This window comes from Lactuca sativa, chromosome 8, assembly GCF_002870075.4.
Source record: "Lactuca sativa cultivar Salinas chromosome 8, Lsat_Salinas_v11, whole genome shotgun sequence".
Lineage (NCBI taxonomy): Eukaryota > Viridiplantae > Streptophyta > Magnoliopsida > Asterales > Asteraceae > Lactuca > Lactuca sativa.
The window spans coordinates 29,064,160-29,136,248 of NC_056630.2; the positions used below are offsets into that span (position 1 = coordinate 29,064,160).

General features: G+C 36.4%; 3 protein-coding genes across 5 annotated transcripts; all 3 read left to right on the forward strand.

Moving 5' to 3' along the window:
- The first annotated feature begins 18,883 nt into the window (after positions 1–18,883).
- On the forward strand, positions 18,884–19,499 carry LOC111911136 (histone H2B.3). The gene has a single exon (XM_023906925.3). It carries the CDS (start codon positions 18,947–18,949, stop codon positions 19,376–19,378), a length of 432 nt encoding a protein of 143 aa, XP_023762693.1. The 5' UTR covers positions 18,884–18,946; the 3' UTR covers positions 19,379–19,499.
- An 11,468-nt stretch (positions 19,500–30,967) lies between these two features.
- LOC111911134 (histone H2B.3) lies at positions 30,968–31,609 on the forward strand. The gene has a single exon (XM_023906924.3). The coding sequence runs from the start codon at positions 31,037–31,039 to the stop codon at positions 31,466–31,468; it is 432 nt and encodes a 143-aa protein (XP_023762692.1). The 5' UTR covers positions 30,968–31,036; the 3' UTR covers positions 31,469–31,609.
- An 18,210-nt stretch (positions 31,610–49,819) lies between these two features.
- LOC111911133 (protein BTR1) lies at positions 49,820–53,210 on the forward strand. Of its 3 annotated transcripts, none has more exons than XM_023906922.2 (8): positions 49,820–49,943; positions 50,068–50,185; positions 50,810–51,045; positions 51,124–51,230; positions 51,317–51,510; positions 52,441–52,520; positions 52,647–52,804; positions 52,886–53,210. In XM_023906922.2, exons 2-8 carry the CDS (start codon positions 50,092–50,094, stop codon positions 53,028–53,030), a joined length of 1,014 nt encoding a protein of 337 aa, XP_023762690.1. In that variant the 5' UTR covers positions 49,820–49,943; positions 50,068–50,091; the 3' UTR covers positions 53,031–53,210. The 3 variants fall into 3 exon arrangements, with proteins under 3 accessions (XP_023762690.1, XP_042753378.1, XP_042753377.1); XM_042897444.1 differs by having other exon boundaries at positions 50,819–51,045; XM_042897443.2 differs by lacking the exon at positions 49,820–49,943 and having other exon boundaries at positions 49,963–50,185; positions 50,819–51,045.
- Positions 53,211–72,089: the final 18,879 nt, after the last annotated feature.

Below are 72,089 nucleotides of genomic sequence, written 5' to 3' on the forward strand. Positions count from 1 at the left end.
TCGAGAACATGCTTCTACTCTATAGGTGAACGGTCGAAATACATCTAGGTTCAATGTTAGCCCTGACTAGGAACTCTAGTCATTAAGAAGGATTACTAAGAATGTTATTTGTTATGATTTCCTCACTTATACATTCCCCAGTTATGTATAACGAATACCTGGTAGACAATAGAATGTGATAATTCTAACTTAGTTTCTTTTCCTCGTTGGGATGTGAAACTGAAGTAGAATCACACATTTTACTATCAGCCCAGTCTTGGTTATATCATAATGTGTATAAGCTAAGTTTTCATGTATAATAACTCATCTCTTAGTCAGAATCAAAATAATGTAGAGCCGACCTTAGTAACTCACAAACTCCCTGCCTGATTTCAAATTTCGGGATGAAATTCCCTCTAACAGGGGGATGATGTGAAAACGTCGAATTCTGGTCAATTCAAAGTCAAATAAAGTCAACAAGTCAAACCGGTCAACCCAACTAACCCTTGTGTACTATGGCTTACGTTATGTAATTGCTAAACTACTCGCTATTCTAATAAGAGATCATAAATCGAAAAGTATGTACGTCTAGATCTCCTTAACCTAAAACAGTGGTAAGTGACGAGCCAAACCGATAAAACAATGATACATACTCATCGGGAGTGTGTAGGATCTTTAAACAAGGCTTAACAGGGTTTACGGACCTTGCATTGCGAAGCCAAACACTCAAAAAAAGGTCACCAATGAAACCCCTCTCAATCATTTTCACTCTATCTCTTCTTGTTGAGAATCTCTCCCGAATCTCTCTTGGTATGTAAAATCTCTCCAAGAATGTCAAATCTCTCCCATATCTCTCTAAGTATGAGAAATCTCTCCCGAATATCTCCTTGTAGGAGAAATCTCTCCAAGAATGTCAAATCTATCTAAGTATGAGAAATCTCTCCCAAATATCTCCTTGTAGGAGAAATCTCTCCAAGAATGTCAAATCTCTCCCAAATCTCTCTAAGTATGAGAAATCTCTCCCAAATACCTCATTGTATGTAAAATCTCTCCAAGAATGTCAAATCTCTCCCAAATCTCTCTAAGTATGAGAAATCTCTCTCAAATATCTCCTTGTAGGAGAAATCTCTCCAAGAATGTCAAATCTCTCCCAAATCTCTCTAAGTATGAGAAATCTCTCCCAAATATCTCCTTGTAGGAGAAATCTCTCAAAGTATGACAAATCTCTCCCAAATCTCTCTCAAAATCTCTCTCAACTTTCTATAGTCACTCGGGGCATCCCGACCATCGAATTTGGCGAAAACAGCCCAAAAACGGAAGTCTACGCGAAAAACGGACTTAAGGAGCCGAAACCCCTCTTAGGACCTGAAAGTCCTCTTAGGACCCGAAACCTCTCTTAGGGGCCGAAGGTCCTCCTGGAACCGAACCTCGCATATCACCCGAACCCGAACCTTCGGTCCATTTCGGATCCTGATGCTTCGGACCGAGCCCTCGCCTTCGCTTCTCGCTTCTGGTTCGCCCCATCTCGCCTCCGGCTCGGCATCATTAGGGACCGAACCTCGGCCTAGGACCGAGAGGTCTAGCTGGAAGTCATTTTTCTCCCGGTTTTCGACTAATTTTGCGTTTTAGCTTCGTTTTTAATTGTTTTAACACGGGATTTTCGCTCAAACTTTATTTTAACATATAAGACCCCTTTAATTAATGATTTATCACGTTTCTAAGGATAAAACCTTATCCAAAAGAGTGGGTGAAGTACAAAGGTGGAGTGTTGACTTTCCTTTATTTTATGACACAAGCAACCTCCCATACCCACTCCATGTCACTATTCCCCATCAGCCCTTACATAGTCACTTCATTGTACTTTTCCCACCTTTTTCCAACCACACAATTGGTCAAAGGCTAGAAAAGTCTCCGCTCTCTTCACTTCTCTCATTTTCTCTCTTTTCACCAAAAAGATCAAACTCTTTTCTCTCTCACTTCCTCTCTCTAGAATTCAAGATTTAAGGGTTGATCTTGGGTTTTTCCTCCACATTTGGTAAGCAAAATCCACTCTCCTTATGATTATTTCACTTCTTTCTACTCAAATCATGGATATCTTACACAAACTCCATCATAATTGTGTTAGATCTTCGAATCTTCAAGTGATTCTTCAAGTGTTCTTGGGTTGAACACTTCTCTTCTTCAACACTTATCTTCTAAAATCACTCAAGGTAAGTTCATACCCCTACATTTTCATGTTTTCTCAAGTTTTCAGGGGGGAATACAAGTTAAAACACCAAGAACATAACTAAACTTTTCTAACAGCCCTCATCAGAAAAGTTTAACTCCATTCACGGACTGTTTTGGACAACTTAATAATTTTAGTTTTCAAAACTATTTTAGGTGCAAGTAGTTCCACTTCTTAGCTTTAAAATGACTACTTGCACATCTCCACACGATTTGTCTACAATTTATGGTGATTTTTACAAAACAGCCTGTCTTTTCAAACACAAATTCGGACCAGTCTGTGAATATGAGCATTTTAATACAAGTTAAAGGCTTCCAAAAATCATGATAAAAATTATGAGTAAACTAGACACAATTTAGGAACTCTCAGAATTTACGGATCTAGTTTTTGACTCCGTATGATTTTTTTATGAATTTTCTAAAACAGAATAGAAATGGCAATACTAGAAAAATGTTTTCAATTTCATATACACCTTGTAACTTGTTGAGCAAGGTGTGTACCTTCATGTGTTGATGTGTTATTACCATATATGTCATCTTGTCTTATTATATAGACATACATCAGAAAACAAATGGATTCTTACCACCATAAGTATGGTAAATATATATATGATAATATAAGGCTATATCCATTAAAATACAAACATTGGTAAACTATGACAAGTAAGGCTTATGCTCACTACCCACACAAATAATTATGATAAACTATAATAAGTATAGTTAAGCCATTATACCCCCACAAACGAACATGCTAGTTATAATCAGTATAGTTATGGCATATATATATTACAAACAAAGTGATAAACTATAATAGGTATAGTTTATGTTTCATCTACACTACGAACTTAATTACAAGAAAGGATTTCACCATCACCACCACCTTTGATAAGCAATAATATGCATAGTTCATGTTCACTACCACTATCACTATTTGATGAACTATGATATGTATAGGTTATATTCACCATCACCACCACTTTTGATAAGCTATAATATGCATAGTTCATGTTCACTACCACTATCACTATTTGATGAACTATGATATGTATAGGTTATATTCACCATCACAACCACTTTTGGTAAACTATAATATGCATAGTACATGTTCACTAGTCACTATCACTATCCGATGAACTATGATATGTATAGTTTATGTTCACGGTCACTATTACTATTTCGTACACTACACTAGGATTGGTTCCGGTTTTTTGGATTTACGTCCACATTCAATATCGCATTGTTAGTTTTCAACTATAATTTCTAAGTGTATATGCTAGAGTTATATAGAACCTAGTCGTGATTGGCTTAGAATTGGTGGTTCCGCCTCATCTCCTGTTCCTCGTTGGGTTGTGGACCTAGGGCAGACCCATTACATTCGACGTTTTAATTACATATACCTTGGTGTAACTTTTTCAATTATATTTATGATGGTTGTATTTACTTTGAGCACTATTATACACGTTGTTGTGATACTGTACATGAAGTCCTCCACCCCTGGACGTTTCCGCCATCCTTGGTTTGGGGGTGTGACAGTTAAATTGAGTTGGGTTTCTGCGGGATTAAATTGATGAATGCAAAACCGATGGATTGAAGCTTTTAAGGTAAGTTTTTGTTGGTTTTTTGACAGCTCGATTCATTTGAAGGAAAAGTAAAACCGATGTCCCCAGAATATTTGGAGATTGATTTTGAATATGTAGTGGTGGGTGTTTTTGATCCAGTTGTAGGTTAGAGGTGCCAGTCTCCTTTAGGTCTTTTTTGTTTGGGTTTTCGACGAAGAAAAGGGGAGGGAGGAATAGGGGGCTGCAACGAAGCTTACACTCAATATTCAAGTGGATTTGTGTTTTGTTGCAGATTTTAAAGAAGAAGAAGAAGAAGAAGAAGAAGAAAAAGAAAAGGAGGAGAGAGAGAGAGAGAGACGATATGGTTGGGTGTATATTTTTTTTTAATTTCTTTTTATTTTGTAGTTATAAAAACATTATAAATGGTAAAAATAATGTAAAAAGGAAATTAGAAGGGTAAAACCGTCATTTCAAGTCTTCCAAGGACCAAAACCACGGGAATCTTCTAATTTTGGGACCAAATTCACGAAAAAGTTTTGATTTTGGACATTCCATGCAAGTCGAAAACTTTTTGGACTACATCCAAAGTTTTTTACAAACCACAAGGACCAAATTTGCAGTTTTGTCAATATAATGGGGAAATTAACAAAAAAAAAAATCCAAAAACGTCAGTATTATGTTATTGAAATATGGGCCTGTAATTTGTATCTTCAACTTTGAGAGATTTTGTTTTACATGGGTGAATCAAATTAAAAAGGGTCGAATATATATCTTTTTACTTATACCTTTCAATATAAATACATACATGAATGATGATTGTAATTAAAAGAAACTCTTATTTGTCCAATATATATATATATATATATATATATATATATATATATATATATATATATATATATATATATATATATATATATATATATATATTGAAGTGTACGAAAGTATAAACTCAACAACTTCCCAACATCAACATTTCATTTAAACATGAAACAGTTGGTTTACATCAACAATTACAGGAGAAAAACCTCACTACAATCACACTCAACACTCTAATAACCATTTATGAACAGATCGACTCAAGAACAAGTGAAAAATATAGAAACCCTAGTAGAATACCCTAAACGGAGAGAAAAGCATTGCGGGTGGAAAGAACAACAAAATATCTATATGACACAAATGAACTGAACTCCAACATTAAATACTTCAGGGCAACCGGTATCAACTGAACCCGACGTATACGGGTTAAACAACCCGCGCTCATTTACCTGCATTTTAGAACATAACAGAAAACACCCTTCTACAAATAACAAATGTCACAAGACGCCCAAATAACTAAACATCTTCAAATGATAAGTTTGCTATCAATAATACCTTTTAACACCCCCTCTCAAACTTATCATTTAAAAAACTTATTTTCCAGAAAACAAGTTTAACAGTCCAAGTATCTTTGACAAATACTCATGTTGAAACGAAGTTAATGACTTAGTTAAAATGTCTGCATTTTGATTAGAGGAATCAATTTTAACTAACTTTAAAACACCATTTTCAATTTTTTCTCTCACAAAATGAACATCTATTTCAAAATGTTTGGTTTTTTCATGAAATACTCGATTTAAAGCTAATTTAATAGCAGACTCATTATCACAAAACAACTTAACTGGAGTTAAATTTTTAAAACCAATATCACTTAAAACTTTTAAAATCCACAACACTTCACATGTTACAGAACCCAAAGCACGATATTCGGATTCTGTTGAGGATCTGGATACTATGCTTTGTTTCTTACTCTTCCAAGAAATAAGAGAACTACCTAAATATACCAAATATCCAGAAACAAACCTTCTAGTTGATAAGCATTTCGCCCAATCAGCATCCACATAACCAATAATATCAAAATTGTTAGATTTAGAAAACACAACACCTTTTCCAGGACACTCTTTCAAATAACTTAACAATCTGAAAGCAACATTTAGATGTTATTTCCTGGGCTTATGCATAAACTGACTCAACACTTGAACTGCATAACTAATATCAGGTCTAGTAACAGTGAGATAAATTAGTTTCCCTATGTGTTTTTGAAACTCAGTTATATTACTTATAAGATCTGAATTATCGTCACAATCTCTATTAAACACAAAATTAACTTCCAAAGGAGTTTTAACAGGTTTACAACCAAGCATACCAAACTCACTTAATAATTCCAAACAATATTTCCTTTGATTTAGACAAACACCACTATATGTAGATAATACCACAATTCCCAACAAATATTTCAGTAAACCTAAATCTTTTATCCTAAACTGTGACTTAAGAAACACTTTAACATTCTCAATTTCTATACTACTATTACCAATTAGAATTATGTCATCAACATAAACTAGTAAAATGACAATAGTATTATTTTTTGACCAAAAAAACAAGGAATAATCATTTAGACTTTGTACAAATCCAAAAACTGAAAGTGATGAACAAATTTTTTCATTCCACTTTCGTGGAGCTTGTTTTAACCCATACAAAGACTTAACAAGTTTACACACTCTACTATCATTTTTAGAATGATAACCTTTAGGCAAATTCATATAAACATCTTCAACTAAATCACCATATAAAAAGCATTATTAACATCTAATTGATAGAGAGGCCAAGAGTTATTAACAGTAACACATATAATAATTCTAACAGTAACAATCTTAGCAACAGGAGAAAAAGTTTCTTCGTAATCTATTCCTTCTCTTTGATTATATCCTTTAGCAACTAGTCTAGCTTTATATCTTTCAATCTCACAATTTGATTTATACTTAATTTTATAAACCCAACGACAGCCTATAACTTTTCTATCTCTAGGCAACTCAACAATATCCCAAGTATGATTTGTATATAAAGCTTCCATTTCCTCATTCATAGATTTAATCCAGTTTGGATCAGTAGAAGCTTCTGAATAAGTACTAGGTTCGAATGTCTTATTAAGATTAGACACAAAGCATTTACTATCACTAGTTAACAAAGAATAATTCACAGATTTTTCTAAACCATACTTGTGAGAACTTTCCACAACAAAGTCATTAAATCTTGTTGGTAAACGAACATTTCTACCAGATCGAGTAACACCTAACAAGTGATCATCAGAAGGATTATTTTGTTCTAAGATATTATCCTCAGCCAAAGTAGATGAACTAGGAACATCCACAACATTTTGTTGCACATGTGCCCTGTCACTCTGGTTGATGACCTCATTATTAGGGGTCTCAACTAGGTGTTGAACTCCTCTAGTACCTTCAGACTAAAGGGTTGTTCCTAAGTTATCTAAACTACTATTTTCTTGAAGAGAACTAGATAATTGAGGCTCATCATTGGAAAATGGGTCACTTGGATTATCAAAAACATTAGTTTTATCACTAATTAAAGGTTTAAGCTTCTACGGAAATATAAATTCATAAAATTTGACATCCCTGGAAACAAAAACAAAATTTGAATCAAACCTCAATACTTTATAACCTTTTTGTTCCAAAGAATAACCAAGTAAAACACATTTTTCAGCACGTTCATAAAATGTATCAAGATTATTCAATTTTGTTGCAAAACAAAGACATCCAAAGACACAAGTCTATCAAATCTAGGAATAGATTTATAAACAATTTCATAAGGAGAGACTCCATTTAATACCTAAGTGGGAGTTCTATTTATCAAAAAAACTGCTGTTAAAATAGAATCACCCCAAAAAGTCAAAGGCAACCCTAATTGAAACATTAAAGACCTAGCTACATTTAAAATATGCATATGTTTTCGTTCAACCGCCCCATTTTGTTGAGGTGTATGGACACAAGAAGTTTGATGAATTACACCTCTACTTTCAAAAAAACTTTTCATGTTATGATTTAAAAACTTTGTTCCATTATCTGACCTAACCCTTTTAATTTTAACTTCAAACTGATTTAGTAAAATATTAAAAAATGCTACAACACAAGAAAACACTTCACTTTTAGACTTAAGCAGATTAATGTAAGTTGCCCTAGTGAAATCATCCACTATAGTAAGAAAGAACTTAAAACCTTCTGAAGTGACCACTCTATAGGGACCCCATAAATCTAGATGAATAAGTTCACCTAAACAAGAAGTTACATGCTGATTAGTTGGAAAAGAACTCCTAGTTTGTTTAGCTTTATGGAAAACATCACATGGAGGTAAGGAATCATTCCCAAATTTAAGATGAGTTTTTAAAGAGTTCAGAGCTTGATTAGAAGGATGACCAAGTCTATTATGCCATGTTAATTTTGAAACATAACACACAACAAAATTAGAGCTAAAGGAATTACCAGAAGGTACACTATCAACATAATAGAGACCTCCAGATTCACTACCATTCCCCACCATCTCTTTTGAGTGTAAATCCTGAATTTTACAACTATGTTCATTAAAAACAACCTCACACTTATTATCTTTACACACCTTGTGTACTGACATTAAATTTACATTAAACTCAGGAACAACAAATACATCAAAAAGTGTTAAGGTATTTGAAATATTTAAGTTTCCTATTTTTTCTATTTTAGCACAAGTTCCATTAGGATGACTGACTATAAGATTAAGGTTAGATACATCCATTGTATCATGCAAAAGATATTCTGATGCTATCATATGTTAACTAGCACCAGAATCAACAATCCATTATAAGAAGAATTACAAACATTAAACAAACAAGTACCTTCCATATTTGAACTGATAGATGCTTCCTCATTAGACTTTCTTTCACCTATTAGGCTAAGAAACTTGGCATATTGATCCTTAGTAAGTTGATGAAATTCAGGCTCTCCAGGATCAGATGATCCAGAAGTAACAACAGATGAATTTGTATTAAATTTTTTAATTTGACTACTATTTCAACTAACATCACTCCTAGGTTTATAGTCCTTTGGGTACCCAATTAGTTTATAACATTTTTCAATTGTATGTCCTTTTAATCCACAATTCTTACACTGAACAGCTGAACCTTTGTTTCTATTATTAGAATTACCAGAAAATTTATTATTCAACTTACTATTAAAAGCACTAGGTTGATTTTTAAGACTAGATTGAGAGTCATTAGAAAGGGACCCATTCCTTTGAAGAGACTCTTCACGAGATATAATTGAAAAAGCAATTTTAACATTAGGAAGTGGATCCATAAGCAATATGTGACTCTTAACTTGGTTATAAGATTCATCCAAACCACTGAGAAATTGCATGAGTTTCATTAGTTTAAAGTGATCATTTAGTTTAACAGCAGCCTCACATGTACATTCAATAAGACTGGTTAGACCATCAAACTCCTTCCACAAAGCATCTAGTTTATTGAAGTAATAAGAACTAGACAAACCATCAGCTTTATTATTGGTTTCAAATAAATTTTCCCAAATTTCTTAAGCATTATCTGAATAAGCATGACTTGCATATATTGAATCACTAATAGATGATAACAGCCAAGAACACACAACAACATTTGCCCTTTCCCATTTTGACTCTTTATTTGTTTCAACTTTATCTTTTTGAAAAGTACCATCAACAAAACCTAGTTTGTTTCTAGCCTTAAGGGCTCTACACATAGAACTTCTCCAAATACGAAAATTTTCATTTCCAGATAATTTCACAGTAACAATAGTTGTAGTAGCATTATCAGAAGGATGGACATAGAGAGGACCATCAAGATTGATTGAATCATCCTTTCCACTTCCTCCTGGAGGATCATTTGAACTAGCCATATAACAGGAAAGAACAACAATTCACAAATAAAGCTAAAAAGATAACAACTAATAAAATAAGATCAAGAAAACCACAAAATAACAGCTAATCAAACAAGAAAACAAAAAAACAGACTCATGTATTGACTTAAAGTCCAGATGGTCACCACGTTTGTTGGGGCCCAAGACAATCAATACAGAGCCAAAAAACAGACAAGAAACAAACAAGAATAATTGGTGTACTCAAGACAACCAGGACCACCCAATCACAAGATATGAAAAAGAGATAAAAGGGAACAAGAAACCCCTCACAGTGCTATTAGGATGAAGCAGTCGAAGGATCGACTCTATCTGTCCGTTCTCTACTAAGGGTTTATCGGTGATGAACTCCGATCCCTTGAGTGTTATTTCAGACAGACATATTAATCGATAAAAGTTTGGATGATTTCAGTTCAACAGTTGTTCAAGAAACAAGGTATCAATACACCGATCAGATGTCGTGACCCTGCAAGAAATCACAAAGAACACTCACAGTACCAATCATAAAAAAACAAAAAATAAGATCCGATAAAAACCTAAGTCGAAGAACACTAAAACAAATCGATCTTGGTGAGAAATCTAAAGGTTATAAAACCTTATAGATCTCCGTCGACAGATAAGTAGATAACGGAAATAAACAAGGTTAGAAACAACCTTTTCTGATGTCTTCTGAAGATGAAAAAACCTCCGATGACTACCAATGAAGAAGAGGACCTCCGATGTACACCGACGAAGAAAACGACGAAGTCTCAAGCTCTGATACCATGTAGGAAAGTATAAACTCAACAACTTCCCAACATCAACATTTCATTTAAACATGAAATAGTTGGTTTACATCAACAATTACAGGACAAAAACCTCACTACATTCACACTCAACACTCTAATAACCATTTATGAACAGATCGACTCAAGAACAAGTGAAAAATATAGAAACCCTAATAGAAAACCCTAAACGTAGAGAAAAGCACTGCGAGTGGAAAGAACAACAAAATATCTATATGACACAAATGAACTGAACTCCAATATTAAATACTTCGGGGCAACTGGTATCAACCGAACCCGACGGATACGGGTTAAACAACCCGCACTCATTTACCTATATTTTAGAACATAACAGAAAACACCCTTTTTACAAATAACAAATGTCACAAGACGCCCAAATAACTAAACATCTTCAAATGATAAGTTTGCTATCAATAATACCTTTTAACATGAAGCCCATTTTTTTTCAATGTACCTTAATTGTGTATATGGGTACCAAATCCGTTCTTTAATAATAAGTGTTTATAATCTAATAATCATAATCATTCAAAACCTAATTCCCATGCAGGTATTCTACTGAATATATTGATAGAGATTATTAAAATAATAAAAAACATATGAATTATTTAATAAAATGAATAGAAAGAAACCTGTAAACAAACATCACTCTGTTTATATTTACCGAAATAAACATTTAAAGACTTACCAAACATCAATTTGTGTCCTAAAGTTTCAGTAGCACAATACCTATAAAGAAAATAGAAAAATATAATTAATGAAAACAAAGGAAATATATAATTAATACATTAAGTGGTAATAATACCCTGAAAGTAATGAGATTTGATTCACATGGAGCCCAATGTTTAAAAACTACAAGTGCAATACCACCACTAATTATTCATGGCGTAGCAAAAAGAGAACAGGGTCAGGAGCAGCAAGCAAAGACCGGTTAAACTTGTGAGCTACAGCAAGTCCACATAAAAATAAATTAAGGAAAAGAAAAGAAGAGGTTGAATTATAGAGAAAGGGTTTTTAGAAAATGATTTTTGTGTTTCTAATAACAAATGTATTTTTCGCCAAAATCCTTCTGCCTTCTCCAATTAATGAGTACTTTGTAATATAAATCGTGTCCATTGAGGTTTCCAAAAGGAATTAATCATGAAAGATTAGTATGTTTTGGTCTAAAAATAACATTAAAAATTTTAAGGAAGGAGGGTACTTTGGTCTTGTTCAAATGCTTTACTCAGTTAAAAAAAAAAAAAACAAATTTAACATAATTAAATGTAAATAAAAAGCAAAACTTGACATGCGTAGATGATTAATGCAAAAAATGTTATTTCACTCAAAAGATGCATCTTTTGCATCTATTTCATTCACTTCTACATCAAGATTTTGCTTCCACCGAAAAACCCTTCATCGTCTTTCAAGATTCAACCCTTGATTTCTTGTTTGGTGGAATTTGAAACCAAGCATCGTAATCGACGCTAACATTTTCAACATTAGGAAACCGGGAAAAATCCTAAATTCGTACATCACAGAAGCCAAAATCGGTAGATGTTGGCGGTGGAGGGACTGAAGGAGCGATGTTGGTGCGACGCTCACTTTTGCTAACCCTAAAAAAGGCGATGATTCTTAGATAAAGGAGAACATTATGGAGGAAAATGGAGTGGAAGATAGAGAAGATGAAGTGATAAGAAAGCGGTGGAGAACCAGACGGACGTCGTAGCTCATGTGCGGTGGTTTCTTGATAATAGAGAATAACGATCGAAGATGGAGCAGTGAAGGGGTGGTGGTGGAATGAACTGGAAGAATTCCACGGTGAGTGAAGTATGTAACACACGAAATCTAGAAGGCTAATTATGAAAAATAAAACATCATTTTGAAAGGTCTACTTGTCGATTTTAAGGTATACACACTCGACGAGTAGGAATTATGAGTCACACACATTTTCGAAGATCAACTCGACGAGTTGGTCGTTGATATGTGCATATTTAATCATTTATTTTGTATAATGTCTTAATATTTTTTGGATATTTTATCTCGATTCATGAACAAAAGGTACTTAATTATGTTAAATTATATTTACAGCCTTAAAGACATGCTCAAGTGAAAAAGGAAGAAGAACTAGCAATTGGAAGCTTGGGGATTAATGTTTAATGAAATAAAGCTTAAAAGAGGAAGAACTTGACGAGTTGTCCATCAACTCGACAAGAAGGTCAGAATATTCACGAACCAACACTCCTTTATTGGCGATCAGAAGGGTTCTTGATGCTCTGATTTTCGAGAATTCGGCTTAGACATCAATGTAACGTCCGTAGATCAGGACTAGTCAATTTAGAGACGATAAACGTCAAAACTGAATTTTTGAAGGAAGATTATTTAAAAGGAGTAATCTTAACTAAGTTTTAGTATATGTTACAAGGATTTCGTACATATAAAGAATGCCGAAATCCGAGTTATAACGAAGAAGTTATGACCTGTCGAAGTTTCGCGACAGAACCGGTACGACACAACGTGACGTAAATCGTGAATTTACGTTAGAGCAATATTTAGCCTTAGTGATCTAAAAGAAAGTCGTAGAGCTCGTTAAACCGTGATCATGCATAAAAAGAACGCCCAAAATTGACTTCGTATGAGGAAGTTATGATTTTTCTAAGTTTCAGCTTAGTAGTATGCAGCCCGAAACTCGAATTCGAGATCGAGTGATTTCTAGCCGAAGTAATCTAAATGAGAATCGAAGATCTCATCATTAGTAGTGCAACGATAAAAATCAGACGAAAACGGACGTCGGATGAAGAAGTTATGAATTTGTAACGGAGTTTTCCTATCCCGGCCTACTAAAAATAAATGTCAAAATTAGCCGACGGAGTCTAAACGAAAGATGTAGAGTGTAGTCTCACCTACGCGTGGATGTAAATAAACGTCGAAAACGGAGTTCATATGAGGAAGATATGGATTTTTGAAGTTTATTAAATAATTAAAATATATATTTAATCTTTAATTCGGATGTATATCCGAAGGATTCATTGCTCTTATCCGAAGTACGTCTAGCATACCCCGGTGCATGAACCCCTCGGACTTGAGTGCCTCGCATACGTAAGTGATGACGTTATTTGGCACTACGCCCCGCGTAGCTAAGCATTACGCCCAACGTAATGCGAGGGTTTAGCCCTATAAATACCTTGCAAGGGCAGCCGACATTCTTGCTCATTTTCTCTTCTCTCTCCCGTTTTACCTCGTTTTTTGTGCAAGAAATATCCCAAAGCCCCGAAATTAATACCGAGCCTCGAAGCAAGTCCCGAAGCCACGAAGATCCCGAGAAGTGAAATTCCCGAGCCGAAGCTCTGCCCACGAGAAGCCGGTTTTTTGTGAAGATCTTCCAGATCTACCGAAGAATACTACTTCTACAAGTCGTAGTGTTGTACGATCATCTTCTGATCAAGTGAGTGTGTGATCACTTTCTTCTTACACATAAATATTAAGTATTTGCTATAAAATACGTGTTATATGTGTATATATTGTTGTTTATTTAAGATGATTGTGGAATGGACGAATTATATAGGTTTTAATGAGTTAAACTGTATATGTATTTTGTATCTACAAATATGTTGGAGAGAACAAGGGTAAATGAGATTGTTGGTATGGGATAAATGGATAAAGTGGTTAGTTTTAGATCCGAGAGTATGGATCAGATCGAGAGGTTAGTTTTAGATCCGAAAGTATGGATCAAATCAAGAGGTTAGTTTTAGATCCGAGAGTATGGATTGGGTCAAGAGGTTAGTTTTAGATCCGGGAATATGGATTAGGTAATGAGGCAAATTTAAGATCCGGGAGTACGGATTATGTATTTTTGAACTACGTGTTCATTCGATAAGGTATCATGTGTATATTCCCTTTTTAGGAACATGATTTTAATACGAGTATTGATTAAAGTATGAAATATACATATGTATGTGAAGTATATGTTATTGTCCGAAATACGGGTTAGATATATTTGATGATATACAACGTGCGAATCAGATATGGTTCAATATGTGTTAAGATGTGTATATATGATATTATTACTTAAAACCTTGTGTTAAGTATAACTAGTTGGCATTGCCTAAACGGAGATAGTATCAAAAAAATAGATTATAAACATTGTAGGTTTGCCTAGTGATGGGTTAAGACTTAAATGGGATGTTTAGTTCAATTAAGTTTGGACATTGGGTAGTCTCTTATTAAGAGTACGTGCGTTGCGAGATTGATGATCGGTGGAGTACGTCCTACGTACAGAAGTACATATTATGTACGAAGTCCTTTTCAAAGCTCTGTGTCTTGGGCGCTGCTTGTGCCAAGGTACTATTATGTTCTTGGGCACGAGTGTTTCGCATACCAGAGTACTATAATATGCCAGAAGTACTATCATGTACAAAGTCTTTATGACAATTTTGTGTGTCGGTTACGGGAGCGTACAGGAGTACTCTAGTAGTGTTTCCCCATACTTTTATTTTGAGAGAGCTTTGGAGTCATCGTTTCTTTTATGAAGTGATCGACCGAGCTTCATATGTCAGTGTTTTCTTTCACGAAGTAATTAAGGGAACTTCGTAGACTGCCTAATAAAGTGTGTCGGTAATAGAACACTGCTAGGTATGTTTGGTGTTATATTGATGGATAGGGTGCGTATGGGGATGAAATACCTCATGTATTTAGGCCACTGCTAGGCAAAGTTCGATGTTGTATAGGTAGAGTATTGGAGTATAATACCTCATGATAGTCGGACCACGCCTAGGCATTGTTATCTAGATAACTACCCATGACTTAATTGTCTTGTGGTTCTTTCTTTTACGAACGAAGGTCCGTGGCGAAACTTATTCCATTCCCCTCATTTGATGTCTTTATTGATCCTCGTTTGCTGTTAGGGAATTTCCGAAGCAGCTTCGTCAGTTTGTGGTTCATATCGATTCCTTAGGCTATATCTCATAAGATCATTGTATAGGGTCAGTATGTGGGGATCAACGGGATGCGATATATTGTTTCAGAAATATGATGTATATTTGTTTATAATATTAGTGGTTTTGCAGGATCGAGATATACTTTATTATCACATTGTTTGAACTAAGAGCTTTCGTACTCTGTGTTCCTTAGGTGATTGGGTTCACCAGGGATATTCGAACTAAGTGTTCATTAGATATTTAAACTTAGTGTTCATCAAGGATATTTGAACTAAGTGTTCATTAAGTGTTTTTGAACTAGGTGTTCATTGGGTAATATTGGAACTAAGTGTTCATTGGGTGTTCTTGAACTAGGTGTTCATTAATTATTGTGAACTGCGTGTTCACCAGAGGTAATCTAAGAACCTTGGTAGCACTAGACTTTGTGCCAGTTCGTTAGGGAATCCTTAGGAATGAATAGGAGAAGCGTAATCGGTTCTTAGGATAAATCTTTAAGAAATAAATGGAGATAATGAGGGTGGGTAATTGGATTGATTGTTTGATAACTGAATATAATAATTACATTATTGTGGGTTGAAAACCCTATATGCTCACAAGGCCCCCAAGGCTGACCCTCTCGGTGTTCTTTGTATTACAAGTTATGGTACAAGAGCATAAGTTGGCTGACATAGCGAGATATTATGGATTATATGCCAGTAGTTATGAAAAACTGTTGTAAGGTCTATTTTTGTTCTGTTTATGCTTTTGATCTGTATTGAACATGACATCCCGAGATTTTGTTATAAAATGAAAAATACATTTCTTTAAATAAATGTTTTGATAAATTCTTATCATATTTTGTTTTGGGAACGAATTCCGCAACCGTTTTCTTTAAAAGGATTACTCTGATTTTAAAAACAAGCATAAACAATCGGTCTTTTCTGGCCGTGAAATTGGGGATGTCACATTCAAGTTAAGAGAGATCAAAGGTAATAAACACTATTCTTTTTCCTAATATTTTACATAAACTATGTTTACATCATTATATTTCGTTTTTAGGTTGTTAATTGTTGTATATATGAGCTTAAAGCTTATAACTTATGTTTAGAGTAGATGAATTTATGAATATGGTGTGATTTTATGGCTTGAATTAATTTGATTTGGTCTTGTTAAGCTTGTTAAAGACCCTTATGTGTTGATAACAATTGTTTTTATGTTAACAATCAAGTTGTTGAGTTGCATGAGCATCTTCTTAATTGCTTGAATCATATAATTTTGTGAACACAATATTGTATGCCTAGTATTAGTGAATATGAACCTAGGATTAACTAGAAAATAAGTATATTAATGTGTAAGCATGTATGATGAACAACCATACATGAGTTAATTGAATTGAAAATTTTAGTTAGTTAATATTACAAGTCTTACTTGATCCGAATAAAATAGTAGGAATCATGTTAGTTTAACCAATTGACCACCATTTGAATTAACTTGTTTGCTAAGGATTAGTAATAGTGAACATGAATCTAGTCACATTATGAATCGGTAGCCAATGATATGTTAGTCCATTGCACTTTCCATGAAATCAACCATAGGAATAAATGAGTCGAATCTGAACAAAAGTCTCTTTTATCATCGAATCAAGTTACCTTCTAGTTGCTTTAGTCGTTAATTGTTTTGTTAAAGTGTTATTTGCTTATTTAAGTCTTTACTCTTGCCAAGCTAGAGAAAACCATCTTTTATTACTTGTTTTTAATTAGGTAATTCTAGTAGTTAATCTTAATTGTAACTGTTCCCTGTGTTCGATACCCTACTTGCTTGAACTATATTGTTAATCGATAGGTACACTGCTTTTCATATGTTTTTTTTTTGTGTTTGAAGTAGTAGGATTAACACTGGTGCATTTTACACACATTAAGTTTTTGGCGCCGTTGTCGGGGAACGATTTTAATAGTTATTTTAATTGCTAGTGTTATCGATCATTTGTGTAAGATTTAACTTGCATAAAGTTACTAATTTCGTCATCAAGTTACTTAGTTTAAGTTACTAGTTTTTTTGTTTTAAAATTTTCGTTTTTATTTTTCTGCGTTGGCGTTGAACTTGTCGAGTCCAGACGAAGCTACTCGACGAGTTGACAAATTTTTCAGTTTCATTTTGTTCGTTTTACGCGTGTTTTATGTTTTTCTTTCAGGTATTTTATGACCCGTGGATCAAATACACCTTTGATCCCACCACTTGAAGACCCAAAATAAGATTTTAAGAAGAACAAGGATAAAACCGTAGGAGAATCTGCAACCCCAAAGAAGTCACATTTTAAGAATCTCAAATCGGTTTTTGGCAAGAAAAAGGGGAAGCAAGTGGGAGAATCCAACACAACATTGAAGGACGAAGACCCTAAGAAGGAGGATACCAAGTACGAAACGGAATTTGAAGAAGAAAGCGAGCAAGAAATGCAACCCGTGATTCCAACAACTGCTAACTTTGAATTGAAAGGTCACATACTTGCCTAACTCAAGGACATCCCATTCTATGGGAAAGATCACGAAGACGCATACAAACATATCGACAAGGTCAACGACATAACCGACCACTTCAATATCCCTAATGTGCCTTACAAGATTGTTTTGCTTCGTATGCTACCGATCACATTTAATGGCGTCGCGAAAGATTAGCTTAAATCACTCTTTCTAGGATCCATCACCACATGGGTTAAAATGTGTAAATAATTTATTGATCAATTTTGTCCTTTCTCAAAAATAGCAAAGTTGAAGAAAGTCATTGCAAATTTAGAACAACGAATCACTCTATGAGGCGTGAGAAATATATAAAGGCTTGTTGAGGAACTGCCCCACAATGATTTAAACATTCAACAAGAAGTCTTTATTTTTTTTTTTTTAATTTACCCCATCATGGAGGATAAGAAAAAAATAGTTATAGATTTTAATTTTTGGTCATATGCTATGGTTGTTTTATTTTTCCCTATTTTTATGTGTGTATATTTGTAAGTTATATCTTAGGTTTATTTTTTGAAAAAATGTTAATGTAGTGTGCCCATTTATGTATGGTCGTTAATTACGGCCTTTTATGTAATTTTTGATAGCAATATATTTGTTAATTAGTTTATAACTCGTGGGAACCACGGTTACAAAATTAATTAAACTTTCATAGTATAAAAATTCAAAATTATTAATCAATTATTTTAAATAAATTATTAATTAAGAGTTTTTTATTATATAAAATTATAATCATTGAATTAAATAAATATATGAAATTACATCACTTTATAATTTGTATTAATTTTATTGTAGTTTTTATTTTAATATTATTAATTTAAAGTAATTAGAGTGGAAAATTTAAAATTTGAAATTTGAAATGAAAAATTAATAGATTGACAAGTGACATGCATTAATTAGGAAACTTAATAGGATGATACATGGCAAAACAAGAATAAAATATGCATTAATTAAGAGACCTAATAAGATGACACATGTTAAAAGGAGAATAAAATTATTATTTTGTTAGAATAGGTATTATTTTGTTAGAATAGGATTATAGTATCATTGTTTCATTTATTCTCTAAAACTAAGGGCCAGTAATCACGATCCGCGTTAGTCTGATCTAACCAATCAGATCAGCTTTACACAGCCTATATAAACACATCCCAATACACCAACAAACGCATCCTACCTTTCGAATTCATCAACTACAAACACATTTTCTCTATTTCCATCTTCCCTCCAACCGTATCAATGGCACCCAAGGCAGCTGCCGGAAAGAAACCAGTAGCGGAAAAGGCCCCGGCTGAGAAGGCACCGGCGGAGAAGAAGCCCAAGGCGGAGAAGAAACTCCCAAAAGACGCATCGGCTGCCGGAGCAGATAAGAAGAAGAAGAGACACAAGAAATCAGTCGAGACCTACAAGATCTACATCTTTAAGGTTTTGAAGCAGGTTCACCCTGACATTGGTATCTCTAGTAAGGCAATGGGCATCATGAACTCATTCATCAACGACATTTTCGAGAAGCTCGCTCAGGAGGCATCTAAGCTTGCAAGGTACAACAAGAAGAACACTCTGTCTTCGAGGGAGATTCAAACTGCAGTCAGACTTGTACTTCCCGGGGAGTTGGCTAAGCATGCTGTGTCTGAAGGTACCAAGGCTGTGACAAAGTTCACTAGCGGTTAGATTGTCTTGATTTGTTAGTATATTTAGTAATCTGGTTTTCGTTGGTTTTTGGGATCCCTGATGTAATTACCTTCTAGCTGAAAAGTTCTGAAATTGAAATGAAACTATCTTGTTTTGGTAATTGAACGTTCTTATTAACCATCTTATGTTTCTTTTTGATTGCATCAAATGAAATTGTGCTTGATGGTCTTCGTTTTTATCTATTTGTATTGTTTTGTATCGATTGCATTCGACTCACACCAGGTGTTGTGAGGACACATTTGTTGGATTGATTTTAGTTGCTGTGTCTATGGCTTGTTTGCGCAACTGAGGTCCGAGGTCCCAACTCCCAAAACAGCCGAGCAATGTTTTTCTTGCATATAAAAGAGATCATTGCTTCAGAGTTTTTTGTTGGTGTTGTACATTGCATTATATCCGTGTTAGTATTGCTCTCTCTCAGTTATTATACTATATAGTTAGCCCAGTACGTTTAATGATGAGCAATGGTTCATGTGAAAAGTGAAAACCTAACTCTGATATGGAATGCCTTTGATGCCCTCTAAACATAGATCTGAATTCATGCTCTTCACCGGTGTCCCCTGCGCCATTATCAATCTCCCTCCTATTTCTTTCATCACCTTGATCTTTTCTTCGTTCTCTTGCCATGGCTGGAAATATTACTATTAATATGAAACAGTACGTGATAGCGGACATAAAAGCCCTACAATTCCCAACAAATCGGAATGTTTGAACACATGATTTTTATAAAGGGTGGTTACATCCCAATTTTCCATATAGACATCTATTTGATTTTTAAGTTTTTTTTTATTGGTTTAATTTGGGGTAAATGACACAACAAACACTCTTTTTATAAAAGAAATTCGATTTTAACACCGTTTTTTTTTTTTGTCAATTTTGACATTGTATTTCCAATTTGTTACAATTCTGACCACTTGACCGGTTAACCAGGTTGCATGATGACGTGTCAGTTTTTGATGACGTGATATGCTGACGTGTCAAAATTGAATTTTTTTTTCTCACAAAAAACACTAAGTTTCCATTTTTTTCGATTTTGACACTAAGTTTAATTTTTTCTTTCAACTTTGACACTATGTTTTTTGTTCTAAATCGAACATTATTTTTTCTAATTTTGTTCAACGTTGACAATTTTTCTATTTGAAACCGTATAAATATTTTTTTAATATATTTAAACCGTATAAATATGTTTTTTTTTTCATTTAAAAACCATAGTTTTGTATAAATACATTTTTTTAACACTCAAACCATATTTTTATGTATAAATATGTATTAGTTATATAAAAATTGTATTTTATATTAAATATGCAACTCTAAAATGTGTTTGGAGGTTTGGAGGTTTGGAGGCGTGTAGTCGATCAAAACTCGGATATCAAGTTTGCAACCCATCAAATTTTTACATCTTATTAGAAGCTGATGATTAGTTTAATTCTCATTAAATAACTAATGCTTTGAATGTAAGAAAAAAAAACACCTTGTATTTAAATAAAAATGTGGTTTTAAAACGAAAAAAATATGTTTATACGGTTTAAAATGTAATAAAAAAAAATATATTAATACGGTTTCAAATGTAAAATAGACAAAATTGAACAAAATTTGATAAATGATGTTCGATTGGAACAAAAAAAAAACATAGTGTCGAAATTGAAATAGAAAATTAAACTTAGTGTCAAAATTGAAAAAAAGTGAAAACTTAGTGTTTTTTGTGGAAAAAAAATCAATTTTGACACGTCAACATATCATGTCAGCATGCCACGTCATCAAAACCGACACGTCATCGTGCCACGTCAGCATGTAACTTGGTTAACCGGTCAAGTGGTTATAATTGTAACAAATTGGACAACACAATGTCAAAATTGACACAAAAAAAAAAACACGGTGTCAAAATCGAATTTCTGTGTAAAAAGAGTGTTTTTTGTACCATTTACCCTTTAATTTGCATTGTTTTTTGAAAAAGTAAATTTTAATAGTTTATTATAGGTTTACTTTTAATAAAAGTGTTTATAGGTGTCTAAGATGTGTCAATTTAGCAACTCCCTTTTCATAATTAGTAATGTTATATGAACCTTTATGGCATACATCATACCAACCTATTGGGTCGAAGCTTTATATATGACCAATCACCTCCTCAACATTACCCAATCCACATCTATTGGGAACGAGATACCATTCGCCAAACTATTCAAGAAAACTCCCTCATTCTCACATGGGAGTCTTCGAGTGCTTATGTTACACACTTATCAATCCCCAACATAAACTTACTACACAATCCACTCCTTGTATCTGATGGGTTTCAAGCAAAACATCAATCCTATGGTGTACATGCAAACCCTAATAGCTTTTGGATCTAGTTTGTCTAATAAACATGCAATTGAATATCCAAAGCTATAAACCCTAGATCCAGCATACAATTAATCATATAAACATAAAATAGGGTTTAGATCTGACCTTTGATTGTTATATAGCAATAACAATCTAATCATTGGCTTCAGAAAGCTTAGTGCCTCAAGTGCTGCACCTCTAATGGAGTTACAAACACCACTAAGCAACTTGGATGAAGAGAGAGGAGAGAGGAGGCACCAAAAACGGCTGGAAACCCTAATCTTAGTGTTGTCCATGTTTTTGGTGCATAGAAGACTTTTATATACATGTAGGCTATTAGGGTTTACAACTAGGAAACCTAATCTGGCTGCTTAAGCCCTAAGCAGCCCATGAACTCCTTTAACATATCTCTTGGACGAATTCCTTATGGGCTTCCCATAGAATTCGTCCAACCTATATTATTTAGGTAATCCATAGCCCAATTGCAATTGTATTATAATTACAAATCCAGTCCCCTAAGTTTAATTAATCTCTTTTAGCCACAAAATTAATTCTTAATTAATTCTTGACTAATATTAATTAAACAATATGATTTCTCTTTTAATATATTATTCTCATAATATATATTAATAAATCATAATTAAACCTTTCTCTCCTTAATTCATCATACATGTTGCTATGGTGAAGGCAACCCAAAAAGACCATGCTCATAATCGGGTCAAGTACATACCAAAATAGTTATGGACTTAGACACTAATCCAATAGTATCTTCATCGGGTACCCATCTAACCATCATGGATACCGATGTCTTGACCTCTCATCTGGTAAAATTATCATATCTGGTCATGTCGTTTTGACGAATCCCCATTCATTTTCGATCCTTGACTCCTAACCAATCCCCACCATACACCTTCCTTGATTTGAAGGACTCACATCCCCAGTGCGTCGTCAATTTTTTGAGACACCGAAACAACCGCTCCACCTAAGAGAATCCAACCCAACCCACCCCACTACCGAACATCCACCTCTCCTCCCTACCACCTCGGCTATAACCCTACCACCCCATCCTCCTTCTACTCATCCTATGGTCACAAGCTAGAACATAGTATCATTAAATCCACCGCTTGCCTAATCCTTTATAGCACAAATGAGTCACACACCCTCAAATCCCACTTGCATGCCCTTTGTTACCTTAACTGCTTGCCTTATCCGTTATAGCACAACCGAGTCACACACCCTCAAATCCCACTTGCTTGCCCTTTGTTACGTTAACTAGAACATTGCTATAAATGTATGATTTGCTGCTCTTATGTCTAACATAACTTACGCCTTGTTCCCCGTTATTTTTTTGTATATTCATTAAAGGAAAGGGAAGAAAAATTTTGACCGAAAGAAAGGGAGGGGAAGGAAAAATATTAATTATACCGTGTTCCCAGGTTCGAAGGAACTGAAAAGAAATGAGAGGAAAATTTTAAGTTTTTGTGTTCCCAAGTTAGGAGGAAAAAGAAAATAAAACTTGAAATTTTCTTTCCCCTCACTTTCTTCCCAAATCCGCCCAATTTGGAAGGAAAATATGACTCCAAAATTCTTCCCTTCCCTTCACTTTCCTCCCATTTGCCTCGTTAAGTAGAACTCGGGAACAAGGCGTTAGGTAGTTGTTCTGAGGCCTCTAAGGGGAAATATTGTTCATTCTATGTGGTCATTTAAAAAGATATACAACTTCATTGATACTATTGAGTATTGACCGGTATAAAAAACATTTGGTCGTTAAAGAGAAAAGTCAACGACCAAACATCGATTGTGCTTGATTGTCAAACCATTGGCGATTTGATATCTTCTCAACATAATTGTCTCTTGTTACTGATCGATTCATCAGTTGTGCATCAATAAGACTTTCTTGCATAGTCACTTAAACAAGACTCTTTACATGCATCGACCTCTGAATTTCGTGACCTCAATCATCAAAATTATGTATGTTATCCCTAGAAATTCCTATACAACATGAAAGAGGCACCACATGTGTGGTGTAATCGATATGATGAGTTTATTACTTGGGTCAGTTTCCAACAACAAAACTAACTCCTCACTTTTCATGTTCTAATGGGGGATGGTAACACCTATATTATTTTCTACGTGGATGATATTATCTTGAATGCTTCTTCCTCTGACTTAATTATTCGAAATACCATTTCTCAGTTCCTGACCAAGTTTGCTAGGACCGATTTTGACGTCCTCTCATAGTTTTTGGGTGTTTCAGTGGTCTGTGATAAGACTGATGTTTTTCTTTCTCAACACATATATGCGTTCAAACTTCTAGTGTGGGCACACATGTAAGCCTACAACCCCTGTAGCACTCTCACAAAATTCTCAGTCGAAGCTCGATCTCATGGGTCCCACATTGTGGATCCCATTTATATCGTAGTTTTCAGGCGACCTCTAGTATTTGAGTTTTACTTGCCCCGATATCTCCTATACTACACAATAAATATACCTCTTCATGCATGACCCTGGATGTAACATCCGGTTTCGGGAAATTTCTTATTTATGAATGACAAACTTTAATTTAGTCAAGGGTAGATCTCGGGATTCAAAGGATAAAGTTTGGCGAGAAACGGTTGGATCATTGTCTTCTAAAAACCATAATTGGTAGGAGATAAAGTAAACGAAAATTTATAGGAGTTGTGTATGGTTTTCTCGGTTATGGATAAGGCTGTGTGTAACGACCGAAAAATACAACCAATTTTAACTTTTTCAAAAACAGCTTGATTCCATTAAATCTTTACAAAAAGGTTTTCAATATAAACATTTAACGTATTCCCAGAATCACATTACTACAAAATCACGAGGAACGGTACGATCATGCCTTCGCCTTGCCACAGTCTCCTGAAGAACCTGAAAAACATAAAACCACAACTGTAAGCCTGAAAGCTTAGTGAGATATCCCCCAAATACCAACCACATATACCATACACGCATAACATGCCACAACATATCTGATCACAGAACAGCCATGCACTTCGGGTCTACTGTGTGACTGGTCCGCCGCACCGGCCTACAGTCCACCTGGTCCACCCTCCGAGTCTAGTCACATATATCGAGTCTGCAGTGTGATTGGTCCGCCCGCACCGGGCCTTCAATCCACCTGGTCCACTCTCTAAGTCTACAGTATGACTGGTTCGCCCATACCGGGCCTTCAGTCTGTCTGGTCCACTCTCCGAGCCTCGGCACGTCTGGTCCGCCCTCTTGGGGCCTACAGCCTATCCGGACCGCTCGATGGGCCTTCGGAACAACCGGTCCGCCCTGGGTATCTTGGCCTACAACACAAAGCAGGACCCGCCTCAACCCAACTCCAGTCCAAACAACCATGTGCACATATACATACAATCATATAGCAATTCACAGTCAACAAGCAAATCAAACAGATCACATAACATATCATCATCCTAACCAGGATACCGACCTAACAGGTCACTAGCATAGCATCTCCCTATCTCTCAGGATACCAAACTCAATCAGGTCTCTAACATATATCATCCTAACTCACAGGATGCAAACATATCAAAGCAGCAACATAACAACAACTACCCGGATCTCAATCCGATAAGGGTCGTCCTTGGTGCCTTAGACCCTGTTGATATAGTGAGGATAACTCACCTCGAAACTGTCGGTTGAAAGGATAAGATCCCGCTGCTCCAAGCTCCGACACGAACTCCTCCACTGAACACCAACACACTCAACTCAATAAATACCCTTTATTACCAAAATACCCCTGAAAGGCAACTAGTCAACCTTTGGACAAGGTCAAAGTCAACCCCTGACTGACTCTACTCGCCGAGTCAACCCGATGACTCGCCGAGTCTCCATACTCAGAACTTCCCTCAATCCGCGACCTAACTCGCCGAGTCACCCCGAGACTCGTCGAGTCCAACAACTCTGAGTCCACTCGCCCACAACTCACCGAGTCATCCCTTGACTCACCGATTCTCGACTCAACCAGAAAATATTGGGACTCTTCGACAAGACTCGCCGAGTCCAGGAACAGACTCGCCGAGTCCAGGAACAGACTCGCCGAGTCTAAGGCTATCTTCAACCTAGTCGCCGAGTTCCAGGCCATCTTCATCCAAGTCGCCGAGTTCCAGCTCATCTTCAAGCAACTCGTCGAGTCCACCCATGTGACTCGCCGAGTACCAACGGTTTGAATCCATTCAGAAGCACTCCAGGCCATGCAATTCATCCACAACATAGATCTAGCCTCCTACAACCCATCCATCACGTAAAGTGGCAAACTTTACGTGAATCCAAAGAGATCTAGGCCTTTAACACTATATAGCTAGGGTTGGGACATGATAGCTTCATTACACACTTGAACACAAGGACTTTCAGGCATTCCAACCCTTCTCCAATTCAGATCTGAGGTAGCAACCTCAGATCTAACCTCTAAACTCCAAAACCCCAAAAGATAGGCTCCCACAAACCCCATAATGAAGAATCCAAGAATAACAGCCCAAGGACGAGATATTACCTCAAAAGAACACCCAAACTGCAATGGAACTCGAATCCAAGCAAAAACCCTTGCTCCAAACCTCTTCTTCTTCAAGATCTCTTCAACAACCACCTCTCTAAGCTCCAAATCACCCAACAATGGGGTTTCTCCACGAATTTAGGGTTTTTGGGACTCAAGGGGGTGATAAGGAGGCTGGGGAGGAAACATAATGTTCCTTATATATGGCTCAACTTCCGGATTTAGGGTTTTCTCCATTCAGTGCCTACTCGCCGAGTCGGCCACTTGACACGCGACCAAGTCGCGACTCTACTCGCCGAGTCCACCCATGGACTCGCCGAGTCTATCTTTCCCATTTTACTCTTTTATCCCTTCAACTTTACTCTTGCTATTCCGAGATGTTACACTGTGATAGTCGCCATGATCAATGAATGTGAAAATCGACCTATGTGGTTGTGTTTTTTTCTTTTTTTTTTTTTTTTTTTGGTTTTGATACCAAATCAGATTTGGTAAATATGTATATTTCTTATTATCATGCATAACATATAAAAGGGATATATATATATATATATATATATATATATATATATATATATATATATATATATATAATACATATACTTACAGTGTGACATCCCCATTTTCACGGCTAGAAAATACCGATTTTGTTTATGCTTTGTAAAAATCAGAGTACTTCTTTTCATAAAAATGTTGCGGAATTTGTTCCTAGAAAAACATGTTAAATACGTTATCAAAACATTTTCGAAGAAACGTATTTTATTCATTTTAAAACGTTTGGGATGTCATCGTTAATACAAAAATATAAGCTTAAACAGAACTCACATTTATTTATACTAGTGATCTACATCTCTTTAATCTCTCAGTGTAATGTGACTTCATAACAACACCTGTGATATAAATAAACTGAGTAGGTCAGGTTGGGAAACCTGGTGAGTACATTGGGTTTTCAACCCACAATAATATAATTATTATGTTCAATCATCAAACAATTAACCCAATTACCCATCCTTATTATCTTCTTTATTCCTAAGTACCCTCCATAAGGATTTATCCTAAGGGTCGTCTCCTACATCATATTTTACCTCTCTTCTCCTTTTATGTTTGTTCCTAAGGACTTTCCCTAAGGATCATCGCCTAAATCGCCTAGACAGAATTGATTCTGGGATTACTCCCTCAATATGTGCCCACCAAGGGTTTGGGTATCATCGCATGAATACGTAGTTACAACATCGCCTGAACTCGTAATTCATAGTAAGGGGGTTAGAGTATCATCACATGAATACATAGTTACAACATCCCCTGAACTCGTAATTCATCACCTACAGGTTATGAGCCTGCTGGTGTTTCCACGGGGTTGTCTATAATAGTCCGTGGTCGCCATCTATACTCTGGTAGATGACTACATCTCCAAATTTTCGGACAAGGTTGTAGTATCCTACATCACTGATTCATCATCACCTATCTATCCTCACCTAATTATCATCACCTTCCTATCATCACCTATCTCTCTTTATTTTATTTCATCACACACCAACTATTTCATCTACCCATGTTTTATCCCAACATATTTGTAGATATAAAATAAATATACAGTTTAAATCATTTAAAACATGTATAAATCATTCATCCAGCATAGACAAGAAGTATTCAGATAATATGCACACATAACACGTAATTTATGTAAAATAATTCATATCTATGTGTAAGATGAAAGTAACTATGCACTCACTTGAAAGGGGGTGACTCAGCACTCGGACAACGTTTCGATACTCTCAAAACAATTTCCTTTGATAAAACCTAATATCAATACCACTAGGGTTTAGTCTAACGATAACTATGACAAATTAATACTCTGACTACTATTATTATTATATAAGTGTTAAATAACACTCAATATAACTCATAATAATAGCCTAAATAATTATTTTAAGGACCTAATAACATTACTATAATTATTTGGAAGCTATATTAAAAATTGCGTAAGCGTAGCTCACTTACAGCGAATTTTAAAGAAAAAACCGGGCTTTGCTGGAGCAGCGTTCCCGAGCCGAAAGGCTCTTTTCTCGGGACTCCGGGAGCCTCGGGGCTTCCTTCGGGTGCTAGGGGGTTTACCTAGGCTTTAGGGGGCTTAAGGGGGGCTAGAGAGAGAAAGTGGATGAGGAAAGGTGTGAGAATGAACGGAACTCGACACATCTATTTATAGTGTGAAATCCTGATGGACTCGCCGAGTAGGAGGACCTACTCGACGAGTTGGTTCCATGTGTCATCATCTGATGGCTTTCCTTGGAGAGAAAGCAATGGCTGTGATCGCGCCACGTCACCCAATATCGCGTATCGGCTTCCTGACTTAGAAAAATCATAACTCTCGCATACGAGCTCCGTTTTTGACGTTCTTTATATCCACGCGTAGGTAAAAGCAAAATCTACAACTTTCCTTTAGACTCCGTCGGCTAATTACCGACCGATCTTAAATTTAACAGTAGGAGGAGTTTAGACTGTTAAATGACCGCGAAGAATTCGTAACTCCTTCATACGAACTCCGTTTTCGTCTATCTTTTTACCGTTGAGTTCCTATTAATGAGATATTCAACTCTCATTTAGGTCGCGTAAGCCAAAAACCGCTCGAACTAAAATTCGAGTTTCGGGGCGTGCACTACTAAGCCGAATCTTAGAAAAATCATAACATTCTCATACGAAGTCATATTTGGGCGTTCTTTTTATGGATGTTCTCGGTTTAACGTATACTACAACTTTGGTTTAGATCACTAAGGCTAAAAAGTCATCTATCTTAAATTCACTATTTACGTCTCCCGGTGTCGTGCCGGTTTTGCCGTAAAACTTCGATGGGCCATAAGTTCTTTGTTATAGGTCGGATTTCGGCGTTCTTTATATGTACGGAAACCTTGTTACATATTCTACAGATTGGTTAAGATTATTTATTCTAAACAATATTTTGTCGAAAAGTCGTTTTTGACCCCTATTGCCTCTAAATTGACTAGCCCGGATCTGCGGGCGTTACATACAGTCTACTCCTTGTACTAATATTATCTTGTCTGATAAAGACAATCTCAAAGTAGGTTGCCATTTTGACATATTATTGAAGTTGGAAAATCTATAAAATAGCAACATACTTTGAGATTGTACTTTCATTTTTTTCTCTGACTTGTAAAACTTTAAAATATCAACCATTTTTACTACCACAACATCTAATTTTATTTTTTTTCATTAAAATTTTGTATTTTATTTTTTTTCATTAAAACTATAAATTGTATTTTGTATTTGGAATCCATATAGATTATAGATTAGCAACTAACAAAGGGTATGTATTGACTATTGAGTTATTTTTTAGAGTACCTCCATTGTACATAAGTACCCCTTCATTAGGTTTTCAAATGTATGCATCAGGGTTTTTTCATTCGAACACCTAAAAATAAGGAACTTATTATTACTTTTCCAATGTTAACCCTATAGTCAAACAACTTTGTTTATGTAAATCTATAAATTTTGTTGTTAAAATTCACAAAAATGGATATATATATATATATATATATATATATATATATATATATATATATATATATAAAATGAAAGTATCATGCTATATTAGAAAAAAGTTGAAAGTAAATTGCAATTTTTTTTATTTACCTCAATCATGGAAAAAAAACACAGAAGATATCAGTATATTTTCATTTTTTTTTGTCTCTATACTATCATTGTTTTCGTTTTGTTATTTTCAGTTACATATTTTCCTCATTTTTTCATCTAATTATGTAAATTTATCTAATTTAATTTACTAAAGACCTTTAATGTATATATTTTTTAAAATCTAAACACAAACACCATCACAACAATATACATTCATTTTTATTTTTGTCATATATAACATCATTGTCATATGTTAATTAATAACAACATATTTTCAAGTTTGATGCAAAGTCAAAAAAAAGTTTAAGAAAATGGCAACTTTACGTGAAAGTAAATTGCTACTTTTTCATTTACCCCATCACGGAAGAAATGCGGAAAATAGCAAGACTTTTTTTTTTTTTTTTTTGTTGTTATGTGCTATCATTGTTTTCTTTTTCCTCTATTAGGTTCATTTTTTTGAATAATGTGCTATCATTGTTTTCTTTTTCCTCTATTAGGTTCATTTTTTTGAATAATGCAACTATTGACATTTTAGGTAAAATCTTCAAAAAAATCTTAAACTTTTGAAAAAAGTTTCAATTTAGTCTTAATTTTTTTTGAATAGAAAAATCCAAGAATTTTGAGGTGTTGAGCAAGTCATCTATACCACATGGTCAAAAAAGATTAAAGTGTAAGGTTTAAACGGTTTATTGGATTTTTCTATTTAAACAAAAGATTATGACTAAATTAAAACTTTTCCTAATAGTTTGAGACTTTTCTGAATATTTTTCAAAATTTTAACTGAGATGAGGATTATTAAGGACATTTTATGTAAAAAAAATAACTGGGCCATACCTTTGACATTTGCAATCAATTTTTATTTTTGTTTTTCAAATAATTTGATAACGGCGTTCTCTCTAAAATAGCAACATATTTTCAAGAGTTTTTCAACTTTTTGTTAACTATACCATTTTAGGGACCTTTTTTTTGAAATAGTTTTGATAGCAATCAACGGCCAGTAATCACGATCCGCGTTAGTCTAATCTAACCAATCAGATCAGTTTTACACAGCCTATATAAACACATCCCAATACGCCAACGATCACATCCTACTTTTCGAATTCATCTACTACAAACACATCTTCTCTATTTCCATTTTCCCTCCAACTGTATCAATGGCACCCAAGGCAGCTGCCGGAAAGAAACCAGTAGCGGAAAAGGCTCCGGCTGAGAAGGCACCAGCGGAGAAGAAGCCCAAGGCGGAGAAGAAACTCCCAAAAGACGCATCGGCTGCCGGAGCAGATAAGAAGAAGAAGAGACACAAGAAATCAGTCGAGACCTACAAGATCTACATCTTTAAGGTTTTGAAGCAGGTTCACCCTGACATTGGTATCTCTAGTAAGGCAATGGGCATCATGAACTCATTCATCAACGACATTTTTGAGAAGCTCGCTCAGGAGGCATCTAAGCTTGCAAGGTACAACAAGAAGAACACTCTGTCTTCGAGGGAGATTCAAACTGCAGTCAGACTTGTACTTCCCGGGGAGTTGGCTAAGCATGCTGTGTCTGAAGGTACCAAGGCTGTGACAAAGTTCACTAGCGGTTAGATTGTCTTGATCTGTTAGTATATGTAGTAATCTGGTTTTCGTTGGTTTTTGGGATTCCTGATGTAATTACCTTCTAGGTGAAAAGTTCTGAAATTGAAATGAAACTATCTTGTTTTTGTAATGGAATGTTCTTGTTAATCATCTTATGTTTCTTTTTGATTTCATCAAATGAAATTAGGCTTGATAGTCTTCGTTTTTATCCATTTGTATTGTTTTGTATCGATTACATTCGACACACACCAGGTGTTTGTGTTTATGCCAAAGATCACCCAGTTACAATTTTGAACATACGAATATCGTTTTTATACTTTCATTCACTCCAACATTTGTGAGAAGAAACCTTGTTTTTAAATGTGCAATCAGAGAACCCCCCCTCTGATGAATGCGATTAACAATTGGTTCCTTTTGTCGGTAGAAAGTTGTGGCCACATTTGTTGCTTTTGATTTTAGTTGATGTGTCATGGCTTGTTTGTACATATATTGTGTAGGAGTCTAGTTTATGGACATGAGATGCAACTGAGGTTCTGTTGAAATATACATTCTATACTCAAACATAAACATTAATTGTTGAAAGGTATATTGTGTTTAGTTGTTATTATTTGAAGGGGTGTTTGTGAAAGTTTTATGCAGGAAAGAGTTGATCGGGTTTGTACGCCGGATCTTTATGGGTCATGGTTACTCTGTTTTTTTGTTGAAGACCCGATTTATTTAAAGTTGTGCTTCTCTCTTTGTAGATAGATTGCAGATATTATTCCTTAGATATTTTCTCTCGTTTAGGGTTTTCATTGTTCTATTGATTTTTTTAGATCTTGTTCTTACTTGTACATCAGAGAGTGAGTGTTAATGTAGAGAGGTTTTTGGTGTAAGTTGATGTATAATCGAACTGGTTTATAGTGAATAAACTGTTCAAGTTGGGAAAATTTGGTGTTTTTTACTTTCTTTACATGGTATCAGAGCTTAAGGCTCCTTCATCCTCTTCGTAGATGTTCATCGGAGACTCGTCTTCTTCATCGATGTTCATCGGAGGTTCACAACTCAGAACAGTTTCATAAAAGGTTGTTTCTAACCTTTTCTTCCTTTTTCTTTTGTTATTTCTGGTTGGTCGATCGACTTAGTTCTTTTATTGTTTTCGTTCTTTCGATCCTGGTGCTGTGAAGTTTTTTTGTGTGTTATTGCAGGTGCTTGTGGCTGATTCTTGTACTGTTCGCCTGAATAGTTGAACATCAGCCAAACTATCAACGATTCTTCTCAAATGGATTAATCTGTTTAAGTCTGAAATAACTCTCTAGGGGTCGGATTTCATCACCGATAAACCCAACGTTGAGAACGGACAAACAGAGTCGATTTGTGTCTTCGTTTCGTCTTTAAAGCACTGTGAGGGTTTTCTTGTTCCTTTTTCCCTCTTTTATATTGTGATTGGGAGATCCTGGTTGTTTTATATACACCAGTTGTTTGTTTTTCTTGTTTCGATTGTTTTCTGTGGCTATGTATTGATTGTCTTGAGCCCCGACAAACGTGGTGACCATCTGGACTCTAAGTCAATACACGGGTCTGATTTCTGTCTGTATTTCTTGATTATCTGATTGGTTATTTGTTTGTCTTGTTCTTATGGTTGGTCCTACTGAGTCTCCTAGTAGTAGTGGAAAGGATGATCAAGTTAATTTTGATGATCCTCTCTTTGTTCATCCTTCAGATAATTCCACTACCACTATTGTTACTATAAAACTATCTGGAAATGAAAATTTTAGACTTTGGAAAAGCTCTATGTCTAGAGCACTTAGGGCCAGAAATAAACTTGGGTTTGTAGATGGTTCTTTTCAGAAAACAAAGGTAGATGAGTCTAAAAGTTCTAAATGGGATAGAGCCAATGCTGTAGTTTGTTCTTGGCTTTTGTCATCCATATTAGATTCCATCTATCAGAGTCAAGCTTATTCAGATGTTGCTGAGGGTATTTGGAACAATCTTTTTGAAACCTATAATAAGTCGGATGGATCTGTTGTTTTTAACATTCATCAACAGATTAATTCCTTGAAACAAAATGGTATTTCGCTATCAGACTATTTTAATAAAGGGTAAATTACACCAATAGTCCCTCGTACAGTTGCCAAAAAACATGTTAAGTCCCTATTTTTAAAAATTAACTCGGACCGTCCCTTATATCGTAAAACGGTACATATTTCGTCCCTTATTACATTAAATTTGCATGCTTTGTCCCTTGTAAGAATTGGAATGACTAAAATGCCCTTTATAATTTTTTTTTCATTTATTTTTAATATTTATTATTAATTTATTAAACTTAATATCTATATATCTATCTTTTTGTTTTGTTGAAGAAGACTTAAGCACCACTACCACCACTTGACTGCACAAACACCACCGGAATGCACAAATCTCCAGAGCCATCACCGGAATGCACAACCAAACACCACTTGTTCCCCGGAAAAATAACCACAAAACCACCATCGCCACCCTCCTGTACAACAACCGATAACCACCCCCTTTTAACACTACATGTCACCGCTCCATCATCATTACCGTCGGAGGATCTAGCCTTTTGCTGGAGTGCAGATCTGAACGGTAAGGTAGAAGTGTAGGGAGTGCTGCAGTATCAATACCCTCTCACCGGAAAAACAAGAGGCGGCTAAGGTTTGGTGCAACGATGGACCACCCATATTTTCCGGTGCAACCGCCTCAAATACTCCCTTCTTCATTCCCCTCTAATAGTGAAACCTTATTCTATCTTCTCAGTTCGATCGACAACCACAGACCGAGAATCAGAAACCAGATCTGCTACCCTATCGTCGGGAATGAGGATGATGACGTAGATGAAGATGAAGGGTGTTGGCAGTTCGTTCTATCTTCTCAGTTCGTTCTTCTTTTTCTGTTCAATGAGGATGATGACGTAGATGAAGGGTGTTGGCAGGAATGCATTTGAAGGGTGGTGTACAGACGATGAATGATCGCAGCGATGGTTGCTCTGATGATTGCCTTGCTCCTATGGTGGCTGAGATAGAGTTTGTGAGATGCACATAAAGAAATGGATGAGATTTGTGGTCGTCCGTTGGGTTGCAGAAGAGAGAAGACGGTGGATGAATAGATTTCGTCGGTGGCTGCTTCATGGTTGCAGTTTGTCGATAGTTAGAGGAAAAGGGGGAAACGAGTACGGGGAAAGAAAAAAAATGGGGGGCGGGGGGGGGGGGGGGTTGAAGATACGTTTTTTTTTTTTTTTTTTTTTTTTTTTTTTTTTTTTTCTTTTTAATGTAAAAATAATAAAAGAATAAAAGAAAATTAAAAAAGAAATTGTTAAGGGTAAAATAGTCTTTTTATGTCTGGAGGGACTAAGCGTGTAAGAAAAAACAAACCTAAGGACCGTCCGAGTTAATTTTTGAAAATAGGGACGAAACGTGCTTTTGGACACATGCACGAGGGACTAATGGTGTAATTTACCCAATAATAAACTTGACTCTCTTTGGAAGGAATTTGATGGTCTTACTAGTCTTACTGACTGTAAATGTGAAGCATTTGTTAAACTTAAGGACCATTCCAATCTTATGAAACTTATGCAGTTCCTTAGTGGTCTAGATGATTCATATAGTCAAGTCAAAAGTCATATTCTTCTTATGGAACCGTTACCTATTGTCAAAACTGCATTTTCTATATTGTCTAGAGAAGAGTCTCTTCAAAGAAATGGTTCTTTGACTTCTATTCAGTCTTCTAAATCCCAACCTACTGCTTTTAATAGTAGGTTTAATAATAGGTTTAATTCAAACAATTCTAATAGAAATAAAAATTAGGTAGTACAATGCAAGAATTGTGGTATTAAAGGTCATTCAATTGAAAAGTGTTATAAACTAATAGGATACCCAAAAGATTTTAAACAGCGAAATGAGTCAAACAGTCAAAAAACTTTTTCTGCTAATTCTGTTACCACTTCTTCAGGGAGTTCTAATGCTCCTGTCTTATCTGATGTTGTTGGAGACTCTGAGTTTCATCAGCTCACTAAGGAACAGTACATGAAGTTTTTGCAACTAATAAATGATAAACAAGTTAATGAGGAAGCACCTGCAAGTGCTAACATGGCAGGTACTTGCTTGTTTCAAGCATTTAATTCTTCCTTTGATTGTCAAAAGTGGATTGTTGATTCAAGAGCCAATCAACATATGATTGCTTCTGAATCTCTTCTTCATAATACTATGGATTTTTCTAAGTTGAATCTTCTTGTTAGTCATCCTAATGGCACATCTGCTAAAATTGAGAAAATTGGGAATATGAATATATCTAATTCCTTAACTCTGTTTGATGTTTTTGTTGTCCCAGACTTTAATGTAAACCTTTTATCTGTTCATAAGGTATGTAAGGATAGTAATTGTGAGGTTGTCTTTAATGAACATAGTTGTACAATTCAGGGTTTACAATCAAAGGAGATGGTGGGGAATGGTAAAGAATCTGGAGGTCTTTATTACATGAATAGTGTGCCTTCAGGTATTAATTCCTTTGGTGTTCATAATTCTTCATCAATTTGTTGTGTTTCTAAACTCACGTGGCATAATAGGCCCGATCATCCTTCTAATCAAGTCTTAGGATCTCTTAAGCATAAACTTAATTTTCCAAATGATTATATTCCTCCTTGTGATGTTTGTCATAGGGCTAAACAAACTAGAGAGTCATTTCCTGTTAGTCAACATATCACACCTAGTGTAACGACCCGTCTCCGGTATGATAATTCCTTGGTATTTATTTTGAAGTTTTGCAAGAGGGACTCGGCGAGTTCATAGCCTGACTCGCCGAGTAGGGTCGGGATTTCGAGCACGTGTTAGCTGGCGACTCGGCGAGTCCATATTCTGGACTCGGCGAGTCTGTCCGTCTGGGAGAAACCCTAAATCCCCGGGTTGCCCACTATTTAAGCCACCTTATAGCCCCCAATCTCGTCTCCTTCACCCTCAAAAGCTGTGAGAAAACCCTAATTCGATCTTGAGTGTTTTAAGTGATCTTGTGTGCAATTGTGAAGGCTTGAAGAAGGAGAAGAAGAAAGGAGCAAGGAGAAGGATTGTAGAGCAGAGATTCAAGGGAAAGCAAGAGCTCTTTGAGGTATTCTTCAGATTTCCTTCCCTTTTATGCTTTAAAACCCTTTCTAGATCTAGTTGATGCTTTTCTCAAGCCTTATGTTGATATGGAAGCCCTATTATGCCGAGATATCTTTAGATCTGTTCATTTAGGAGTTGTAGAGCCCAGATCTATTGCCTTTATGGAGCTATTTTGCATATTAACCCTAGATCTACCCCTTTTAAGCATCTTTTAGCCTTTATTCCCTTGTTCATGTGTTTGTACACGTAAAGTTGGAAACTTTACGTGGTAAATAAGCTTATTGGACTCAGATCTATCATTTGTATGTTTTGGATTCGAGCAGAATCGAGTGTAGAATAGTTGCATGGCGGTGACTCGGCGAGTCGGAAGAACGACTCGGCGAGTCGAGTCGCGAGTCCCCGATTTCTTCCTTTTGAGCGGTGTCGAGTGGGACCAGTGAGTAGTGGAGTGGACTCAGCGAGTTTGAGGGTAGACTCAGTAATGGAGGGACTCGGCGAGTTGTTCATACAACTCGGCGAGTCCAAGGCAATCTTCTTAAGCTCAAGAACAACTCGTCGAGTTGTTCATATGACTCGGCGAGTCGGATGAAGATTTTCTGAGTTTTTGGATCGAGAGGGTACTCGTCGAGTCGATGCCATACTCGGCGAGTAGCAGCGAGTAGGATTGAGAAGTGAGATTAGAGACTCGGCGAGTTGGCGGCCCAACTCGGCGAGTCAGGTCAACTGTGGGTTGACTTTGACCAAGAGTTGACTTTAACCAAGAGTTGACTTTGACATAGAGTTGACTTTGACCAAGGGTAAAAGAGTCATTTTACCCAGTGCAGTGTTTAGTATTTGATTGAGTGTGTTTATGGACTTGTAGCCGGGGAGATACCGGAGCAGCAGCAGTTAGCTTCCAGAGCCATACACACAGCAGCCAGTTCACGAGGTGAGTTTCCTTTCAGTAGGAACGAGTCTACGGCCACAATGCCGGCCCGTTTAATTAGCAGTAGTCCCGGACTTTGGTCTGATGCAGTAGCTAGAGTGCTTGATGTCTTTGTGATTCAAGCATATTTGTGTTATGTGTTCCGGACTCTGTTCCGATGCAGTATGCAGTATATGTGATTATAATAGTTGTTATGTTTTATGCTATGCCATGATCAGTCAGTTCCGGACTTCGGTCCGATGCAGTCAGTTCCGGACTTCGGTCCGATGCAGTCAGTTCCAGACTCTGGTCCGATGCAGGGGACAAGGTCCCAGTCAGTTCCGGACTTCGGTCCGATGCAGCTAGTTCTAGACTTCGGTCTGATGCAGTGGGCAAGGCCCAGTATGTGCTTTATATATATATTGTATGGTATGTGGTTGTTTGGGGGAGCTCACTAAGCTTCGTGCTTACAGTTTCAGTTTTGGTTTCAGGTACTTCCACAAGTAGAGGGAAGAGCTCGGGATGATGGCATCGCACACACCACAGCTTCAGCTTTTATCCTGGGAGTTGATTTAGTTCTTGATTTTGATATGTCATAGATATGGGACAGTTTTTCCGCACAGTGTTTTTATCATGTTTGAGATATATCACGTATGGTTTTATGATATGACACTCAGATTATGGTTTTTAGTTATATTGAAAAATGAAATTTTTGGGTCGTATTTTTGGGTTGTTTCACCTAGTCTTGGTGAATTAATTCATCTAGATGTATGGGGCCCTTATAGAGTGACCACATCAGAAGGATATAGATATTTCTTGACCATTGTGGATGATTATACTAGAGCTACATGGGTCTATTTGCTGAAGTCAAAGGATGAAGTTTTTTCTTATGTTTCTGTGTTTTTTTAACAATCTTCTTAATCAATTTGAAGTTAAAGTTAAGACTGTTAGGTCAGATAATGGGACTGAATTTTTAAATCACAAAATGAAACATTTGTTTGAGTCTAAAGGAATCTCTCATCAAACTTCATGTGTTCACACTCCACAACAAAATGGAGTTGTTGAGAGAAAACACAGGCATATTTTAAATGTTGCTAGATCTTTGATTTTTCAATCTGGATTACCTCTGGAATATTGGGGTGAAGCTATCTTGACTTCTGTTTTTTTAATCAATAGAACACCTACATCAGTGTTAAATGGAGCTTCTCCTTATGAACTTGTTTATAAATCTGCTCCAGTTTTTGATAGGCTTAGAGTGTTTGGATGCTTGTGTTTTGCAACAAAGTTTAATAATTCTGATAAATTTTCTGAAAGAGCTGATAAGTGTATTTTTCTTGGTTATTCACCTGATAAAAAAGGGTATAGAGTTCTTAGTCTTGATTCAAATCTTATTTTTGTTTCCAGGGATGTAAAATTTTATGAATCAGTGTTTCCTTTCAAAATGAAGTCTTCTTATGTGAATGATAAAATTAGTGTGTCATCATGCTCTAGTGATCCTTTTTCCTATGATGAGTCTTTTTATTCAAGTTCCTTACTTGATAAATCTATTACTAGTAACTTGAGAGATGTCCATCATTTGGATGGTGCTAGTGCAGACCATTTCTTGGATGAGACTAGTCCTCTTGGTGTCAGCAACCAGTTTGGTGAGGCACATGTGCCTTCATCTGGTGAGACGTTTCCTAGTTCCTCTACTGTGGCTGAGGAAAGTGGTCAGAGTAATTTAGATCCTTCTGATGGTCATTCTTCTAGGGCTACTAGGTCTGGTAGAGTTGTACATATGCCAGCTAGATTTAATGATTATGTTGTTGAAGGAAAACATAAGTATGGCATTGAACGATCTGTAAACTATTCTTCTCTTAGCACTAAAAATTGTTGTTTTGTTTCAAACCTTAATAAAACAGTTGAACCTAAAAACTATAATGAGGCTGCTTTAGATCCAAATTGGATTAAAGCTATGAATAAGGAAATGGAGGCTCTTTATAGGAATAATACTTGGGAAATTACTGATCTTCCTAAAGGAAGAAAAGCTATAGGTTGTCGCTAGATTTATAAAATAAAATATAAATCTAATGGAGAGATTGAAAGATTTAAAGCTAGACTTGTAGCAAAAGGTTATAGCCAATGGGAAGGTATAGATTATGAGGAAACTTTTGCTCCAGTAGCTAAAATGGTTTCAGTTAGAATAGTTTTATCTTTAGCTGTTCACAATTCTTGGTTTTTATATTAACTTGACATTAATAATGCTTTTTTATATGGTGATCTATCTGAAAATGTTTTTATGGAACTTCTTGAAGGCTATCACTCTAAAGGTGATACTAGAGTTTGTAAACTTATAAAGTCTCTTTATGGACTTAAACAAGCCCCCAGGAAGTGGAATGAGAAATTGTGCCAAAAACTTTCACTTTTTGGTTTTAAACAAAGCATAAATGACTATTCTTTATTTATTAGAAAACATGAACATACAATTGTAGTTTTTTTGGTATATGTGGATGATATTGTTATTACTGGAAATTGTAATGTTTATTTAGAAAAGGTCAAAGTTTTTTTGAAGTCACAGTTTTTCATAAAAGATTTAGGAGAATTAAAATATTTTTTAGGAATTGAAGTTATAAAAAACGATAAAGGAATTTGCTTAAATCAAAGAAAATATTGTTTGGAATTGTTGAATGAGTTTGGAATGCTTGCATGTAAACCTGTAAAAACCCCTCTGGAAGCAAACTTAGTTATTAAAAGAGAGTCTGACTTGGATAGTTCTGATTATGTAGTTAATATAACTGAATTTCAGAAATTGATTGGAAAATTAATCTATTTAACTATGACACGTCCAGACATTTCGTATGCTGTTCAGATCTTGAGTCAGTATATGCATAAACCATATAATTCACACTTAAATATTGCATTCAGACTATTGAGGTATCTGAAAGAAAGTCCAGGAAAGGGTATCCATATTCAAAAAAAATAGTAGTCTTGATCTTGTTGCTTTTGTTGATGCTGATTGGGCTAAATGCTTGTTTAGTCGTAGATCTGTCACTGGTTTTCTGGTATATTTTGGAGGTTGTCTTGTATCCTGGAAGAGCAAGAAACAGAGTACTGTTTCTCGTTCTTCAATTGAGTCTGAGTATAGAGCTCTTGGTTCTGTAGTTTGTGAAGTAATTTGGATTCTAAAATTACTATGTGATTGTGGAATTACAGGTTTAACTCCAGTGAATGTTTTTTGTGACAATGAGTCTGCTATTAAATTAACTTTAAATACTGTATTTCATGAAAAAACTAAACATTTTGAAGTTGATCTCCATTTTATTAGAGAAAAAAAATTGAAAAAGGTGTTTTTAAAATAAATAAAATTGATTCTTCAAATCAAAATGCTGATATTTTGACTAAAGCATTAGGTGTTGGTCAGCATGAATATATTTCTAATCGTCTTGGTCTTATTAATGTTTTTAATAATAAAAGTAATAATTAATGTTTAGTTTGTGGGGGGGGGGGGGTGTTGAAATATACATTCTATACTCAAACATAAACATTAATTGTTGAAAGGTATATTGTGTTTAGTTGTTATTATTCGAAGGGATGTTTGTGAAAGTTTTATGCAGGAAAGAGTTGATCGGGTTTGTACGCGGATCTTTATGGGTCATGGTTACTCCATTTTTTGTTGGAGACCCGATGTATTTAAAGTTGTGCTTCTCTCATTGTAGATAGATTGCAGATATTATTCCTCAGATATTTTCTCTCGTTTAGGGTTTCTCAGTTAGGGTTTTCATTGTTCTACTGATTTTTTTTAGATCTTGTTCTTACTTGTACATTTGAGAGTGAGTGTTAATGTAAAGAGGTTTTTGGTGTAAGTTGATGTATAATCGAACTGGTTTATAGTGAATAAACTGTTCAAGTTGGGAAGATTTGGTGTTTTTTTACTTTCTTTACAGGTTCGAGGGTCCCAACTCCCAATGCAGCCGAGCAAATGTTTTTCTTGCATATCAAACAGATCAATGCTTCAGAAAGTTTTTATTAGTGTTGTACATTGCATTATATCTATGTTAGTATCGCTCAGTTATTATGCTGTATAGTTAGCCCACCATTGGCCCAAATGTATGTGTATTATACACGTTTAATGATGAGTATATTCGATTTTGCATAATTATCTCCTGATTTTCCTCCCCATCAAGTAATCTGTTCCTAGCCGGCAGCCATGGGGAATGGAACAATCATCCGTAAAGAAGGTCAAAGAAAACCATGTTGACACCAATTCTTTATGCTACATTCACGATGCTGGATACTATGCTTTCGACCCAAACTTGAGTCCTATACCATGTTCGAATTCTGAACAATATTGTGCTCTCTTATGCTATATTTCTAGAAGCCAACATGGCGTGTAAAAATAGAGAGGATAATTGTTGGATAGTGGATTCAGGTTGTAACCAACACATAACACATTGAGCCGAATGGCTTGAAACAAAATGGTATCCACCTGTTGACATTTTATTCATAATTATGCGGTTTGTAGTACAAGCCTTTATGTGTCCTGCGAGCTGTGGTGTTTGTCTCCTTGACCATGAGTAGGGGTGAGCAAAGGCGGGTACCCGGCCAAAATGATAGGAACCGGAACCGGAACCGTCTACATCGGTTCTTTAAATTTAGGAGCTGGTTGGACGCAGTTCCAACACCGGGTACTCGGTTTAAAAATATTTCTAAAATTTTGTCAATATAATCATGATTATAATACTCATAATTTAACAAGTCGAACCTTTTATTAAAAAAAATGGTTTAAACCCACCTCTTTTAGACATAAACTTGTTTAAACCGGTTCAAAATATAAACACTCCTTGACAACCGACAAAAGTAGGCACACCTAAGAAAAGTATCAAGGCTTTCCCTTCTAATCATTCCATTTTATAAGGAGTTGTATTCCTTTTTTTTTTTTCCGATCCCATGAACGATGTGGGATAGGAGGATTGAAATCAAGTTTTCTTTATTACTTCATCGCCTATGTTTTTTTCATTTACATTTGTTTTACATATAATCATGCTTAAATACATAAGTGGCTGGTTATTAATTATTTTGTAGTATCCAATGTGCTTCATATAAACAAACATAAGTGGTTGAAAACCTTAATTGATTCTTGTCTCAATGTGGAGATTTAAATCTCAAGATTTATATAATTGGATTACATGAAATTCATTTTAATATCAAAGCTCCATTAGGAATATTAGGTAAAAAATGATAACTTTAATTCACTCTAATTCCAACGAAAACATAATATTAAATCTGAAGTTTTCAAACGTGATATATATATATATATATATATATATATATATATATATATATATATATATATATATATATATATATATATATATATATATATATATATACACACACACACACACACACAAGAACCGGTTCTGACGGGTACCTAGCGGGTACGAAAAAAATGAGAACCGGAACCGCTTAAGCCAGTTCTGTTTCCAAAACAGGCGGTTATGAGGCGGTTCCGGTTCCGAAAGCGGGTACCATGTTCCGTTGCTCACCCCTAACTGTGAGGTGAATATTCTTACTATACTATATACACATTAGGTGTCGTTATATGCTTGTTGTCTTTGTGACTCTTGCTTGTATACTTATATGATATATACATGTTCGGTTAAAATAGTCATGTTGGATTGAAACAAACCCGTTGTGTTGAAACAAAGCCATTTGCTGAAATAGGCTGTTGGGTTGAAACATACCCGTCGGATGAAATAGGTCGTTGGGTTGAAACACACTTGTTGCTTTGTGTATGGATGTATGTGGTATCTTGGGGGAACTCACTATGCTTTGTGTTTACGGTTTTAAGTTTAAATTGTTTCAAATTTTTTGGTAACGAAAGAAGGCCGCAACTTGATTGTATCACATCCATTGGAGATGTCCGCACTTAATCTATACTCTGATTAAGGTTTTGAAACAAATGATTTTATTTAGTTCCTTGAGGGTGTAATTGGAACAAATGCTTTGAATATTTAATGAAAATTTACTGTGGAATAGGGATGTTACACTGGAGAGACACATTTTCACATAGTCAAACTATTCTTCGGTATATTCGATGCACACTTGATTTTGGTCTTCAACTTCATCTATCAACCATATCCACATTGATTGCTTACTTTGATGCCGACTGCAAGGTGATGCCTAATTTATTGATGGTCCATCAACGAATATTACGTGTATCTCAGTTACAACCTTATCTCCTGGTCCTTTTAGCGTCATGCCACCATGTCTTGATGTAAGGTGCTGTTTTCACGATCAATTTTTTCATTTTATTTAAAGTAAAACTTTCAAATTATAAAACCATTATAAAAAAATCATTTGTTCCCAATTACAATTATTAAAAATCAGAGTGTTATAATGAACACGAAATCCTCAATGCTGCTGATGAGTGTGTACAGTATCACCTTCGCCTTACTATAGCCACCGATGATACCTGAAACAATAAACAACTGAGTAAGCATAAAGCTTAGTGAGTTTTCCCTAAAATACTTCATACGATAAACATACAATCATGCATAACGGACCAAAACCTCCCTGTTGGAATGCCTAGGCCCAATCAGTCCTTGGACTTGAAAGACAACATGCAACGGGTCCAATCAACCATTGGGCTGGAATACCCAAGGTTTTTTGGCTTACGACCTTAACCCAACCACTCATCCCGAGCCTCCATGCCTACGACTTATAACCGGCCTGCACCGGGTATCTTGGCATACATCACAAAGCAGGACCGCCTCAACCCACTATTACCATATGTCGACATATAAATTACCAGGATCAAGTTGACACATAATACGTGCAAAAAACAATCATACAACTCACTACCGCCTAGTAGTCCTCTCACACTATACAGTCTCGCTACCAGCTAACCTTCATGAAATACGTAACCATAAGTACCCAGAGGTGAGATAGCCACCCGAATAGATGATCCTACTCTAGAGCCACAACCAAACGAGGAACATGCAAGAAAGCCTAGATCAAGAGTTCTCATGCTATCTTACATGACTACATATAATCAATAAGGTACTCCACTAGATGATAACCAGTAAGTACATACAGACACACAAATCTAACAGATCACATCATAGCAACATCCTATATACCAGGATATAGATCTAACAAATCACTACATCATAACAACATCATATATACCAGGATATAGATCTAACAGATCACTACATCATAGCAACATCCTATATACCAGGATACAATTCTAATATATCATTACAACATAGTAACATCCTATATACTAGGATACAGATCTAACGGATCACTACAACATAGCAACATACTAAGTACTAACAATCTAAGGAATACAGATCTTCGACCCACGGGTATAATGAGTCAATGAGACAAAACTCACCTAAAATGAAGAAACTCGAAAAACTAAGACACGTTTCCCTTTCTGCATTGTGTGCTCCCACGAATCCGCTAATCACAAAAAACCAAGTAAAACCTTAATCATTAGTCTAAAACTCTCAAGTTTGACCTAAAGTCAAACTTGGTTAAAAGTCAATGATCAATGAAAGTCAACAAAGTCAAAGTTCATGGCAGCTGCGTACGCATAACGTACTCCTCGTACGCCCATCATATGCGACATGATCTTATTTATCCATTAAGTACTTTATCACTTAAGACCTTTTGTCCAGAGCTCAGATCTAGACTCAAAACATCGACTTAAGTTATAAAATTTCCATATTTATGACTTTCAATGGCTAGAAAAGGTCCAAAAGCCAAAACCCTAACTTATTAATCCATTAAGACATCATAACTATTGCATAGAAGGGATAAAAGGACCAAGATCGCATTTTTATGGTTTCTAATAGCTTCATAATGGATAAAGTTTTCAACTTTATCCATTTGAATGGTCCTAATAAAAAGATATAGTCTTTAAGTCTCAAAGGGACAAAAGTTCATATTTTTCAACTTAATCCATTAAGTCTAAGTCTCCAACCTTCAGACTTGAATCAATATGATGTTTAGATGGATAAAGTTTCCCACTTTATCCATAACACGGTCACAAAGTTTCAAGATCTAAACTTTATGCACTTAGAGTGACCAAAAGCTCATAAGACCCAAAACTAGCTAAAATCTAACAATTCCATCAATATTCAAACTTTATACCTCCAAAAGAAAGATCAAGGTGAACAAGGTTTGGATCTATAAGCTCCAATACAACCAAAACTTCTCCAATTAGCTCCTTCTTCCAAGGTGCACCAAGAGCACTTCAAAGCACTTAAAAACACATTCTTTTTGCTCATAAGGCTCAAACTAGGGTTAAGGTTTCAAGGGAGGATGTTGAAGGGGTGGAGGTTGAGAATGGAATGGATTTGGGGAAGTTAAGGAGATTAAATAGGACCCAAGACACGAAATAGGGTTTAGGTTCTGATTGCGTACGCCCAACATACTTCTGGTATGCCTATCGTACCAGGGATGCCTAGTACGCCCAACGTTAGGGTTTCAAGGGAGGATGTTGAAGGGGTGGAGGCTGAAAATGGAATGGAATTGGGGAAGTTAATGAGCTTAAATAGGACACAAGACACGAAATAGGGTTTAGGTTCTGATTGCGTACGCCCAATATACTCCTGGTATGCCCATCGTACCAGGGATGCCTAGTACACCCAACGTACTCACCGTACACCCAACGTACGAGGCTAACCCAAAAATTTCCTAACTTCAAACGGTCGTAACTTATTGGTGCCAACACCGTTTTCGATGTTCTTTATATCCACGAAAAGGTGTTGAAGAGCCCCACAATATTATCTAGATATCTTGGACTAAAAACTTCTCGAACAAAAATCCATATTTCATGCAAGAACCCGTACTATGACTTTTTCATTTTTACCCTTCGACCCAAAACACAATTCAAGTGTTAGATCTCTCAACCATCATTATCTCCTTCCACAAGGTCTAATTGTTACCTCCTTAAGGCCCAAAGCCTTTACACAATCGACTTCCGGCACACGACCCTAAAATAAGAAATGACGGAAAACAAGATGTTACACCCGATACAATGTTGAAGAAGTATACATGGCCATAACTAATGTTGTGGGTGATAAATGTTGGCTTCCGAATCTCTTATGTGAGTTACATTGTCTGTGTCAAAAGCAACCATCTTTTATTGTGATAATGTTACCGTTGTCTATCTTTCAACCAATCCAATTTGACACCAACACATGAAGCACATTGAGATTGATATTCACTTTGTATGAGATAAGGTCGCCACTGGGCAAATTCGTGTTCTTCATGTCCCTTCCATCCTTCATTATGCATACATCTTCACAAAGGGACTACCATTATAGTTTTTCACTGATTTTTGATCTAACTTTAGTGTTCATCTTCACCCCCTCTCTTAAACTATAAGAGTATTATTGTTGTACATTGCATTGTATCTATGTTAGTATAACACAATTATTATGTTGTATATTTAGCCTAGTATAGGCCCAAATGTATCTATATATATATATATATATATATATATATATATATATATATATATATATATATATATTCATATTTGGCTATTGGTAATCATTCATAGACAAACCTGATCCTAATTGTTTTAAGATTAGTATAAGGGGTGTATGGTTTAGGGATTTCATAAGAATTGTAAGCATTACTATAGAATGGTATGTTTCTCAAACTAGGATTCTATTGAAATGATACGTGAATACATATACTAGATACTATGGGCCTAGCTATACAAGGCTTGGGCTAATGAAGCTACTACTACAACATACAATTACATAATAATGTGATATGCTAACACCCCCCTGCAGCTTAATCGGGAGGGGAGTTTTGAACGTTCAATATGGTCTTGAAATCATTAAAAAGTTGCGTCAGAAGGCATTTGGTGAAGATATATGTGTATTGAGCGAAAGATGGCATGTGGAAAACTCGAACTAGGCCTCGAGCAACCTAATCACACACATAATGAATGTAAATCTTGATGTGTTTGGTACATTGGTGTTGGATTATGTTCTGAGTCAATAGACAATGGTGGCTTTGGCCGGGGGACACCGAAGCTCACGAAGAAGATTACGAACCCAACATGTCTTGGTAACGACGTTTGCGACACCATGATATTCTGCTTCGGTGCTAGATCTGGAAATGATGCTCTAACGCTTAGAGGACCAGGAGATAAGGTTGTTGCCAAGGAAAACACAATAACTGGAGGTCGATCGACGAGAAACTGGACATCCACCCCAATCAACATTAAAATATGCTATGAGATCAAATGCAGGGGATGTATGGATCTAAAGGCCCTGATCAAGAGTATCACACACACACACACACATATATATATATATATATATATATATATATATATATATATATCACATAATATGCTTTAGAGCATTAAGACGAGGCTCTCGAGGATCATGCGTGAATAAACAAATCTGTTGCACCACACATGCAATGTACGGACGGGTGAATGTGAGGTACTAAAGTGCTTCGACAAGGTTGCAGTAGAGAGATGGGTCTGCCACTGGTGGTCATGTGTCATCCAGCTAATGAATGGTCACAACTGGAGTGTGAGATTGATTGCAATTAAACATATGTGTACGCTCTAGGATCTTAGAGGTGTATTTCCTCTAAGAGAGCAATAAGCCCTACGGAGTGCGGGTAGTTGAGACACCGAGAAAGTAGTTAAGTACACCGAGATCGGTCATGGAAAACTCATGGATGAGATGGTCAATAATCGAGTGAATAATGGTGGTGAATGAAGCAACCAACACAATATCATAAACATATAGGAGAAGATAAGCAATATCAGTACCGTGGTGGTAGGTAAAATAAAAAGAATCAATCATGTTGTGCTGGAAACCCATGTGAAGAGCATGCTGAGTGAAACACTAATACCAGGCATGTGGGTCCTGTTTGAGGCCGTTTACGGAACGCTAAAGGTGACATACGTAGTCTGGGTGATGCGAGTCCTTGAACCTGGGTGGCTGGTGCATGTAAACAGTCTCTTGAAGGTGACCGTGAAGAAAGGCATTCTTCACATCAAGTTGGTGAATAGGCCAGTGTCTGGAGATGGCTAGCCTAATAACCAAACAAATGGTAACCGGTTTAACAACCAGGATGAAAGTCTCATCAAAATCGACCCTCTGCTATTGACTACACAAGTTTGCCACCAAACGAGCCTTATAACGTAAAAGAGATCCGTCAACATTAAATTTCTACTTAAAGAGCCACATTGATTGAACTACATTAACCCCGGGTGGTCTTGGCTAGTGGCAGATTCTTCCCTGATTTTTGAACTTATAATACCTAGAGTTTATGTATAGTACTGGTTTTATATTTTCAGTACTATTCTGGCCCCCTCGTATATTTTAGGTCCAAGATTATGCGCATACGCTACCTCATCCTCGATGTCTTCTATTGTAAATTTGATGACAGAGGATATTTGAATCTTAATGTCAGGATGAATCTCGAAGGAAGAGCCAATATTGGCTAATGTATTTGCTTATGTGTTGTCCTATATAGGTACTTAGTCCATGCCTTGTGAGATAAACCTTTTATTCTTGCATAAGAAATACGATTGCAATCCCAAGATATTTGCCTGTTCAAGATCTTAGGCTGTTCAAGATCTTGGGCTGTTCAGTATGTTAGATAATAATTAATTTAGTTAAAAATTACTATAATACCCATATTAAATGATTAGATCACAAATGATTATACATTTACATAATATTTATAGTTTACACATCTCTCTCTATGAAATTTATATATTAGTTTTATGTTGCTTCTTTTTCTATTTTTTCAAACCGAAAAATGTGAATATTATTTATAGGAAATGACACAAACAAACAAACTCTAAACGTTTTTAAAATACTATTTAACTAAAAATGTTTAAAATACTATTTAACTAAACATGTTGTTAGAACTTCTAACTTAGAAGACAATAAAAAGATAATTTTGTTTTTCAAAAAATTATTGTAATCGAAAAGACCTATTATTACATATTACAATAAGGTTTTAAAAACAAAAACAAATGTTTGTTACATTGACGATGAAACATTTGAAATAATTTGTTACAGATTTTAGTATATCCCCTTTCGTTACTAGAGATCGTGCTTATAAAAAACTTTGGAAGGAAAAAAGTAAACAAGTAATTATTTAAGTAGAAAGATCTACTACAATGATTATATGAACAATTTAATAGTATGACGACTTTTTTCCCCTTCAAATCGCATAAGGAGAAAAATATCAAAAAATACTAATCATCTTAACTGTTAATTGATATTTTATGTATTCAATTAGCATAAATAAAGAACATGATTGATACATGTTTTATTTAAAAATATAAATTAAAAGAACGCAAATGAAAGTAGGCAAATAGTTGAGGGACCGTTTATGTAATTCAGTCGAAGAAGAATGAAGGATAGAGGCGGTTCTCACGGAAAGAGAGGGATGGAAGTTTGCAAGTTGTGGACATCAAACTGCATCGGCGGCCTGAACTCAGGTATAATACTACTACTTGCATTCTCCTCTCTCTCTCTCTCTCTCTCTCTCTCTCTACTAAGCAAAAATTCCTCTGAAATTTGACATAATTTTCGTCTCCTGTCTCTTTATCTCTCTACGTCTAGAGCTGAAAAACACGCACTAACGCAATGGTATCGCCGGATTCTGGTTATGCTTCGTCCAACGAGGGGGCTCCGGCGGCCAAATCTCCGACTCACAAGTCACAGTCACTTCCTCCGTCAGGTATTATTAGTATTGTTATAATTTGTTGTTGTTTTTCGATCTCTGGCCGCTATTTGATCTCCTATTTCACCCTAATTTTTATTTGTTTGTCATTCCCTTTTACAACACTTATAACAGGCGTACGTAGACTTTGAAACCCTAATTGTTCGTTACATTTCTTCAAATTTTGTGTTTTCGTTGACGAGGTGGAGCTTGATTTGTTTTTGTTGTTTTTATGACATGTATGTTAATCAGGTTTTTAAGAAATATATTAAGTATGGTAAGGATATGCGTGTCGAAGATGTATAAGCTATTGAAATTTAATGTTTGGTTAGTTTCAAATAATTTCATATCTGGTTCGTTATTTTTACGTGCTAGTTTTGATCTATTGATTAGATGCAATAAATAAATGGCAGACCTTTATGTGTTTGTCTGCGTGGGAGATAGGGACTCAATGGAGCTTTGCTTATTTATTAAAAGGGCTGTTACTCTTCCTTGTCCTAATCTCCATAACTTCACCCCCCTGTACAAATACACCAAAGAAAATCAGATCTAACATGCTTATATTTCAATAGATTTAAAGTAAAACATGACATAAACCTGAGTCTCACTGTCTTTATGTAACATTTCATTTTTTTGTTCAAGATGGTATAGATACAACATATCTGAGGTTTCTTGCATCAAATGCGGAAGCTGGTTCAATTATCGGAAAGGCTGGAACAACAATTTCTGATTTCCAATCAAGATCCAATGCAAGGATTCAGTTATCACGCAATTATGAGTATTTTCCAGGAACATCTGATAGGGTTATCATGGTGTCTGGAACAACCGATGAAGTTCTTGAAGCTGTTGAACTTATCCTAACTAAGTTGCTCAATGAGGTAATTCTTATAACACAGTATACATGATTTTATAGTTTACGCCTCATGTAACTCAACATACAAAATATTCTTTTATAGTTTTATGCTGAAGATGGTGATGAAGGTGAGCCAAGATCAAAGGTCAGACTAATTGTACCCAATAGCTCATGTGGTGGAATCATTGGAAAAGGTGGATCCATGATTAGGTAAGAATGCTGCTGACAAAAAATTTAATCTATTACTTTATAATTTTAAATTCATGACAACTTCCATTTTTGATATGTTGTTACAGGTCCTTCATTGAAGACTCTGGAGCTAACATTAAGATCTCCCCTCAGGATCACAACTATATTGGATTAAATGATAGGCTTGTAACAGTGATTGGCACCCTACAACAACTGGTGCAAGCTATTAATCTGATTTTATTTAAATTATCTGAAGATCTCTACTATCTTCAGTCCATTGGCCCCCCATTTCCATATGCTGGTATGTTTTTTTTTGTTTATTTATTTTTTCTTTTGTTACTGATTTCCCTCATACATGTTCTTTGAACTCAACTTTAGGAAAAATTGCAGGAAATAGCAATGAAATTTGCTTCTTTTACTTATAGGGGCACTATACTTTAATTTTTACCCATAATAACAACATGCTTACAAATTTCTGCTGATTATTGCAATATTTAACATGGAGAATCGGTATCTGGTTACTATTTGATTATGTGGCATTTTATTAAGGATGATGTGGCAATACGTATACTGCCAAATAAGCATTCAAGTAAATACCAAATAAAAAAAAGTTGTAGGGATATGAACTCTAGACATCCCACATGTAAAGTAAATGCTTTACCAATTAGACAATATTCCTTTTACTTTTGTATATTGATCTTATTCTCCAAAATCTTTGAACTTCAGAAATTTGTTTTGTTATATTTCTTTATATTATTTTTTTTTTGAAAATATAAAAAGCTATTAGAAAAACTATGTGTAACATAATTATAAATAATGAAATTAACATAATAAAGTCTAACCCAAATTGACCAAATTAACCAAATAAAAACTAGGCTAGTTAACCAAAAGAAGTTTGAAAAATAAATAGCAGTATGATTTTGTTGACAAAAAGAAAAGGTTTTCTGTTTTTCATAAGTAGTACAAAAAATAAAACTACATTTTGCATGTGGGAGGTAATCGTTACAACTTTGTTGATTCTTATTTGTTGAATGCTTATTTGGCATTTATATTGCTACATACCAAATGATAATCCCTTACAGCTTCTTAGGGTTAAATATTGCTATAATCTGTAGGATTAAAGTATATTAAACATATAGGTAAAAGAAGAAAACTACATTGCTATTTCTTACAATCTCCCCCTTAACTTTATGTTAATAAAATTCAAAATGCTTATTTTGTTTGTCCACAGCACCTTACAATGCCCCCTCAAACTACGGACCAAATGGGGGTGGTGGAAAGTTTCAGAACAACCGCTTTCAAAACAACAAGGTTATTAATTTCCTAACAGCTTCACCTTTGTTTAATACCTTATTTAAAAAAAAAAAATCAATTTCTGTTGTAAATTTCATAGTATAGCTGAATTTACGAAATATAATTACGGTTTCTGTTTTGTAGGAAGATATGAGTAATTCGGTTACTGTAGGTGTTGCAGATGAGCATATAGGGATTGTTGTGGGCCGTGGTGGCAGGAACATCATGGAAATCAGTCAGATCAGCGGAGCCAGGATCAAGATTTCTGAGAGAGGCGATTTCATATCTGGAACATGCGACAGGTAATATTATATGCAGCTTCTTAATATTTTAATACAAAGAAATTAATTCTTTTAAATATTCTAATATTGGGTTGTGGGCAGGAAAGTGACAATGACTGGATCACAAAGGGCAATCCGTGTGGCGGAGGCAATGATAATGCACAAGGTTGCTTCTGCTTCAACTCCACCACCTCCTGCAGATATGAATCCTGACCATCTTTCTGTTGAAAATCTCTCAGTGCAGTAATTTGTTTTCATGTCTGGAAGTTAGGTTTTGGAAGAGGGTGTTGTAGTCCTTTTTTTTTTATTTTTATTTTTATGTTTAGCTAATTTTGTTGTCTATTGATATTAAATGTTTATGAGAGGAATGAAGAGTTTGGTGGGATATATTATTATATATATATAATGTCAATGATTATTGAGTAAATTATAGTTTTCGTCCCTTTGGTTTGCTCAGATTCTCACTTTCAGTCCAACTTTTGAAAATTTGACAAGATGCATCACTCTCGTTTCATGAAATTACACTGCACATCATAAGTCCATTTAAAATTCCATTTTACCCTTTTATACTTGATATATATATATATATATATATATATATATATATATATATATATATATATATATATATATATATATATATATATATTATTGTCTATTTTTTTTTAAATATTTTTTCACTTGCATTTTATTTTATTTTATTTATATTTTTATTATTTAGATTTTATTTGATATTTTTTCGAATATAATGTTGAATGTTTTTTGCATTTTGTTCGTTTATATTTTTTTGAATAATTTTTTCTAGATTTTTGACGTGTTGTTTGAATACATTTTAAATTTTTTTGATGTTTTGTTGTTTATATTTTTTAAAATATTTTTTTTTGTAAAAAATGTGAAAAAATCCGTTAAATGTGGATATTAATAATATAGATTATATATAATTTTTTTTAATACGATTAATAGATAGGCTAACTGAAATTTGAAATCGGGTTTTAAGTTATATAATGGTTAATTAGAAACCATATAACTCGAAAACGAACAAAATTTGTAAAAATAAAAAAATGATTGCATCTTGTCAAAATTTTAAAATTTGGACTGAAACTGTAATTTACTCATGATTATTTGTTTCAAGTAAATGTCAAGAGTAAATTACAAATTTGGTCCCTGTGGTATACCGACAAGTCAGAGGTTTGGTCAATTTTTTTTTTTTTCATGAGGACCTGGTCATTGGGTTAACAACCTAGCTGTTAGATTATTAGATTATTCAAAATGACCATTTTACTTTTTGTCTTTTTTATTTTTTCATCTTCAACTAAGGAAACCCTAAAATTAAACCATTAAATTCACAGATGTTGCCATTTGAGGTTTGCAGTTTGCACGGTATTTTTCACTATAATCGATGTATATTACTAGTTTCAATTTAACGACAGTATATAAATGTAAGTATTATGTTATACAAAAAGTAAAGTTAAAGGCAATTTAGTGATTGAAACCTAAGTACACTTGCTATTCAAATCGTAATCTAATATGGTCCTAATAATCAAAAATAGTATTTTAACACCTAGAAGCTCAAGCTTAGGTATACATTTTATATCTAATTCATTCAAAAAAAGTTACGTTCATATATGTCAAGAACTTATAAAATTTATGCGAAAGCTAACCCAATAATTAGAAAATCCATTTCTTAATATTTATTGTAAATACTGTTGATATGTGTCACCACGAACACCATTACACCAAAGCTTAGTCCAGGTATTTACGTATCAATTTTCAAAAGAATGTTCAAAGTTACGCTACCAAAGTATCATCCTCAGAGATATTTTAAGCGTTGACTTCTAAATGTCAACTATTCTCCCAAAACTCAGTGAGCCCCACTTTATGACTTTCATAATAAACACCATAGAAAAAAAATGCTTTACACGATGACATAATGGGCAAAATATAAAATATGCATCTAGGGTCAATGCATAATATGAAAAAAAGCTTACCCGTGAAGTCTCCTATAGGTTTTGCTAATTGCTACCAATTACCAAACTTCTAGTGAGTCATGATTTTGATGACATAATAAACAAAAAATAAAATATGTTCTAATTACATTTATACGTATGTGCGCATTAAGGGCAACAAGAGATAGCACGTCACGTCTTCATATCCAATTCAATCAATATTTATAGTATGCATAAGGTATTCAAATTTCTAATAGAATGTAGGGAGATATACAATGCCATGTCATGTTAACGAGTAATGCCGATAAACCACACAATAATGAACATACACAATATCAAAGTCCACATACACATGCTACATAATTTTGCAACTGTTATGACCTCACATCGATTGCTTGGTCTCGATCTCTTTTGTAGACTAATACTAAATACTCCAAAATCTTGACTGTTCTTTGCCTAAATCATACAAGGCAAATACTATTCACTTTTACATTCCAATTAGGGTTGTAAACGAACCAAATGTCCGGTGAACTATTCGTGAACCGATAATCGGGAAGTTCGTTTATGTTCATTAATTTAATAAATGAACGAGCATGAACACAAATTCTCATTTGTTTAGTTAAACGAACAAACATGAACAATTGTATTGTTCGTTCAATTATGTTCATGAACATTAGTTCATTTAAGTTTGTTTTATGTTTAGTTATGTTTAATTACATTACTATATTATATATTTGTTTATATTCATATATGTTCAATTATGTTTGTTTATCTCCGTTCGTTTATGGTCATTTATGTTCGTTTAACACGTTCTCGAAGATGAACAATATAATTTGTTAAATAAACGAATATGAACAATAAAACTCATTTGTTTATCTATTCGTGTTCATTCGTTTGTTCGACTAACTTAAATGAATGAACATGAGCAACTCTCATTTGTATTCGTTTGGTTTATTTACTACCTTAATTCCAATCACTTATTTAAGGTGGTTTGTATCAATTTTAACTAGATACCAACCTTGTTCCATATTATCATTTTGATACATATATCATTTGGCTAATGATATTACTAATCATGTTGATTGCTAAAGACCATTTACAAATTGAGTAATATACCTTCAACAAACCTATTTCATAAAAGAAACATACTTTCCAATATGCAAGCTTCTCACATGTTTGTTCTATTACACCTTATTAATACTTATTATTTTATAATTAATAAATGTCATTCCATTATCCCACAATCATATTTTGAAATATCCTTCAAATATCAAACTACTTTGCAATTCCTTCATAAAATGGTTAATTTGTAACATCCCGGGAATTCAGAAGTATAGTTGAAGGGCTAAAAGTGTATATAAGAAGGTCGACTCAGCGAGTCGATGGATAGACTCGGCGAGTCGAGTCGCATTACGGGTCACGTGTTAAGCGACCAACTCGGCGAGTCGCATGGGTGGACTCGGCGAGTTGGTGCTGTATGGAGAAAACCCTAATCCCGGGGGGTGAGCCTTATATAAAGAACATAATACCCTCTCCCCATCCTCTTTACCCTCCCTTGAGTTCCAGAAACCCTAATAGACGTGAGTGAGAGATTGGAGCACATTTTGGAGCTTGGATAAGTGGATTAGGAAGGAAATCTTGAAGAGCAAAGGGGTTGAAGCAAGAAAGGGACATAGATCCGAGGTCTACTTCAATGGGAGCTTGCATTGGAGGTAATAGATCTGTTCTTAAGCTTTTGTACATCTAGATCTATCAATTGTGGGGTTTTTGGGGCATAAATGAGGTCCATCTCGAGTTTGGTGTAAGATCTGAGGTTGCTACCTCAGATCTAGGCTTGTAATGACCCAAGGAGTCATAAAGTCTATGTTCAAGAGATGTAGGTGAAGTTCTTTTGTCCCAAACCTTGGCCCAAGAGTGTATTATGCTTAGATCTCTTTAGATTCATGTAAAGTTTGCCACTTTACGTGATGGATGGGTTTTAGGGGAGTGGATCTATGGTTTGGAGTCCCTGCATGGCTTGGAAAGCCACTTAATGGATTAAGAACTAGAGGTACTCGACGAGTCACATGGGTGTACTCGGCGAGTTGCATGAAGACAGGCAGGAACTCGGCGAGTTGAAAGAACAACTCGGCGAGTTTGATAAAGATTGCCTTGGACTCGACGAGTCTGTTCTTGGACTTAGCGAGTCTAGTCGCGAAGTCCTAACCTTTTTGGTTGAGCTGTGAATCGGTGAGTCGAGGGATGACTCGGTGAGTTGAGCAGGAAGTGACCCAAAGTTTGTTGGACTCGGTGAGTCTTGGGGCGACTCGGCGAGTTGAGTCATGGATTGGGAGTTCTGAGTGTAGGGACTCGCCGAGTCAGCGGGTTGACTCGGCGAGTAGAGTCAGTCAGGAGGGTTGACTTTGACTGAGAACTTTGACTTTGCCCAAGAGTTGACCAGTTGACTTCCAAGGGTATTTTGGTAATTATTGTTATTTATTGAGTTCAGTCTTTTGGTATTGATCGGTGGTGGAGTTCGTGTCGGAGGTTGGAGCAGCGTGATCTTATCCTTTTTAGTCAGCAGTTGCGAGGTGAATTATCCTCACTATATCAACAGGGTCTAAGGCACCAAGGCCGGCCCTTTATCGGATTGTAATCCGGGTATTGTTGTTATATTATTGCTTTGCTATGTTTGCATCCTGGTAGTTAGGATGGTATATGTTAGAGACCTGGTTAAGGTCGGGATCCTGGTATATAGGATGGTATATGTTAGAGACCTAGTTAAGGTCGGTATCCTGATATATAGGATGATGCTATGCTAGTGACCGGTTAGGTCGGTATCCTTGTTAGGATAAGGTTATGTTATGTGATCTGCTAGATCGGTTTGATTGGATGTGGATTGTTATATGATTATATGTTTATGTGTACATGGTTGTCGGATTAGGGTTGGGTTGAGGCGGGTCCTGCTTTGTGCTGTAGGCCAACATACCCAGGGCGGACCGGTTATCCTGAAGGCCCAGCGAGCGGTCCAGATAGGCTGTAGGCCCCAAGAGGGCGGACCAGATGTGCCGAGGCTTGGGGAGTGGACCAGGCCGACTGAAGGCCCGGTGCGGGAGGACCAGTCATACTGTAGACTCAGAGAGTGGACCAGGTGGATTGAAGGCCCGGTGTGGGTGGACCAATCACACTGTAGAATCGATGTATATGGATAGACTCGAAGGGTGGACCAGGTGGACTGAAGGCCCGGTACAGCGGACCAGTCACACAGTAGACCCGAAGTGCACGACTGTTCTGTTCAGTTATGTTGTGTGTATGGTATATGTGGTTGGTATTTTGGGGGTATCTCACTAAGCTTTCGGGCTTACAGTTGTGGTTTAATGTTTCAGGTTCTTCAAGAGACCGTGGCAAGGCGAAGGCGTGATCATACCGCTCCTTATGTTTATGTTTTATGATATGGTTCTGGGGAATACTCTGATAATAAAAATGTTGAAAACCTTTTTGTTACAACTTTATGAATGTGGATTGTTTTTGAAAAGTTTTAAATTGGTTGAAATTTTAGAGTGTTACAAGTTGGTATCAGAGCCTTGGTTTGAGTGAATTGGAGGAACATTCATGTGAATCCAGTCTCAAATCAAGGAGAGTTTTCAAAAGAGAATTTAAAATGGTTTTCAAAAATGAGTAAAGGAGAATGCGGAGGTACGATCAGCCGGAGCCAGTAAGTAACCCCAAAATACCATACAAGTTATTTGATTATGTGATATGTTAGAACAGCATGCTAGTGTTAGGCTAGGGATCTTCAGGAAGTGCATGATAGAGTTGCCTGATTGTGATGCCTGCTAGCCTAGGGTTTCTTTCTGTATGAGATTTCCAGTGTTCCTCTAGGAGTGAGGGTTGAGTGCTTGTTATGCCTATTCTTGACTAGGGTGTTGTGGTGATACTTGATATAAATATGGGTAGGTGTGGAAGGTAGTATGGGCCCGTACTACTGAAAGCACAGGACCCATACGCGTATCAAGGAAGTCACAACCCCTAGGGATGGGTTGAGAGTCGGTTCTCGGGTTAATGAGAAGCGTCTGATGTTTTGCGGTAATTTCAGTATGGTGGTTACAAGACATGCTGGGAGCGGATCCGGATCAGGATTGGGAGCAAGAGAGGGCGGCCAGGGTGGGTCGGTACCGCCCGAGGTTATTGGTCAGATGAGCACAGACGAGTTGGATGCTAGGATTCGTGAGATCCTGCATGATGAGGTTGCAGCTATGTTCCGGGCTGAGTTGCCGGAACTGTTTGGGTCGATCAAGACCGTCATGGTCGAGTATTTTGATGAGCGCTATGAAAGCCCTTACAGAGACGGCTGCCGCGGCAGCTACAACGGCTGTAGCAGTGGCAGGGGGAGGAGCCGATAGAGGTTTTCAGTATCGGGACTGTGACATCCCCATTTTCACGGTTAGAAAAGACCGATTTTGTTTATGCTTTGTTTAAAAATCAGAGTAACATTTTAAATAAAAGTGTTGCGGAATTTGTCCCAAAACAAATATGATAAAGATTTATCAAAAGCATTTCCAAGGAAATGTATTTCATTAAAAGACTTGGGATGTCATGTTCGATACAGATCAAAAGCATAAACAGTACAATATAAGTCTTACTACATTATTTCGTATCTACAGGCCTATATCCGTAATCCCTCATCCAAAACATCACATCTATGCTCATGCGCCACTACCTGTAATACAAGAAACTGAGTGGGTCAGGCTGGGGAGCCTGGTGAGCACATAGGGTTTTCAACCCACAATAAATAAGTTTATTAATTTCATCAATCAACAATAACCCGATTACCCATTCCCGTTATCCTCACTTTACGTCCCTAAACACCTATCATAAGGGACCTAGCCTAAGGATCATCATCGGGATGGACACTACTGGTAAGGGGATTCCTTAGCAATAAATGTCCTAAAGGCAACCATGTGGGGGATGGAGTACACCGGTGAACATATCGTTCACAAACACCTACAGGTTGCGAGCCTGCTAGTGTTCCACTGGACTGTCTAGAAGAGTCCGTGGTCGTCATCCATACTCCGCTAGATGATATAATCAACAACATCAACATCGAGGCCTCTCATCATTTTATCACACATCACCTATTACATCTACCCACGTTTTACCCCAACATTTTCGTAGATATAAAATACATATACAGTTTAAATCATTGAAAACATGTATAACAATGTTCATCCAGCATAGATAGCAAGTATTCAGATAATATGCACACATAGCACGTAATTTATATAAAATACTTCATATCTATGTGTAAGCTGAAAGTAACTATGCACTCACCTGGTAAGGTGGTGACTCGGCACTCGGAAAGCACTTCGTTACTTCTTAAAACAATTTTTTTTCCTTGACCAAAACCTAGTATTAATACCACTAAAGTTTAGTTTTAACGTTAATCGCGACTAATTAATAGTCTAGCTATTATTACTATTATATAAGCGTTAAATAACACTCAATATAACTCATAATAATAGCCCAAATAATTATTTTAAGGTCCTAATAATGTTACTATAATTAAATAAAAAATATATTAAATATAGTATAGGCGTAACTCACTTACAACGGGTTTTATTAAAAGCCGGGCTTCGCTGGAGCAACGTTTCGAAGCTTAAAGCTTTTCTTCTCGGAGTCTTTGAGTGCTCCGGGGCTTTCTTCTAGTGCTAGGGAGGTTCCCTAGACTTGGGAGGGGTTTAGGGAGGCTATAGAGAAGTTAGAGAGAGAAAGAGAGGCTTATGGTGTGAAGAAAATATGAGGAGTTCACCCTTGTATTTATAAGAGTTTTATAGTAAAGTAGTCTCTAAGCTTCATCCGTAACTTTTGCATACGAGCTCCGTTTTTGTCTGTCTTTTTACTGTTGAGTTCCTATTAATGAGATCTTCAACTTTCATTTAGACCTCGTTGGCTAAGTCTCATTCTATCTCGGATTTACAAAACTGTATCGAATTCGCCGCGCTCGAAAAGTAGAGACTAAGCTTCGTCCATACTTTCGCATACGAGCTCTGTTTTTGTCTGTATTTTTACCGTTAAGTTCCTATTAATGAGATCTTCAACTCTCATTTAGACCTCGTTGGCTAATTCTCATTCTATCTCGGATTTACAAAACTGTATCGAATTCGCCGCGCTCGAAAAGTAGGGACTAAGCTTCGTCCATAACTTTCGCATACGAGCTCTATTATCGACGTTATTTATGCCCAAGCGTTGGTATTTACGAGTACTAAAACTTTCATTTAGATCCCGTCGGCTAATTCTCACTCTATCTCAGATTTACAAAACTGTATCGAATTCGCAACGCTCGAAGAGTAGGGACTAAGCTTCGTCCATATCTTTCGCATACGAGCTCCGTTTTCGACTGTCTTTTTATCGTATAACTCCTATTAACGATATATTCATTTATCGTTTAGATTATTTTGGCTAAAAACCGACCGATCTAAAATTCAGATTTCGGGCTGTGCACTGCTATGCTAAATCTTAGAAAAATCATAACTTCCTCATACGAAGTCAGATTTGGATGTTCTTTTTATGCACACTATCGGTTTAACATATAATACGAATTTCATTTAGATTGCTAAGGCTAAATCTCGCTCTATCGTAAATTTACTATTTACGCCTCCCCGTATCGTGTCGGTTCCGTCGCGAAACTTCGACGGGTCATAACTTCTTCGTTATAACTCGGATTTCGACACTCTTTATATGTACGGAAACCTTGTAACATATACTAAAACTTGGCTGAGATTATTTATTCTTAATAATCTTTTGTCGAAAAGTCGTTTTCGACCCCTATTGCCTCTAAATTGACTAGCCCGGATCTACGGGCGTTACAAGGACTTCGATAATACAAAGCCCCCTACTTTTGATGAAGTTCAGGATTCGATTGTTGCTATGCGATGGTTGTCAGATGTGGAGGGGTGTTTCTTCACATGTTCATGCCCTGTTGATCAGAGGGTGAGGTGTGCTCTGAACTTGTTGAGGCTCGGGGCGAAGGATTGGTGGAGGTTGACTACAGGGTCATATTCGGATGCGCAGCGGGCTGTGGTTTCTTGGGATCAGTTTCGGGAGATGTTCAACACTCGTTATGTTCCATGAGTTGAGAGAGAGAGGTTGGCTCAGGAGTTCCTAGAGCTGAAGCAGGATTTAAAGTCAGTGACGGAGATCACCAGGATGTTCACTGAGAGGGCGATGTTTTGCCCGGAGTTTGCTTCGGAGCAGGCTCAGATGTCCCGATATCTGAGTATGCTCAAGAGGGATATTAGACAGTTTGTGTCTACGCAGAGGTGCGAGACCTTGCTGGAGTTACAGGAGGCCGCTTGGCGGCGTGAGTTGGAGATTGAGTTACAGTTGAGAGAGCAGAGGCAGGCCCCGACAAAGTCGCAGCCGGCGCCGAAACGGTCCAAGACCGTTGATACTAGGTTGGGAGATCAGAGCAGCCGCGCTTGTGGGAATTGTGGGAAGGGTCACACTGGAGCTTATAGGTCCGATGGTGCGTGCCGCTAGTACGGGAGAGAGGGGCATTATGCGAGGGATTGCCGTTAGTCAGCCCCAGTTCAGGATATGAGGATTTGTTATCAGCGTCATCAGGTTGGTCACATAAGGGCCAACTGTCCGCAGCTTGCTGCAGGACCAGTGCAGGCTCCGACACCAGCCACTTTAAGGATTACGGGTGGAGGTCAGGGTGGAGCAGATCCCCCGAGGGCTCAGGGGCGTGCTTTTCAGCTTATAGCAGAGGAGGTCAGGGCAGAGCCGGATGCAGCTGCGGGTATGTTTCCTTCTTGATATCTTGTTATCTTATTGTTGTTATGGAGTATTATATCCGCTAGTCTTGTTCGTATAATTTCATGGTATCGTTCGTTCGGTTTTTCGGGTTTATGGTATTATTGAGGGGTCGGTAGTTAGGTGATTGGAATCAGTTAGCATCCAAGGAATTGATGGTCAGATTTTGGTTGTATAGTCTTGTTGTCGGGTATAACAATTGTGTTTTGAGAAGTGTTTAGCGGGGAGTCGAACTCCCTTAGAGTTCGAGATACGTAATGCCGGAACGTGGTTTTGTGGAGGTTTCCGTTTCAGAGGAAATCAGTTCATGGTTAAGAGGAGTATGTTGGGTAGAGATGACTGAGTTATGCCGGATGAGTCACTGGCGGTTGGAAGTCAGTGCTCTAAGTGGGGAGAATGAGAAAATTCTCAGGAGGATCGATAAGCGTTAGAGTTCGATTAGCTGTTTGGGATCCAACAGTGTTTCAGTCAGCCAAGAGTGTGGGCTGGTATGAGTAAGTGACAGATCGATGGGGCGAAGTACAGACCAAGGATTTCAGATAGGGAGATCGGTGGTTGTAAGGCCTAGGATCAGGCCGGGATCTGAGTATATGGAATAGAGTTAGAGTTCAGAACCTCTAGATGGATAGAACAATATGTATGGGGGAGATTCCTAGGAGGAATAGTTCCGGATGATGCATGATAGTTTGAACGGTCCGGGGAGACTGAAGGCCAGTGGGCGTACCAGTCAGGCCGAAGGCTCGGAGAATGATCCGGACAGGCTGAAGGCCCAGGAGGGCGGTCCAGACATGCTGAAGGTTCCGAGAGTGGTCCAGATAGGTTGAAGGCCTGGAGGGGCGGTCCAGCCATGCTAAAGACTCTGTACGTGTTAGTGGATCGATATGAGGAGATTGAGGAAATGCGTCGCCGGGGAATGGTGATTGATATGGTCTGGCCCCAAGTGTTGATCAAGTTAGTGGAAAGCAGTGCATGGACTCGAGAGTCCATGCGAGCGGATTCAGAGCATGTGCGATGCACGGAGTAGCGATTACTCTACATGGGATAGTGTAGAGTGGGGTGTATACACCATGGTACTTGTCTGAAGTGGCAAGATTGGCAAGTAGATTCCTTGGATAAGGAAAGGGAAAGATATGTAACTGCGGGAGGGAGTGTTGGTTCACGAAAGTGGAAGCAGTAGTGAGAATGGATGATTGAGAGTATTTCAATTATGGTTGTTGAGCACTGTGATAATACCAGTGGTATGGAAGCACATCCGGATTGGGTGTCTGTTGAGGTTGCGGAAGAATTTCCGGCGGTATAGAACCAGAGGAGTTCGGAAGGGAGGCAAGGATGGAGCCATGGATTTTCAGTATGGTTGTGATCAGGAGGTTATGTATGTAGCTGTAATTCATCCTGGGGATGTTTAGAAGTATCGTCAGCGTGTCGGGTCTTTCCAGCCTGATGATGTTAGAGCAGGTTCAGCAAGTGATTATGTGATTTTGAACGATGGAAGTACCATTGGGTGATCATTGGCTAATAAGGGTTGTTAGCAGAGAAAGAAGCCGATGGCTGGCTTGAAGCAGTTGTCGTGACTCTGTGAGAAAGAGTTGGTCTTTATAGGGGTTTGGTAACAGTGTTTGGAGGAACCTGGGTTGATTGATTCCGGGAGATGCGTTGTGGGAATAATATCTGGAATTGTGTGTTGCAGCAGGCTTCGAGGATGAAGCCTAATTTAAGTGGGGGAGAATTGTAACATCCCGGGAATTCAGAAGTATAGTTGAAGGGCTAAAAGTGTAAATAAGAAGGTCGACTCAGCGAATCGATGGATAGACTCGGCGAGTCGAGTCGCATTACGGGTCACGTGTTAAGCGACCAACTCGGCGAGTCGCATGGGTGGACTCGGCGAGTTGGTGCTGTATGGAGAAAACCCTAATCCCGGGGGGTGAGCCTTATATAAAGAACATAATACCCTCTCCCCATCCTCTTTACCCTCCCTTGAGTTCCAGAAACCCTAATAGACGTGAGTGAGAGATTGGAGCACATTTTGGAGCTTGGATAAGTGGATTAGGAAGGAAATCTTGAAGAGCAAAGGGGTTGAAGCAAGAAAGGGACATAGATCCGAGGTCTACTTCAATGGGAGCTTGCGTTGGAGGTAATAGATCTGTTCTTAAGCTTTTGTACATCTAGATCTATCAATTGTGGGGTTTTTGGGGCATAAATGAGGTCCATCTCGAGTTTAGTGTAAGATCTGAGGTTGCTACCTCAGATCTAGGCTTGTAATGACCCAAGGAGTCATAAAGTCTATGTTCAAGAGATGTAGGTGAAGTTCTTTTGTCCCAAACCTTGGCCCAAGAGTGTATTATGCTTAGATCTCTTTGGATTCATGTAAAGTTTGACACTTTACGTGATGGATGGGTTTTAGGGGAGTGGATCTATGGTTTGGAGTCCCTGCATGGCTTGGAAAGCCACTTAATGGATTAAGAACTAGAGGTACTCGACGAGTCACATGGGTGTACTCGGCGAGTTGCATGAAGACAGGCAGGAACTCGGCGAGTTGAAAGAACAACTCGGCGAATTTGATAAAGATTGCCTTGGACTCGACGAGTCTGTTCTTGGACTCAGCGAGTCTAGTCGCGAAGTCCTAACCTTTTTGGTTGAGCTGTGAATCGGTGAGTCGAGGGATGACTCGGTGAGTTGAGCAGGAAGTGACCCAAAGTTTGTTGGACTCGGTGAGTCTTGGGGCGACTCGGCGAGTTGAGTCATGGATTGGGAGTTCTGAGTGTAGGGACTTGCCGAGTCAGCGGGTTGACTCGGCGAGTAGAGTCAGTCAGGAGGGTTGACTTTGACTGAGAACTTTGACTTTGCCCAAGAGTTGACCAGTTGACTTCCAAGGGTATTTTGGTAATTATTGTTATTTATTGAGTTCAGTCTTTTGGTATTGATCGGTGGTGGAGTTCGTGTCGGAGGTTGGAGCAGCGTGATCTTATCCTTTTCAGTCAGCAGTTGCGAGTGAGTTATCCTCACTATATCAACAGGGTCATAGGCACCAAGGCTGACCCTTTATCGGATTGTACTCCGGGTATTGTTGTTATGTTATTGCTTTGCTCTGTTTGCATCCTGGTAGTTAGGATGGTATATGTTAGAGACCTGGTTAAGGTCGGTATCCTGGTATATAGGATGGTATATGTGATATGTGCATAATTAGTTCATATTAAGTATACATTTTTATTCATTTATTAACTTAATTATCACATATTATGGACAAAAGGTACTTAAAAGTGTTAAATTATGTTTTTCAGTCCAAAGATGAAGCTCGGAAGCGAAAGGAAGCGGGAGAAACAGTTAGAAGATTGAGAATAGAATAAAGAAGAAAAAACACTGAAAAAGGCACCTACTCGGCGAGTCAGATCGTCTACTCGGCGAGTCCAATCGAAGAATCGAGAAGATAATGACTCGGGATCCCAGAGAGTTATCGCAATACGGGGAATGTGAGAGGGACTCGACGAGTCACCACTTGACTCGACGAGTCGGTTCGTATATTTAAAGATAATTCCACAGATCGATTGGATGCAACTTCTAACCTAATTTAGTCGACAATTAACTTCTGTTAAGCCGTTTTGAGGGTCTAGAAGGCGGACGGAAGGCCGTTAAGCCAACGGGAGCGGAGATCGGAAGGATTGGAGAGCGGATACATGTCGGTTATCATATGGATTGCTGACGTGACCATGTTTAGCATTCCATTGTGGTACTTTTCTGTATTAAGTTTCTGATTTAGGTGTAAAAACCTTTTACTTTGTGTTTATGATTGAATGAAGCTTTGATTATTAGACTAATTGCTATATTAAATAGTTTATTTGTGTTTAATTTATCTTGCCAAGCTTGTTTAAAGATCCTCATGTGTTAATGATGATTATTTTCTGTTAATTGTTAAGTGAATTGAGTTGCTTGAACATCTGCTCGATTGCTTGTCTCTTATGATTTTTGATGACCATTGAGATTATAAGACTAGAAATAACGAATGTGAAACTAGAATTAATTTGAGAATAAGTAAGTTAATGTGTGAGCCTTGTTTGATGAACATCAACAAGAGGTTAATTAAATGTCTACATTGATTAACTATATTTACAAGTCTTGCCTGATACGAACTGAACACTAGGAAGCATGTTAGTTTAATCAATTGATCACTGTTTAAATTGACTTGTTTGCTAAAGGATTAGTTATAGTGAACGCGAATCTAGTCATTTTAGGAATCGGTGAACATGAATAAATGAATTTGTGTATGCAATTGTCTATGTTTTAAGGTGTAATTTATCTAAACCAAAGTACCTGAAGAGATTTGTTTTCCTGTTAGTTTATCGAAAGTTGTTAATTGCTAGTTTGAGATTTATTAAACCATTTTCTTTATTATTTTCGTGTGACCTGTAACCTATAATCAAATATATTAAATTAATTCACCACCGTTCCCTGTGATCGACACCCGACTTACCTAAGCTATACTGTAATCTGACTAGGTACATTGCCTATAAGTGCATAGATAGTCTAAGTTTGTTAGGTTATAAATATTAAAATTAGTGGGTACTTTTGTGCACATCAAGTTTTTGGCGCCGTTGCCGGGGAACAGTTTTCAATTAATTTAGTTTATTTGATTATTCGTTATTTATTTTTATTTTTTTAGTTTTATTTTTATTTTTATATTATTTTCGTTGATATCATTTCACTTGTCGGGAAGGTTTTTGTTGCTATGTGCAGGAATTCGTGATCATACACATTGTTTGGTTTTACTTTTTGCATGGGTTTTGAGATTGCAAGCGATTAGGGAATTCTTGACTTGTTTAGTCTACTACTTTGGGTTATTTGTCCAACTCAATCCACGAGGCGTAGTATAGCAAGGCGTATCGAGGTGGTTAAGTGGAAGACCGAGCTCTTGCTGTTCTTGACTAGTTTGGTCACCTCTTGTTCTACTTTTTAGTTAATGGTGCAAAGAAAACAAAGGAAATAGTCTAACAGGTCCCGAAAGTTTTTGTTTCACAAACCACCTCTTGCATGCAAGGGATTTAATCAACAATTGTAACTTGATTTCGACGAAGTCGAGTGATCGTGATATCCTTTTTAGTTATTTTGTTTTTTTTGGTTATTTTAGTGAGTTTTTATTTTTATTTTTAGTTTGTTTAAATTTTGTTTTCCATGTTGATGCTCTTGATGTTTCAGATCTTTGCAAAACTTTTACCCTTCAGATGCTTTCAGGATTGGATTAGGATTGCTTGCTTAGGATGGTTTAGAGTTATAGCTTGGATGTTATCACGAGTGAAAGCGAGTCAAGGAAGTGGAACTTTAATGTCAAAGTGTCAAGTCCGGTCCTTAGGGGTATGAGCAATTGAGTCTAAACATGGGGAAGAGTTAGAGACGTTTTTAGAGGCTAAAACAGTTGCAAAATACCAAGTTTTTTCGTTCAGTGGCCTACTCGACGAGTGCACTAAGCTGACTCGACGAGTCGCCTTGTATTTCTACATATTCTGAGAAGGCGCGCTGGTACTCGCGAGTCCACCATAAGACTCGACGAGTCGTTCAAATGTTATACCGACGGACTGCTGATTTGATGCTGCTACTTGTCCCACTTGTTCACTTATTCTTCCATATCCATTCTTGAAGATCTTACACTGATTTCCGCGTATTTGGAGCGGCCCACATGAGTTTTGACACCCAAGGCATGGATGAGATGTTACCATGTCTAAAGTTAATTGAAGTTGGAACTAATATGGAAGTGATCAGCCTTTCGACTGCTATCCCAGGGGAGTTTGTTCCAATTCCCTCTTTAGTTTATGTTTATGTTTATAGTAGGCATAATATGCAATGAGGGCATTGCATCAAATAAGTGTGGGGTAGGGGGTTGGTTACATAATAGAAAATCTAGAGTCTTAATTTAGAATGATTTTAAAATTTTGCATACCAAAAGTATTACTTAGGATTTATTTAGAAAATTTTGGTAAAAAATTTAGGATTCCATGTTAGAGTTGTGTTGATAATTGCATGATAACCTAAATGTTTAGTTGAGCCTATATACGTTCTAGTGCATTTGTGGCTTCCTTATTTCAGTGAAATCATGAGACAAAAACACAATCTTGCTCAGCCCGAAGGATGTAATATGTTTAGCAGCCTAAACCTGAAATGTGTCCAGGAAAATTTTTATCATTAGCCAATAAAGGTTGAGATTGAGCGCCCCTGCTTAAGCATGTAGGGTTTTGAGTGAAAAAAAAGTGAGTTACATGTTAAAAAAAAAGGAGAGAATTACAAGAAAAGTTGTAAGAATTTTGGAGCAAATGAAGTGAAGATCTAAAGATCAAAATTCCAAGAAATCCAAAAAGTTGAAGATACCAAAAGTCAATACAAGTTGGTGAATTCAAAGATATCAAAGATCAAATTATCAAGAAAGTGAAGAATTAAAAAAATTTCATAGTGGTATCGAAAAATTGTAATTTTCTAGAATATGTATGCTTGGGTTGCTCAATTAAAAATACCTTGAGGGTGAAGAGGTTTTCTGCGGATGGATTCGGAGGGTTGCATAGAATGAGCATAGTTCGGGGTGAGTGGGAAAATGTTTATGAGGATTGTGAGTATTTGGAATATGGGGGGTTCTTTAGGAAAAATTTTAGACACAAATGCATGCGTTGCGGTCTTGGCATAATGGCTGGGTTAGATTGGAGTTGTTATACATAATTCTAATGTGTTAAAATTCAGTTTTGCTTGGGGGCAAGCAAAAGACAAGTGTGGGGTATTTTGATATGTGCATAATTAGTTCATATTAAGTATACATTTTTATTCATTTATTAACTTAATTATCACATATTATGGACAAAAGATACTTAAAAGTGTTAAATTATGTTTTTCAGTCCAAAGATGAAGCTCGGAAGCGAAAGGAAGCGGGAGAAACAGTTAGAAGATTGAGAATAGAATAAAGAAGAAAAAACACTGAAAAAGGCACCTACTCGGCGAGTCAGATCGTCTACTCGGCGAGTCCAATCGAAGAATCGAGAAGATAATGACTCGGGATCCCAGAGAGTTATCGCAATACGGGGAATGTGAGAGGGACTCGACGAGTCGGTTCGTATATTTAAAGATAATTCCACAGATCGATTGGATGCGACTTCTAACCTAATTTAGTCGACAATTAACTTCTGTTAAGCCGTTTTGAGGGTCTAGAAGGCGGCCGGAAGGCCGTTAAGCCAACGGGAGCGGAGATCGGAAGGATTGGAGAGCGGATACATGTCGGTTATCATATGGATTGCTGACGTGACCATGTTTAGCATTCCATTGTGGTACTTTTCTGTATTAAGTTTCTGATTTAGGTGTAAAAACCTTTTACTTTGTGTTTATGATTGAATGAAGCTTTGATTATTAGACTAATTGCTATATTAAATAGTTTATTTGTGTTTAATTTATCTTGCCAAGCTTGTTTAAAGATCCTCATGTGTTAATGATGATTATTTTTTGTTAATTGTTAAGTGAATTGAGTTGCTTGAACATCTGCTCGATTGCTTGTCTCTTATGATTTTTGATGACCATTGAGATTATAAGACTAGAAATAACGAATGTGAAACTAGAATTAATTTGAGAATAAGTAAGTTAATGTGTGAGCCTTGTTTGATGAACATCAACAAGAGGTTAATTAAATGTCTACATTGATTAACTATATTTACAAGTCTTGCCTGATACGAACTGAACACTAGGAAGCATGTTAGTTTAATCAATTGATCACTGTTTAAATTGACTTGTTTGCTAAAGGATTAGTTATAGTGAACGCGAATCTAGTCATTTTAGGAATCGGTGAACATGAATAAATGAATTTGTGTATGCAATTGTCTATGTTTTAAGGTATAATTTATCTAAACCAAAGTACCTGAAGAGATTTGTTTTCCTGTTAGTTTATCGAGAGTTGTTAATTGCTAGTTTGAGATTTATTAAACCATTTTCTTTATTATTTTCGTGTGACCTGTAACCTATAATCAAATATATTAAATTAATTCACCACCGTTCCCTGTGATCGACACCCGACTTACCTAAGCTATACTGTAATCTGACTAGGTACACTGCCTATAAGTGCATAGATAGTCTAAGTTTGTTAGGTTATAAATATTAAAATTAGTGGTTACTTTTGTGCACATCAATATGTTAGAGACCTGGTTAAGGTCGGTATCCTGGTATATAGGATGATGCTATGCTAGTGACCGGTTAGGTCGGTATCCTTGTTAGGATAAGGTTATGTTATGTGATCTGCTAGATCGGTTTGATTGGATTTGGATTGTTATATGATTATATGTTTATGTGCACATGGTTGTCGGATTGGGGTTGGGTTGAGGCGGGTCCTGCTTTGTGCTGTAGGCCAACATACCCAGGGCGGACCGGTTATCCTGAAGTCCCAGCGAGCGGTCCGGATAGGCTGTAGGCCCCAAGAGGGCGGACCAGATGTGCCGAGGCTCAGGGAGTGGACCAGGCCGACTGAAGGCCCGATGCGGGAGGACCAGTCATACTGTAAACTCAGAGAGTGGACCAGGTGGATTGAAGGCCCGGTGCGGGCGGACCAATCACACAGTAGACTCGATGTATATGGCTAGACTCGGAGGGTGGACCAGGTGGACTGAAGGCCCGGTACAGCGGACCAGTCACATAGTAGACCCGAAGTGCATGGCTATTCTGTTCTTTTATGTTGTGTGTATGGTAGTATTTTGGGGGTATCTCACTAAGCTTTCGGGCTTACAATTGTGGTTTAATGTTTCAGGTTCTTCAGGAGACTGTGGCAAGGCGAAGGCGTGATCGTATCGCTCCTCATGTTTATGTTTTATGATATGGTTCTGGGGAATACTTTTATAATAAAAGTTTTGAAAACCTTTTTGTTACAACTTTATGAATGTGGATTGTTTTTGAAAAGTTTTAAATTGGTTGAAATTTTAGAGTGTTACATAATTATTATATGTATTAACCATATCCATTATAAGTTTGTCCATATTTAATCAATTTATGAACAATATTAACAAACCCTAATACATAATCATATTTTCAAGATTTTAAGTCTTGTAGTTACTTAGAACTTGTATGTATTAGTTATTTGTCAACATATTTAACACTTATCATAAGAATGCATTAAAATGCAACTTTGATAGGTTCTCTCCAAATCACCATAAAACGTAGTTTAGTTTATAAGATCAAATGTGAGAGAGATTTGAGTTTATACCTTCAAATATGAAAGGAATAAGAGGATTTCATGGCGATCAAACTTAAGAGAGATTTAAGTTTATACCTTGTGTTAGCCACACAACATACTTCACGATATGCATGCTGTGACTCACGACCAAAATTAAACGGTTAGTTTTTAGCATAGTAATTTTTATTTGGACAACTTATTTTCATTTATAGCATTAAACTATCAAATTAATACTTTTCATGCTTAGTTTACAACATTTGTATGCCTAAACCATTATAGGAAGATTGTATGTAACATCCTTTATTTTTGATAAATTTTTAAAAATTTCAATATTAAATAAATTAAAGGAGTTAATATTATTAAATTAATAGTATTTGATATATTGAAGAAA

Coding starts and splice junctions, on each gene's coding strand:
- LOC111911134 (XM_023906924.3), top strand. CDS start 31,037: ATGGCACCCAAGGCAGCTGCCGGAAAGAAACCAGTAGCGGAAAAGGCT.
- LOC111911133 (XM_023906922.2), top strand. CDS start 50,092: ATGGTATCGCCGGATTCTGGTTATGCTTCGTCCAACGAGGGGGCTCCG. Junction 51,231..51,316: donor AAAGGTGGATCCATGATTAG/GTAAGAATGCTG, acceptor ATGTTGTTACAG/GTCCTTCATTGAAGACTCTG. Junction 52,521..52,646: donor ACCGCTTTCAAAACAACAAG/GTTATTAATTTC, acceptor TCTGTTTTGTAG/GAAGATATGAGTAATTCGGT.
- LOC111911136 (XM_023906925.3), top strand. CDS start 18,947: ATGGCACCCAAGGCAGCTGCCGGAAAGAAACCAGTAGCGGAAAAGGCC.